Genomic DNA, 72,089 nt, shown 5'->3' with positions numbered 1-72,089 from the left:
GCTCCGTAACGCTGTACTGCCCTTGCAACGAAGCCGTGCTGGGGATTACGCCTATAGCCTCACTGGTGGCGCTGGACGCCTGCGCAGAAGCCGCTGGTGTAGGGGCTTCGAGGCTTCCCCGAAATGTAGCTTTCTTTTGGGTCGCCGGGGATCGGGACTAGAGGCTCTTTTTGGGAAATAGCAATGAAGCTTCACTGCCTTTCACTGGAGCGTGGATGGCTTCGCCGGACGCATAGCGAACTCGGCCTAGACAAAAAATGGAGTGCGGTGTGTGGCACCACCACTGTGCAGTACAGAGTCGATCACACTTGTGTAGAGCGCTCGAGTGGTGGCCCTCGTTGGAAATAAAGCGATATTTTGAAGAAGGTATTGGCTTTCACTGTTAATAATTGCGTTGGAGAGCAGCCTAATAGACATGCGAACCGCGCAGGCACCAGTGCCTTATCCCCAGCAAAACAACTGTGATCAGATTTAATTTGCTCCACAGCACACCACTCAAGCGCTCTAGACAAGTGTGTCCGAATCTGGATATCGGTAGAAGTTGTTTTGGGAGTTAACTGAAACGCGTTGCTTAAAGAGAATGTGTTCTCAGTTAGGGAGGATTGTCTTTGTGCCTCTTAAAATGAGATGCCTTCCTTCTCTTTGCTCTCGTGATCTCTCTTTCATTCTTCGGGGTTGGAGAGTGCCCGGTGTATGCGGAGTGTTCCCCTTCGCAGTTGGCGCATTGAGAAGCAGCATTGCAGTGGACGCGGGCACTAAACGTGCGCTAAATATGCCAATCCAGCAAATAAAAATAAAAATTGTTTTTTGAGAAATCTAAATGGCGCGATAACTCTCCTACTTCTCGGTGTACACCTTAAGCGCGCTTTGAGAAAAGGCAGAAAGGAGGGAGTGAAAGAAGAGGGAAAAAAGGTGCCACAGTGGAGGGCTCCAAGAAAACTCCGTCCACCTGGGTATCCTTAGTGTGAACAGACATCTCACAGCATGCGGGTGCCTTTTGCGTTTTACCTCCATCGGAATGCGGCTGTCGCGGCCGTGATCGGAATGGGGTAATCCTGCTCCCCGACTCATGTCAATGTAGGGAGGTGGCGACCTCGCGGGTGAAGTGGACGGAGTCGGCAAGAGAAGTAGGGGTGCGGTACCTAGTCACGATGATGCCAAGAACTTTAAGTAGGCAAAAGACGTGATTAAAAAACGTCAAAATATGCTAACCTCTAGTCCGATAGATAGGATAGAGCTACCATAACTTGTTTTTTTGTTGTTTTAACGTCCCACACGGACTCAAGCTAATGAGAGACACCGTAGTAGATGCATGCGAATAATTTCGACCACCTGGAATTCTCTATGTATATCGCACAGCACACAGGCCTCCATCGTTTCGCCTCTATCGAAATGCGACCACCACGGCCGGCATCGAACACTCATCTTTCGGGTAGCAGCCCAGCATCATAACTACCGAGCCGCAGCGGCGGCTCAGAACTGCCAGAACTCTGAAAGCTAATAAATAAGCACAAGATAAACGAAGTAAGGAAGTATAATATAGAGTTGATCAAGTAGTCGTCTAAAGAATGGCGGTAGCTTGAAGCAGTCAAGAGGAAATTATTCAATGCCAAATATCTGATGTACACCCAGGAGACCAGGAGGTCATTGTTATCAGACAGTATGCATTAGATTGCTAAAAATAATCGAAGAATTGTACAAAGTATCCCGGGTCGACGAAATAATCAGGACGCTAATAATGAACACAGTTGTGTGGAGGAATCGGACGTCTCGTCGGTAACGAATGACTGCTGCTACTGCTGCTGCTGACAGGAAGAGAGAAAAGCAAAGTGCACGGGCCTGCCTACTGGCTCAAGCCGAGCCACGCTCGCTGCCGCGTGCTGAAAGTAGGAGAGTTATAGGATAGGAGAGCCAGGATAGAAAGAAAAGGCACCACTGATATGCCCCAGGCCGATTCCGGAGGCAGTGTAATACCGGGTCGACCCGTGCCAGAGTGCTTCAAGCGAATGAGGAAGTAAAGAAACTCTTACATGCAATGCAAAGCTGGAAGGCTACAGGTGCGGAAGAGGCTATAGCAGATTTGCTGTAGGATGATAACATTATGCTGGACAAATTTGCCATCCCATATGCACCTTGCCATAGACGCCGAGTTATCAATCTGCCGGGGCGGGGGGGGGGGGTTAGGAGCCGAGAAATCAACACCCCCCCCCCTCCCGCGAATGCCCCTGGGCAAAAAACAGGCGGAGTGACTTAATGGGAATATCAGTTTTTTGTCTTTAGTCGAGCGAATGCGAATATGGCAAAAACAATGACACCATGGTTATTAAAATCCCTATTAAACAAATGAAAAAAAGAGTGAAATATACGTGAAGTCTTAGTAAACATTCATTACGTCCTTAGCCGAAGTGAGAGAAAGCACTGGGAAACACAAACGCTTATGCAGCAAGCCAAAAATTAAAATATTAGAAACTCATTACAATCTCAAAAATCCACTGAGTAATGCAAAACATTTTCGCAATAAGTTAGGAATGCAAAAACTAAAACAAATATTAAACTTTTTGTGTCGTAGAAACACTCGGCAGTACAAACATTTCCACAGTAAGCCTCCACTTAAAAATTTATAGAAAGATTATAAACTCTTCACATTCCAGAAATGTAAACGAAGACGAACAGGAGTCCAAGACCAAGGGTTTAATGATGAAGAGGGAACACTGAGAATTACGTGATGATTTTATGGCGGATATTGAGCTAAGGGGCTGTTACAGCTTGAAGAAAGCTGCTATATTTTACTGTGATGAAGTTCACTGTCCTCATTTTTGTACAAAGGCTTCCGCACAATCAATTATGTGTTTCTTCGCGCAGCTGATCGACTAAAACCGTCTGCGATGTCACTGATATTTATTTTGCGGGCTCCCGTTGCCAGTCGGATCTCTTGAAGGTGAACTCGTGCTAAAACTCTTAATGCTATCATTCTTCTCCTTTTAAGGCGAAAGCCATACTTTCCTCATGAGTCCGCAGGAAGTGTTCGTTCGCAGGAAGTGCCAGCCTTACCTGTCAATCAAATTGTCAAAAAATAGAACAAATAAAAAATGCAAAATAAAAGCAAAAAACTAAAACAACTGAAACTAAAATAAATATGAAAAAGAATTAAAAAAGTAATAAAGCAAGAACAACAGAAAAAAAGTACAACGCGTACTGCCATCGTGGAAAAAACCTGCGTTCTAGAAAGTTCCATGCCTTCGCATTCCTGCTCGTAAGCAGACTGGTGCCCTCAGAAATTTCTTTCTGGTGGGTGACAATGCTCTGTACCCGCGGAAATTTAAGGCACTCCTGTTTTTCCCTGATTCTTCTTCTGTGCATGATGGAAGGATGGATAGTGGGAGGGCACGGGCTTGTCTACTGGAGGGCTAGCCTCCGCGCCCACCGCCAGCGTGTCATAGAAGGAGGTGGGGGAGGGGAAGAAAGTTGAAAGGAGAGGGTAGGCGCGCAGACGCCATGGTCATGCCAGTTGGCATGTGCTGCCCCCTCAGGCCTAGAGTTGGCCAGAGAGGCCGGTGGCTTCGAGGAAGGAGAGGAGGTGCCGGAAGGCCTTGGCAGGATGGTGGACGCCGGGGAAGAGATGGTGTTCCACTGAGCAGCTGGGCAGGCCCAAGGAACGATAACCCGCCCCCATAATGGTCCTGGCGGGCACGAGGGCAGTGCACGCACATAGCAGATGCTGGGCTGTCTCCACTGGGTCATTTAAGAGTGTGCACCTAGGGGAGACGGTGAGACCAAGGCGAAAGAGGTCGGAGCCAGTGTTGGCGCAGCCCACCTTGAGTCTCAGGAGGAGGCTTCGCTCCTTGCAATCCAGACCAACAGATGGAAGTGGGTGTGGTGGTTGGCCATTAGCCACCCTGGGATCTGGGTGGTCCAAGAAAGAGGTGCCGATCCACTATACTCCTGGCCAGGTCCAAGGGGCAGAAGTCTTCGGAGACAGGAGTTCCGGGGGAGTGTGCCGCTTTGGCCAGGGAGTCAGCATCCTCGTTGCCCTGGACCCCGACATGGGCCAGCACCCAGGTCAGTCGGATGCGGGTTCCCCTGGAGCAAATTGCGTCAAGCCGCCAAGACAGCCTGCGGGCGATGGGGAGGCCCTTGAAGGGCCTCTGGAGGAGCTCTAGGGCTGCCCTGGAGTCAGTATAGATGGCTGCCTCCATGACACCAGGGCACTCGCCCAAGATGACAGCAGCCAAATGATTGGCGGCCAGCACGGCGGTTGTGGACGAGGCCACAGTTGGGAGTCTGGCCTGTCTGCTCACGAGGAGCGATTGGGCAGTGCAGGCTGCAGCCGCAGACAGGCAGGGTCCTGGTAGGACGGTTCCGTCCGTGAAGATAGGGACCGTGCCAGGAGGTTCGGCCTGGAGAACAGCAGCGACATCCTGCCGTAGGCCCGTAGCAGCAGTGTTCCGCCTCGTCCGGGAACCAGGAAGGGAGAGATGGGCCTCGTAAAGGTGTCCAGGTCCGGGCAAGGAGAGAGCGGAAAGGTCTCCGACTTGTCCGCCTACTAGGTCTTCGAACTCCTGGGCAACATTGCCCATTTTCGAGTTAGGCCTGTTGAGAAGGCGGTCCAAGAGGGGATGCCCATCAGGCGCGTTGTGAAGGCGCTCTATGTGGCGGAAGGAGGTGCGCCTGGAGAGGAGCTCCAAGGGCCATGAGCCTGCTTCAGCCAGGGTGGCAGCCACCGGAGAGCAGTGGGGGAGCCCCAGGCATAGGCGTATTGAAGCCGGCAGTTTGCGCTCAATTGCCAGATGTTGGGCCACAGTGTGTCACATATATTAAGGAGACTAAATTAAATTTAAAAGGAAAGAGGTGTGAAGAAGACGACGTGGATTAACAGAATAAAGAAGATGAAGAAGCAATCGGTGAGGTGGAAAGAGATGATTGGTGGAGAAGCATTCGGTGCGGTGGAGAGAGATGATTTGTGGAGAAGAGAAGACGAAGACGACGACAAGGCTTACGTGGACTAACGCCAAGGCTAAAAAGGGCGAGTGAGAGCGAGGTAAGGGGGAACAGAAGAGAAGCGGAGGCTCCGGCGAGTCAGGGACCCATCGGCTGGAAGAGAGCGACGCCGGCTACTGCTCCTGTGAGCTCGCGTTCTACGGCTTCGCATCATGGACAACCTGCCGTGCCTGAGCCCGTTCCGGGGAGTCAACGGAGGACGCTACCACCTGCTACGGCCAGAGGTGTCTCCAGTGCTGTTACCACCCATCCGGGTGGTGCCCCCAACGCCAACAACACCGGCGTCACCTCCACGGGTGCTTGGACCGGGAGTTTGTACGCCGCAGCCAGCGACGCCGCCATCGACGCCAGCCCAAGCACGGCGAACGCCCCCTCGACGCCGGCTACGGGATCCATACAATGCCACAGCCGCACCGAACCAACCGTGAGCACGAACGCCGACCACGAATAGTAGAACGCTAGTAGTAGACGCTGGTAGCAGTGTTCCCTGGTCATGTGTATTTATAGTCTTTGTGTTTTGTGTTAGTTTTGTTAGTTTTGTGTTCTAGTCTGGGTGTCATGTAGGGTGTATTAAATGTGCGTTTGTGTGAGTACACCTGTCGCCTAGTCTATTCTTTCGGTCCGAGAGTTCTCCGGGGAGATCCGTGACAAAGATAAGTAGGGCCCTCTCTCTCAAGAGTTTTTCCGTGAAAAACTGCTCACGTCATCCTCATCTTCAAGCCATCCAGCCAACCGACTATTTTCTGTGGCGATTCTGGACCCAGCACACACCAAACGCACACCGCTAACACAGAACACTAAATTGCGTTTTCAGAACACTAACACACCACTGCCGCTGTTCGTACAGAGTCCTTAATAAACATGTTGATTCCCACAACACACTCCCTTGTATAATCACATAACAACAACAACAGCATCAACCACAACAAGATACATGCCAGAGATCCATTTGCACAGAAACAACAACAAGATACATCCCAGATATACCTTGAGATGTTCAGTTAGCTCTATCTGTATACAAGTCTAATTTGTAACATATGCCCTCCGTTTCGCCTAGCCTATCCGAAAACATCTACCCCTTTGCTTTGGAGTAGGGTCTTTATCTGTGATCTACGGTCTTCATTCAAATTGGGGTTTATTAGCACCTTATCACATCCTACACTTTTATTCCCACTACCCGTGGGCACCTCGGCAAAGTCATTTGTCTCTCCGCTACTACCGAGCGTGCAACGTTGGATGCGCACTGTACGGGAACTCTTTCTTTGTAATTTTTCAACATATTTGTGTGGAAATCCTTCTTGGTGTTAGTTATCAATAACGCATAATCCATGACATTTTTCATCTGCGTCACAAGGTAAGGGCCCTTCCACTGTATCAGTAACTTATGATACGAGGGTAGCAGGATGAGAACCTTGTCGCCCGGAATCAAATTCCTGTGAGAGGCTTTCTTTTCATAGTAGCCGTTATAGCGTTCGCGCGCCCTTTCCCGGACTTGATGTGCAAGCCTGCATGTTTCTTCCAACTTGTCCTCTAACTCAAGAACGTAAGTGTACGTTGTCTTGAGATCCGATGCAATCTCTTTATTAGCCCACAGCTCCTTGAGTATTGTAAGTGGACCTCTAACGGTTCTCCCATACAACATCTCGAAGGGCGAGAAACTAAGACTCGTTTGTGGTACATCGCGGTAAGTGAACAAAAGAGCTGGGAGATATCTATCCCAATCAGTAGGTCTCTTCTGGCACATTCTCTTGATCATATTTTTGAGGGCGCCGTTGAACCGTTCGACAAGCCCATTACACATGGGATGGTAACGCGTCATCAGTCACTGCCTTACTGACAAAAGCCTGTCGACCTCCTTCATTAGTTCCGATGAAAAGTTCGAGCCCCGTTCACTAAAAACTTCCCTCGGGAACCCATAAAGCGAAACCATTTCCACAAGACCCTCCGCTACTTTGGTACTGTCAATTCTCAGTGGAATAGCGTCAGGATAACGAGTGGCCACGACAACCAGAGTAAGCACATATCTATTGTGTTTGGCGAATACTGGAGTGATTGGCCCCACAATGTCAATAGCCACTCGCTGAAACGGTAGGTCGATGGCTGGCATCTTGCACAGAGGTCGGGACCAACTCTTCCTTTCGGAACTGTGCGCTGGCACACGTCACATGAGCGAACAGAGCGCTTAACTTCACTCTGAACATCAGGCCAAAAAAACTCCTCGGGGACCCTAGACACCGTTTTTTGAACACTCTGGTGTCCGGCCATAATGGCGTCATGTACTAAGCGTAGCACGGTCTCTCGAATAGGTCTCGGTAACACGAGCTGTTGAACCCGCCTTCCCGAACTAAATATGCATTCCCTGTGTAGAAGCCGATTTACCAATTGATATTCGAATGACGTATGACTCTTCTATCTTTTCACTTTTTCTGCGACTCTTTCGAAGCAGGCCTTCAAGCTCGGGTCTTCGTTTTGAATAATTGCAATTACCCCTGGTGTTACGCTCAGACACACCGTAACAGGAGTAGAGAGCGGATGCTGCGTTGCTCGGGCTGTCGCTTGAGCTCCTGTCTCCACTGCCGACGAGAAACTGACTGCACCCGTCTGAGCTGTCGCGGGCCTTTCCTCCTTTGGATGTTCTTCAACGTCGAGCATCCTCCACTCGGGATCGGGGTCTTCGACACTTCTCCCACCCGCAATGTTTCCCACGATGAGCTCGTAGGTGAGGTGGTCTACGCATTTTGCCACTACCTGCCCAGTATAAAATGGCGTGGACACTAGAATCCTGGCTGCACGAAGGTACCTTACTGCCCTGTCTACAAGAGTGACTGCCGGCGCTTCCCCTGTAATATCCTCGTCCTTTCCCAGGCTTCTCTGAACCAAAACTGCGTTGGTTCCGCTGTCTTTAAGCTCCAATATAGGACGCTCCCCTATTTGCCCAACCACGACCAACCAGCATTGCTGCTTTCGACTTGGGTGTTCCACTCACTGCCTCATTTTCCAGCGGCGTTTTCTCTCCTCTCAGCTGTGGAACTTCGGGTGGCGCGACAAGTTCTACCCTAGAGTCGACCAGGCATGCAGCTCGGTCCTGCGTTCTGTATCGGCACTCATTCAGAGTATGACCCCTCCTCTTACAACCTTGACACACAACCTGTGTTTTTTGGGCAGCGCTTCTAGTCCGACAGTCAACTACACGAAATCCCTCCATGCCGCAGAGAAAACACCTTACTGGCGCCTTAGATGCACCGCCATATGCTCTTGGTTTTGCTGCACCTGTCTCTTGAATTTTTTGGGTTTCCTCTTTTGCCTTACTCAAATTTCTTCGCCATTAAGCCTCAAGGAATTGGTCTGCAGTGTCAGCGAACTCTTCTAATGAACCCGACTTTCTTTCTTTCAGGAATAGCGCTAGCTTTGAGCTGCAGCATGCTAAAAATTGCTCTGTGACCAGCTTGTCACGCACCCTTTCGAAACTCTTCTCTGTGTTTGACATATCAATCCACCTATCAAAATAGTTGGTCAGCCTGCAGGAAAACTGCTTAGTGGTTTCCGAATCCTCAGATTTCGCCGTGCGAAATTTCTCACGAAAATCCTCTGCCGTAAGCCTGAATCTTTGTAGGAGCGCCTTTTTGACTTTCTCGTAGTCCATGGAATCAGCAGCAGGCATCCTTCCAAACACATTCAGTGCCTCTCCGTCTGAATACATGCTTAATGCTGTGGCCCATTAACTGCGCTCCCTGCCTTGTCCTAAAGCTCTCCGCTCAAATCTTTGCAGATATGCGTCCAGATCATCTCTTTTGTCATACAAGGGAGCCATCAGCTTCCTTGGACAAACTCTGCCGGTCTAGGAGATTCTGTACCTGCTAAGGAACGCTGATCATTGTTCGTGATCTCCTCATATCCTCCCGCGACATGATCCTGTTTCCAAAAAATAAAGTACTTCTCCCTTTCTATTCTTCTTTTCTCCTGTTCTTCTGCCTCGCGAGCTCTTTTCTATTCTCGCTCTTCTGCCTCGCGACCTCTTTTCTCTTCTCGCTCTTCTCCCTCGCGAGCGTCTGCGCGTGCTTGCGCCCTTTCCTCTCTCTGCCTCTTTCCCTCCTCCTCGTAGAGATGCATCGCCTCTTCCTTGCTTAACCCTAGCTTGAGCGCCAGTTCTAACGTTCTTGACAAATCCATACTTTCTGCCGTCGAGAGATCGGAAAGTTCCGAGACAAAGCAAAAAGAAAAAGGAAATGGATCCTGGCACAGGCTCGCCACTTATCTTTGTCACGGATCTCCCCGGAGAACACTCGGACCGAAAGAATAGAGTAGGCGACAGGTGTACCCACACAAACGCACATTTAATACACCCTACGTGACACACACACTATAACACAAAACTAACACAAAACACAAAGACTATAAATACACACGACCCGAGAACACTGCTACCAGAGTCGACTACTAGCGTTCTACTGTTAGTGGTCGGCGTTCGTGCTCACGGTTGGTTCGGTGCGGTTGCGGCGTTGTATGGATCCCGTAGCCGGCTTCGAGGCGGCATCCGCCGTGCTTGGGCTGGCGTCGCTGGCTGCGTCGTACAAACTCCCGGTCCAAGCGCCCGTGGAGGTGATGCCGGTGTTGTTGGCGTTGGGGGCACCACCCGGATGGGTGGCAACAGCGCTGGAGACACCTATGGCCGCAGCAGGTTGTAGCGTCCTCCGCTGACTCCCCGGAACGGGCTCAGGCACGGCAGAAAGTCCATGATGCGAAGGCGTAGAACGCGAGCTCACCGGAGCAGTAGCCGGCGTCGGTCTCTTCCAGCCGATGTATCCCTGACCCGCCGGAGCCTCCGCTTCTCTGCTGTTCCCCCCGTGCCTTGCTCTCCCTTGCCCTTTTTTACCCTTGGCATTAGTCGACATAAGCCTTGTCTTCTTCTTCTCTCCTCCATAAATCATCTCTCTCCACTTCACCGAATTCTTCTTCATCTTTATTCTTCGGTTTATCCACGTCGTGTTCTTCACACCTCTCTCGTTTAAAATTTAATTAAGGCTCCTTATTATATGTGACACAGTGAGCCGGACAAGAGGTAGAGGTTGAGTGAACTGCAGTATGACCATGCCTTGGTAGAGCTGGAGTCCCAGCTTGGGGCTGATGCCATTCCCTTTGGCTAAGAGAGACCTTATGGCCCCCTGGTCTCTGGAGGACTGGGCAAAGAAGTGATGCGCTGCCGGGCTCCATGTGACTCGGGCGTCGATGAGACCGAGGTATTGCACCTCACAGCTCCAGGTGAGGTCACGGCCACCAACGTGGAGGAAAGTACGGCAAGGGCGGGCACCGACCCTGGTGTTAAGGAGCATCGCCTTGGTTTTGGTGGGAGAGATAAGGCCAGCACGCTCCAGGAAGGTGTCGACAGTATTGATGGTCCGCTGGATGTTCTTGATAGTGTGGACCCTGCGTCTGTGGTGCCCACGACACCAGATGGCTATGCCATCGCGTAGATTGCCGCGTCGATGGGTAGCCGGAGGTCCTTAGGCACGAAGCCGGGCAGAAGAGCCAAAGCAGCGTCACAATAGGAGGGGGACCAGGACACTCCCCTGAGGAACACCATGCCAGATGCGCCGCAGTGAGCTGGTGACACAGCCCTGGCGGTCAGTCAGGAACCCCTGGACATACTAGAAGAGGTTGCTGGAGATGCCCATGATGTTGAGGGCCTCCAGTATGGCCTCGTGCCGGATGTTGTCAAAGGCGCCTCGTATGTCAAGGAGAGCCAGGCGCACTATGTGGCGGTTGTGTTTTGCGTCCTCCAGGGTCGATACCAGGTCTGCATCCGGTAGGAGGTCTGCAGGTCTGCATCCGGTAGACTATCCGGTAGGAGGTGATGGGCGATGGCGACTTGCCTGATTTCAGGACAGGAATGACCAGGGCTGTTCTCCATCTATCGGAGAGGATCACTGTCCGCCACACCTCGTTGAAACAGGACAGCAGGTTGGCCAGGTGGTCCTCGCCGAGGTTACAGCAGCCTCTGATATGTGATGCCATCTATACCCGGGGCTGTGTGGCGCCTGGAACGGCTGAGTACTGCAGAGAACTCCCGGATGGTGAAGGAAGCAGAACAAGTGGTGGTTATGTCTGCTGCCCGAGATTTTGGCCCTTGGTGTGGGCCAGGTAGAGCAGGAGCCTGGGTTGGCGGCCGGAAGTCCCCGCAGGGGAAAAAGGCATCAGCCAGCCGATCTACCAGTTCCTGGCAAGTGATAGCCAGGGAGACAACAATCACCAGGTGGGGTTTCAGCTGGGCCCGAGGAGCAAGGAGAGAGCATAAGAGCCGCCAAGCCCTGGCTGGACTGCGGGCAGTCACGAGGGAGGCACAGATGCCATTCCAAGACTCGTTGCGACGCCTGTTGTGTTGGCGTCTGCAGGCGGCATCAAGACGGTTATCGCAGTCCAGTCCTCGGTTCTCTCTGTACGGAGGGCCCTTCTCTCTGCCTGCCGTCGTTGGGCCCTTATGTAGAGGAGCTTGAGGTCAGGAATAGGCTGGACAGGGGGGACCTCACAGCTGATGATGGCTGCTACCGCACACTTGCCACATGGGCCATGACGTCTCCCTGGAGTGGGAAGCCGCCGAGCAGGTCTCGGAAACGGTCCCAGTGGACCACTTTGTAGATCAAATAATCAATTTATTCAAAGATTCTGAGATGCTTAGGGGCACGGACAAAAAGCCAAAGGTGGCTTGACGAGGTCCGTGCCCCTTACAAGGCATACAGTGGAATACGCGGAATGTAGACACATCGTTGAGTTACAATACTCAGGTCTATACACGAGTGGACACCACCTCTCATTATTTCATTATTTCACAGCCCATTTTTCACAGCACATTATCAGTCGTTGGCACTAATTTAAGCTTTTGTGCATAATACGAAGCATGTCCAGCTTTCTCAGGAAGAATGTAGAAACATTCTTTTATTTCGTCGTTTCCAGTCCACTATCTTTAATCTATACTGCAGGGCTTAAACAAGAGCACTCTCAGTGGTACCTTGTTCACTCTGTCGGTAGAACGCCCGTTTCTCGAAGGATATTTCTATAGAAGCGCTTTGAAGTCACTGGTGTCACCAGCGCAATTCTCAGCGTTATTTCATTTTTTGTGACGGTAGTGTAATTTATCAGTTGCACCGCCACAGCTACCATTCACATCAACTCCTTAATTCAAGACTGAGGTTACCTGACACCTTTTCTAGGTTATAATATTGATTTATTTTTAAATTCCTCCCTATCTGAGGCCTCATTACCACTAGCTTGCGGCAATGAGGCCTAACCTAGTGGGCAGTCACGTACAATGCCTGCTGATATGTGCTTTACTCCATATTAATGCGTAGGAGATGCAGCGATGGCGTGGCAGGATTTGGCAGCCCTGGTGTAGTAGTTGGTCACAACCATCTGTGAACAGACCAAGTAACCCTTGGCCTTCAGTCCCCAGCGGCTGCAGAGCAACAGACCCATACGGCGGTCAGACCTGTGACGCACCGGAAGATACTAAGAATTCCTGGGTACGGACACACCGCCATTGGAAACTGAACCTGGCAACGTTTAACGCTTGAACCTTATCCAGTGAAGCTAGCATAGCAGTGCTGTTTAAGGGACTATTGGGCAATAAATGGAATGTCAAAGGACTTATTGAGGTTAGGATGACAGATGAGGCGCATACAAAACTAAGGGGCAGGGGCGTAGCCAGGGAGGGGGGAGGGGGCTTAGGGTGCTCCAGCCTCCCCCCCCCCCCGAATTTGTTTCGAACTGTCACGCCCCACTGACCAAAACAGCCACCAGCGTGGGAAGTTATTCTGTATTTTGCCATATACAGTGTCTTTTTCAGACTAGAAAAGGCATTTTGGCGCGAACATTGCTAAGTCGGGTTAGATTTCGTGGCAACTACCATGCACCTGGAGTCATTTAACGCAAGAGGCCCCATCCTAGCGCAAACTTTCAAAGGCCTATTGATGGCTCGCTGCTGCGACGAAAATTCCGGTTCAATTGCTCGCAATACATGACCGGTGAGAGCTGCTGCTGCGCAGTACACTGGAACGAAGGACAGCGTAATTGAGATTTTTCCCTGGCCGTTGCATATATACAAAAATGTAAATATTCTTAAAAGACAAACATTCATTAAAATATTTGTTCCCTACTTGAAAATTTCATGGCCTTTACGTTTTTCATATCAGCGGCATGCACTTATTCGCTGGTTCCGAACCGATAGTGTTCTAGACATCGTGTCATAATTTCTTTACTTAATAAATACGCAAAAAACATAGAGGCATTGGTATCAATTATGTCTGCCACGAGTGAACGATAGGGGGATAGTTGTTGTGACATGATCGCAAGACATAAAACTGAGCAGGGGACAAGACACATAAGAGATGCAAACAGGACGAGCTCGACCTGTTTTATGTTTTGTAATCATGTCTGCCACGATATTTAAGACATGCGAATATATTATTTTATTTCAAAAATTACTCATTTCACCTGACTTGACAGTACGTAGCGGTATCGAATACACAATGGCATTGTCAATGGCAATGCAGTTATTATTGGTGCGTTTGATCCTTCCCCCAATTCAATGAGGAGACCGCGCTGCAACATGTACACCCCCCCCCCCCGAACAAAATTTCTGGCTACGCCACTTCGAAGGGGCGGGCATGTACTGTGCTATCGCAGATTAGCGGACTAGGTGTGGGATTCTTGATGAATCAGGATATAGTTGGCAACATAGAGCAGTTTTATATTATTAACGAGAGGGTGGCAGCTATCGTAATTAGGCCTCATAAACGATAAAGGCAGTAAGGTAAAAGGCAGTGCAGGTCTACGCTCCAACATTCATTCATAATGACCAGATCGTTGGAAGCTTCTATGAAGACGTGGAGTCGAAAATGAACAAAGTAAAATCCCAGTACATTGTACTGATCAGCGACTACAATGCAAAGGTGGGCAAGAAGCAGTCTAGAGACCAGGCGTTAGGCAGCTATGGCATGACCCAAGGAATAGAAAGAGGGAGTTATGAGTAGTAGAGTTCGCAGATAGAAATAATTTACGGATCACGAATATGTTCTTCCTGAAACGAAAGAACACGAAGTGGACGTGGAGGTGCCCCAATGGTAAGACTAAAAATTAAATCGACTTCGTACTATGCGCTCAACCTGATATCGATCAGGATGTGGACGTCCTCGAAGAGGTGCGTTGTAGTCACCTCAGAATAATAAGGTCTCGAATTATCTTAGACTTGAAGAGGGAACGGAAGAAGCTAGCGAAGTAGAAGTCCATTAAGGAGCTGGCAGTAAGAGGGAAAATATAGGAATTCAGGATATCGCTGCAGAACAGATATACTAACTGAACTAAGGAAGATGATCCTAATGTTCAAACAATGAACGTTAATCTCACTGCTATCGTTACGGAGCGCGCCGTAGAAGTAGGCGGTAGGGCGGTTCGACATTATACCGGCAAGCTATGTCAGGAGACGAAATATCTGATTAAGGAACCCCAAAGAATGAGGGAGTCCAACCCTACAGGCGGAATAGAACTAGCTGAGCTATCGAAGTTGATAAGCGCAAGTTAGCCGACATAAAAAAGTTTATTATGGAGAGAATCGAGCATGCTCTAAAAAACGGAGGTAGCCTAAAAGCGGCAAAGAGGAAACTAGGTAGAAACGAGATTTTCGCGTTAAGAAACAAAGATGGCGATGTCATTAGAAATATATATATAAGATAGTTAAAGTAAGAGAAGAGTTCTACATACATGTATACAGTAGCTAACGTAATCACAACGTTAAGGAAAGGGGCAGTAGCGGACAGTAATGGAACCTCTCTCCGTTAATGAAAGAGCTAGTAAAGAAAGCCTTGGCAGCAATGCAAATGGGGAAAGCAGCTGTGAGGATCAAGTAACAACAGGTTTCTTGAAGTACGTGACGGAGATTGCGCTAGAGAAACTAGCCGCCCTGTATACGCAATGCCTTACGACCTCGAGCCTACCAGAAGTTTGAAAGAGCGCTAATATTATCTTTACTCAGAAAGAAAACGTCAAGGACTTCAAAAAATAATTTCAGACCGATAAGCTTGCTGTTTGTTGCCTTCAAGGTATTTAGTAAAGTTGTCACAAATAGAACCGGGACAACCTTAGACTTCAATCAACCAAATGATCAGCGAGGCTTTCGTAAAGGGTACTTGGCCATAGATCATATTCACACTATAAGAAATGGCAGAATACAACCAAACCCCATATAGTGTTCATTATTACGAGAAAGTATTTGACTTGGTGTAAACCTCAGCAGACATGCAGGAATTGCGGAATCAGGATGTAGAAACCCCTTATGTGAAAATACTGGAAGATATCTATGGCAGCTACACAACTACCACAGTCCTCCATGAAGTCCATGAAGTCAAAACAAAATTCCAATAAGGAAGGGCATCAGGCAGAGAGACACAATCTTGCCAATGATATCCACCGCCTCTTTACAGGAGGTAATCCGAGGCCTCAATTGGGGACAGTTTGGAATAAGAGTTAATGAAGAATGCCAAAATAATCTACGATTCGCTGATGACATTGCCTTGCTGAGTCACTCAGACGATGAACTGAAAAGCATGATTAACGAGCTAGACAGGTAGAGCGGAACGGAACGGTGGTGATAAAAATTAAACATGCAGAAAACCAAAGTAATCTCCAACAGTCTTGAAAGGCAACGGCAATTTACAACTGGTAGCGAGTTACAGGAAGTGGTGAAAGAATACGAGCATTACATGCCCTACACTGTCCGTTTCTTACTCTTGAGTACGACTTGGATTTAAGTATCCCGCGTTTGTTCCTTCACCCACTCTGCCCACTTCCGGTCTGTTAAGGGTGAACCTATCATTTTTATTTCCATAGCTCGCTGTGCTGTCCTTAACTTAAGCTGAAACCTTTTCGTTAGCCATCACGTTTCTGCCCTATAGTTGAGTACAGGTAAGATACTGCTGTTGAATACATTTCTCTTGAGGGATACTGGTAAACTGTTACTCATAATCTGAGAAAATCTGCCAAGTGCGCTCCACCCCATTCTTATCCATCTAGTTATTCCACTCTCATGGTCCGGATCTGCCTAAGTAGGCTTTTTTAGGGCAGATCCGGATCATGAGAGTGGAATAACTAGACGGATAAGAATGGAGTAAAGTGAATTTGGCAGATTTTCTCAGATTATGAATAACAGTTCACCAGTATTCCTCAAGAGAAGTGTATACAACAGCTGTATCTTCCCTGTACTAACATATGGGGCAGAAACGTGAAGACTAACGAAAAGGGTTAAGCTTAAGTTAAGGAAAACACAGCGAGCTATGGAAATAAAAATGATACGTGTAAGATTAAAAGACCGGAAGTGGTCAGAGTGGGTGAAGGAACAAACGCGGGTTAATGAAATTCAAGTTGTACTCCAGAGGAAGGAATGGGCAGGGCAGGACATGTAATGCGAAGGCAAGATAACAGCTCGTCCTTAAGGGCGATAAAGTGGATTAAAAAAAGGCAAATGTAGCAATGGACGTCGGAAAGGTAGGTGGGTGGATGAGATAAAGTTTGCGTGAGTACGGTGGCTGCAGATGGCAAAGGACAGAGTGAATTGGAGAGACATGGGAGAGGCCTTTGCATTTCAGTGGGAGTAGTCAGGATGGTGATCATGATGTTTTTATAATCATGATGTTCTTCTGATCATGATGTTCTTCTTACGCAGATGTAGTTCTTCAGTCGATTTCTTCAAAACATTACGAAAGTAGACATGCTGTTCCTTGACCCGATCGCTCAATCTCTGGCTTCGGGCACAGCCACCGAAAAATTCAGGGGGGCACTTTGTTGACCTGAAGTGCGGTGAGGCGAAAGCCTTTAGCACGGTGTTGCTGCATGTGTCACTGATGTGTGGATAAGATGTTAAGTACTTGCGTTTGCCCGTATTCTGAGACTCCATGGAAGACAGCGCTAGGAGGGATGTTGCGCGGCACCCGACTCGGTCGACAGCTGCGAGGCGTCTTGCGCGTGCGCGGTGCGCGCGCCGGTGGCATCACCTCGCGCATGCACAGAGAACTACCAATGGCGGAAGAGCGTAACGGACGAACGGACGGATAGAGTCGTGGCCGCGATTATGAGCCAGTAAAGGCTTTCGCCTTAAAAATTTTCGGAGGTGGAGTGGGCAGGGCACGAGCCCTCCGACCTTCCTGCAGTCGGCGTCGATGTACAGTACCTCACGACCTTGACCTTGCAAGAATCTAAGAATAGTTCGTAAGGTTGGTTGATTATGTTACAAGCTCGAATATGTAGCTTGTTCTTTCATGCCACGTTTTATTGAATGATGTTGTCGTTTTTGTTGTGTACCTTGTCTTTGCTTTATTTGTTCCCTGAATTTATTTTTTTATGGGTTGTATTTCAACCCTGCTAAGATCCATTTTGTGAGCTAGTGTATCTCGGACTAAGAAGGGTATTTCCAGAACTTGAAAGCCGGTCAGGATACTGTCTATTGTTTACAATGTATTTACTAAGGTCGTATTTTATAGGATTGGATTAATCTTAGACTTAGTCAAGTAAAAGTTCAGAAATGTGCAGAACATTGCAAACATCTATACACAGCAGTCCTAGATTGCGAGAAAGCATTTTGCACAGTGGAAATGTCAGCAGGCATGAAGAGATTGCAGAGCCAGAGTGTAGAAGAGTCATACGTAAAAATACGTACTGTACGATTTCTATAATGCCAGGACGGCCACCACAGTCCTAAAGAAAGGGGTAAAATCCTAATCAGGAAGGGTGTCAGGCAGGGAGAAAGTATCTTTCCAACGCTGATGTTCACAAGAGGTATTCAGAGATCTTGATTAAGAAGAGTTGCGGATAAAAGCTTATGGAGAATACCTTAGCAAGATACAATTTGCTTATGGCATTGCATTGCACAGTAAATTAAGGGCCGATTTTCCAAGCAAGATCGAGGGCATAGAAAGAGAAGACACATCGGTGGGCCTAAAAGTTAGAAGAAATCGAAAGTATAAGTCAAGTGTTTGAAGGGTAAGACTGTTTATGACTGCCAGCGAGGTATTGGAACGGCTAAGGGAATGCATAGGCTTACGACAAGTAGCGTACACAGATGCGGACTCATGCACGAAATAGCAAGGAGAATAAATGTTTAGTTTGTCTTGCTTTTTCTTTAAGGTGGTAACACATGTGAAAACTATTAAATCCCTACTGTGAATTTAGTACGGTTTAACGGCATCTTAAAACACAACTGTTATATACATATGTCCCTAGGTTTTCAGGTAAAACTCGGTTTTCAAAAATATCGCCGAAATTTTACCCCCCTAATTCTATTAAAAAAACCGTAAAACGAATATATTCACAGCAAAATATAAAAGTACAGCAATGCTTTTGTCTCATGGCTCTGTTTTATGCATGTAAGATTGTGCTGAGAGATATCTCGTGTAGTTGTAAAGAATATGTTCAGTTGTCTTGCCTCGAAGTTATCTTAATAATTGTAAAGAATAATTATAAAGGCGATCTGAACCATATACAAAATTCACATAATCTCCTCCCGCACGCTGCTAACTTGCAGGGTTGCTATAGCGAAACTGAGTTTCTCCGCCGGTGCTCAAAGTTATTGCCGTCACAAGCGGCAGTAGCTTGCTGTCATGCGCACAGAATCTTCATTTTCCTGGCACAAAGAGGCTTTTGTGGCCCATTCTGGAGACCCCCAACCTCAAAGCACAATTGCATGTTTGCGAACCTTAGACCTAAATTTCAGTAAGGCTGTTTTGCTTGGCCAGAGCAAAGCGAACGTTTCGCCCATGCATTTGGTAATTCTTATCCCAAGAAAAATTACCTTATAATTACAGGAATATTCTCACCAGCATTAGTTAGACCTACAGAAATTGCATGAGGTAGCAAACACATGTATGCGTTTACTTATTAAAGAGTCCGTAAAGCAAATATAAGCTTGCAAAGTATGGTTTGACATTCTTCCGTTGAGTAACTAAAATACAACGACGTGTAGTCAGTGCGGAGTATTCTCGTGGCTGTTAACCCGATCGAAAAACAGAACAAATTATTTCTGTCAACAGACTTTCCTGTTGTGTTTTGGGACCTGACGACTGAAATTGTCGTCGGGATAACAGGATTTTCTGCAGTATTGTGTGGTCCCCTGTCGTAACCATAGAGCCTGTTCTGTTGCGACAACATAGAGCTTCACCATACTGCAGAAAAAGCTGTCGTACAGAACGATAGAAATTTTGTCGTATTTTATTTTTATTTTTTATTTATTTGTCAATACTGCCAATCCCTGTTTCTGGGATTTTTACAGGAGTGGGTTCTGGTCGTAGGCAAACTGTCTACCAGTCATAAGCACTATTTTCCAGTATGCAAAAAGTACAGTGAAGATTATGGGGACAATAAGAATAGGCATTGGAAAAAAGCAAAAACAAAGATAACCCATAAGTAATCATCACCTTTTCCTTACTTACATGATCATGAGAAGTACAAGTAAATTCATGGAATATACAAATGCATGAAAATACAAATGCATGGAAAAGCAAATACACGGAAAACACCGCAAATGTTAGAAAAAGGAAATAAAAATCACAGTTTCTTTCCTGACAATACACTTTTGCCAGCTAGCGCCAAAAATTTCTCAGTACTTGGTTGTATAATCACTGATTCATCAACGCAGTTCCACTCGCGCACTGCTCGCGGAAAAAAGGAGAACATAAAGGTATTATTTGCACAGAAATATTCTTGTATGGTAAGTTCATTTTTGTGACGCGTTTCTCTGGAAGTGTTCAGAGTAACGTATTTAGCAGGATCAACTTTAAGTTTGTTATGTAAAATCATGTACAGAAACTTCAGCCGGTGAAGCGTCGCACAACAAGCTAGCGTGTCAAGCCCAGTCTCAGATACCATCAGCGTCGGAGAATCGGTGCACCTATATCTGTTGCAGATAAAGCGCGCACTTTTTCGCTGGACAGCCTCAATCGTAGTTATGTTAGCTTGCGTGTACGGGAACCAAGCGACATTTGCGTATTCTAGTATTGGGCGAATGATAGCAGTATACGCCAGAAGTTTGGCTTCTTTCGTAGAATACCGCAGGGCTCTTTTTAAAAACATGAGCTTACGCATCGCTTTGCCTGTTACATGATCTATATGAGCTGTCCACCCCAGATTGGCTGATATAATGATGCCTAAGTATTTGTGCTCGGTGACTGTCTTGAGTGCAGTGCTACTATAGCCATAAGGGAAGCTAAGTTTGGATTTCTTTTTCGTTATACTCACTGAAACTGTTTTGTCTAAGTTAAGAGCCATTTGCCACTTCGAACACCATTCTGCTATCTTGCCAAAATCATTGTTTAAGCTTATTTGATCTTCTCTGCTTTTTATTTCTCTATATAGTACGCAATCATCTGCGAACAACCTCAGTTCCGCTTCTACCTGGTCAGCAATGTCGTTTATGAAGAGAAGGAAGAGAAGTGGGGCTAAAACAGAGCCCCGTGGAACATCGCAAAGGACCGGAACAGTATCTGAAGGGTGGTCGCCGAGTTGCACGAACTGGCGACGGTTGGTTAAATAATTGGCGATCCATTGGACTACTGACCCATCCCATAATATATAACTTAGCTTCTGTAGTAGTTTGGGGTGGCAGACTCGGTCGAAGGTTTTTGAGAAGTCTAGGAAGATGACATCTGTTTGCATTTGGTCGTTAATTGTTTTAGCGAAGTCATGTAAAGTCTCGACAAGTTGTGTAACAGTGGAAAGACCACGCCTGAAGCCATGTTGTTGGGGATGAAGAATGTTATTTGATTCAACGAACTCTGTTATTGATTTTAGGATAATGTGTTCTAAAACTTCACAGGAAGCGCACGTAAGAGAAATAGGCCTGTAATTTGACGGGTAAGTCTTATCACCTGATTTATGAACTGGTATTATTTTTGCAACTTTCCATTCCGCTGGGAAGCAGTGCTCGCATATGGACTTATTGAACACAAGGCATAAGTACTTACTCATGGGTTCGGCATAATGTTTCAAGAAGACATTTGGAATTTCGTCCGGACCGCTGCACTTTTTGTCATCTAGGTTTTATAACAGTGATAGTATTCCTTCTTTGTCATATTTTTCAACAGGGATATCTTTTAACTGAAACCATCTAGAAATAACAAAGCAGCGAAATATGGTCTGCACTGTGCAATGAATTTTAAAGTCGAGAACAAAATGAAGCAACACTTTTAATTGCTGCGCTTGTTTCGAGCAACTGAAGTTTTTGCATGAAGTTTTGAAAATTACAATGGCATCTTTTTTTTTGCAATAAACTAGCAGTGCATTTCAATTTTTCAGTTCTGAAAGATGCCAAGACTAAACAAAAATACCCCATTGTTGAAAATAGAAAAAAAGCACCTTGGATTACTAAGGAAAATTTTCAGCATCATATGCTGCCTCCATCTTCTATATTTTCCTGAAAGGGCCTCATAGGAACGCGCAGTTTTTGCTGTAAAATTTCAACTTCGAAGAAGTGTTTGCAGCTGATTGAAAAAGGAAAGTTTGCTTGAAGTTACTGAAAAAAGGTGGAAGTTATATGAAACTTCACGTTTTATGCAATATGGCTCCAAACATGCCATTTTGTCAAATAGCAAAAGGAATTTTCCCCACCTCTTCTGACATACGATTTTTTTTCCTTAAAGAAGAAAGCGCTTCTGGAGAACTGAGGGTCATTCCTCTGTGTGGGCACATTTGCCCAGCTGCTTCTAGTATTTAAAGCCTAAATACTACCTTCCGTTATGGTTCCTAGTTACCAATTTTACAAATCTGTGACAAATCTCAGATTTGAGCACTTTTCGCAGAATTATCTGCCAGCAGATTCGTTTTCGATTCTACCGCGACACCTCCCGAAGCCTTGATTGCTATTACCACGGCTTCCCTCCGTCGTCTGCTCAGAGGACAGAGAAAGGGAAGGCATGCGGCAAGGAGAGCAAAGCGTGAGAGAGGGAATGGCGCTGCCCATTGGTTGGTGGCAGGCGCCAGAGAGCCCTTGCGACATTGGTCTGCGATGGAGCGAGCACAGCACATTGGTAGGCATCACGAACCCGCGAGCTCGAGCTATATTCGTCTTTATCTTTGCAAGTGCAGTGTGGAGAGGAAGCCGATGTTCATTGGTCGGCGCCTTTGGCCTGCAAGCGCGACCGTCAATTTTTATCTCGGCCTGTGCTCTGTAGAGGACCAAGAACCATCCATTCATCAGCGCATCCGAGCGAGAACCTTTTAGTCTTTAGTTTCCGAGCGTGTTGTACCTTTCCAGCGCTTTGTTTGATGTTATCACTTGTGGCACTAGAAAATCTAAACCACTTAAGCAATTTTTAACCTCCATGAGTGAATTTCAGTGCCCAGGAGGTCTTAGAGACACCGCACCCTGCTGACAATCTAGTGTTTTAAGCTGTGTATTTCGATGTAGGCGTGATGTAGAAATGGAAGCTTCGAGTTCTGCGGACAGGCGTTTACTCGAAACGAAAACTCGCCGGTGACTCGATGCAGACCACAGAGCGTGAGCGCTTCAGTGGCCTAACGGCGCGTGACCTAACGGCAGCAGCTGGCCCTATAAAAACTATCTTTACGGCGTGCGTGAGATTGTGAACGGACGCGGCGAGAGATCCAGCAATACGTGCAGCCAGTGCAAGATAGTGTTAGATAATTATGGCGTGAATAATTCAATAAAAAGGCTCATAAATGCATCTAAGCTCTCGTCTGATGATTGCGGACCAAACAGAAAACCACACTTTCATTCCGTAAACATAGGTTTTAAGTGCACAATCAGAGGTCTAAGCGGGTCACCTCAGATGAGAGACGAGTGGCCGTTCTAGCGACATTAATTACGTCAGATTTGAAGAGAGAGATGAGTCGAACACTTCACCGCAATATCATTCATGACTCGTAACAAAGTCCCAGGCAATGACGTCATCCCGCTAATGGATTTTAAAGGAAACTTCGAAATTCGCGCCCTTTATTTTCTCCAACTCTTTTATTATGGTATGCAAGAAGGCATATATAGCTGTGTGTACTAAAAAATGGAGTGTTTACCCGGCGGTACAAAGGGAGATATAATAAATGTAAGGAAATTATCCGCCAATATGTGCTGCGGGCATCAACAATACACTTTTCGAAACAGCAAATAACATGCGCAGAAACCTGGATAATAACAGTATATGGCTCTTAGGATAGAATTCGGGTGTTAAGGCCGACACCTCAGCAGTCATGGAACTATCTCAAGCCATCTACACTTGTTTACAGACAATGAAACGGTAGAAGTTGCGTTTGTAACCTCCAAGATAACTTCTGGTACTGTAATACGTTGTACTTTACGAAAATAAACTAACGAATAAATTAAAGCACCAATGTGTTAGAAGTCGAATCATTGAATTTATTTGTGTGCCTCATGAAGAGAGATAAACCATATGAATGATTTAGACATATGCAACAGTACAAAGCTTTATTATTCGTCAGGGGCGGGGAAATGCATTTCTTTTATCTCGCAGTAGCTTTGATATATGCCCACGCAACTGGTAAACTTGTTCTTGTAGGCAGCTGTACTTTTAATTAGGCTAGCCCAGGTAATCAGATAACCAACTAATGCATCCAGGTCGAGGTGTTTTAAGTCGCAGGAAAAACACCTGGGCAGCAATTTTATTTCCGTGGTTCGTGGCGAGAGTGCTTGCTCAAAAAAGTTAACACTAACGGCAGCCATGAGTGAGTCCGAGCTTGCTTTCTGGCGCCGCTTTTATAGTGCTCTCTACAGCGGCAGTTGATTTACGACTACGGCGCAAGTGCAGCAAATCGACTTTGCCCCGTCCACTGTTTTTCTCATTCTCAACCCTAAGGGAACCACGTGCGCTAATTTCCTGCATCCAAACCCTGCGGCTTCATGGAAGCACAGGTCACCTGTCACCTGTCAAGACTATACATGTCGCCTTTTTTTTTTTGCTCAGAACAAAAATAATTGGCCTTCACCTGTGTAGTGAGAGTGCAAAACCAGCGGAATACAATGATAGAAACCTGTTTCTCATGTCAGAAACCAGACAATATGCAGACTGTAAACACAAATGCCAAACTTTCCTTTTTCCGCACCCAGCTCCCGCCATAAACGTGACGTCTCGGGAGCAACATACTGCATTAATGTGCCCGTGGTTTAAACAGGTGGTAAGCAAACTCATTGGTGTGATGTCGACCTAAAAGGTTGTAATTGCAGTTAGGATTCAGCAAACCCACGGACAGTCTGGCAGTTGCGAAATATATTTACACACACAATTATGTCTGCAGCCGCCGCGGTGGCTGAGTGGTTATGGCGCTCGGCTGCTGGCCCGAAAGACGCGGGTTCGATCCCGGCCGCGGCGGTCGAATTTCGATGGAGGCGAAATTCTAGAGGCCCGTGTACTGTGCGATGTCAGTGCACGTTAAAGAACCCCAGGTGGTCGAAATTTCCGGAGCCCTTCACTACGGCGTCTCTCATAGCCTGGGTTGCTTTGGGACGTTAAACCCCTATAAACCAAAGCAACCAAACAATTATGTCTGCGTATCACGGGTGCCAAGTCGGGATGCAACAGAACAGAGGCAATCAGGCACTACTCGAGGGAAGGATCACAATGCAGCGGGAATTTTCGGAAGATTACTACATTATTATTTCGCTATACGCACATGGCAGCCCACTTGCCGAAACGTGGCTTTACGAAGAAATCGGCAATAACGTAGTGCTAGTTTCTAAGAGTATATGTAAAAGAGACCGACGACCCGTGGCGGGTGCGTAGCTGCGATGTAAAGAACGACGTACAAGCGTGAGCAATAAACATGGGGCCTTTTAAACACACACTTAGAGAAGAAAATGCGATATCATTTGAAACTTTGCCGACCACCAAATATCTCAGAAGAACCGCCAACTTCTTGAAGTACGCACACCCCAGAAAATGGATTAAGGTGAATGAGTGGGTGATTAAGGTGGAATATTGGCGATTAATGGTGAATTAAGGTATGAGAGTGGGTCAGATGCGGCCCCTTATCACTTATCCCTTATCTGTCCAGTCCACTTTCTACCACCCCCTGCTACGCTTGCCTTCTCAAACCACTCCGTTCATCTTAACCACAACCTTTCCATTGCATCACATGTCCTGCGTAAGCCCGTTTATTCTTGATTTCGACAAGGTTTTATTAAATCGCATTTGTTTCCTGACCCATTTTTCTGTCTTCCTTTCTTTTAAAAGTTAACACCTATCATTTTCTTTTCCAAAGCTCGCTCGGTGCGTTGTCCACAACTTAGTTTCAAGTCTTTTCGTTGGCCTCCAAGTTTGTGCCTCAAAGGTAAAGGGTACTGGCGCAAAACATGCGTTGTATGCTCTCTTCTTTAGAGGCACTGATTAGGTCCTATCAATGACCTGAGATTGCCTACCAAATGCACTCCCCCATATTCTTATTTTCCTAATTATTTTACTCTTCTGGTACGGGTCATGAGTCACTACCTGCCATAATGAAATGTGCTCCCTGACAAATTTCAGTGCCCTCCTGGCTTCTGCAAAAAGTCGTGCCCTTCTGATACTATTAAACAGACTTTATATTTCTTCATAATAATTTTAGCACGCCATTCAGCTTTGCCTGTCCAAGTTCTTGATCATGCTTTGCAATTCATCCTCTCTCTTACTTGCAAGGCGATGTCATCAACCATTCGCAAAAAATTATTAGGTGTTCTCCATTTCCTTTCACCCCCAGCTCTCCCCACAATAATTCTCTGAATACTTTTTCCAAATACGCGTGAAGAAAATTGGAGAAATCGGGATTTTATGCCTTGCGCCGTCCGTCCGTCCGTCCGTCCGTCCGTCCCTCCGTCCATCCATCCATCCATCCATCCATCCATCCATCCATCCATCCATCCATCCATCCATCCATCCATCCATCCATCCATCCATCCATCCATCCATCCATCCATCCATCCATCCATCCATCCATCCATCCATCCATCCATCCATCCATCCATCCATCCATCCATCCATCCATCCATCCATCCATCCATCCATCCATCCATCCATCCATCCATCCATCCATCCATCCATCCATCCATCCATCCATCCATCCATCCATCCATCCATCCATCCATCCATCCATCCATCCATCCATCCATCCATCCATTAAATCAACTAGATTACTTCATTACAGACATTTAATGGGAATCCAAGGTAAATCGAGAGCACAAGTACAGACTCTAGAAGCGATTGATCCGCGCCCCTGAAAAGAACAACCACTCGTAAGGAGGACCATATCATAGATTATTTGCTTGTCACTGCAGAAAAATGCGAGGTCAGCCACGTAAGCTACATAAGCTCTACAAAACCTATGCATGTCACAATTATTCGGAATTCTCATTCACAGCTTTTCTATCTAGACAGCGAACAGTAGTGGGGATAACAGTCATTTCTTAAAAGGGAGGATAAAGACAAGTTGAGAAAGAAAGCCATCAGTAATCAGGCATATGGAGCAATTACCAACGCGTTGGCCAGACTATAATGGTGTAAATGTCCACAAGTGTGAAGCTTCCGCTTTCTTCCACCGGGATGGTCTGCCGCCGCAAGCAGGCCTGCTAGTACTTGCTAAACTGGCACCTGGTAACTTCAAGCCCCCAGTGTGCGTCAGCAACAAATATGACGATTTCGAAAAGCCGAGTGTCCGAATTTTCAACACACTAGACACCAGGGACTTAAATAACGTAACCACAGTGTGAATTTTCTTGTGAGAGGGCCCGCAGATTTTACATTCGTCATTAAGAATCTCCTGCGTTAGTAGTATAATTCCATTTCCTCCGTAATCCTTGGTCTCTGTGTGTGCATGTGCTTGCGTGCACAGCCTTCACCCTCTGTAAGCGCCCTCCAGAGAAAGTATATACCTGCTAGACTAAACCCAAAATTCAAAAAGTTCTCCCTCAAAAAGGTCTTCACCTGCCATCCAGAAGCCATCAGCTACCAGCGGCCTTTGCTGCACCAGATTGAAAAATGAAACCGAAATCCAATTTGTAGACGCAATGATAAAGCGATCAACAACAAAGAGAATATACAGCGTACACTGCAGCTAGCACAAATTTGTCGCATCACAATGCATAATCTTCTGTACATTTTTTTAAACCTGTGGAGCTTTTATTGTGATTTGACCTTAACGATACACCCAGCCATGATTTGCATGTGAAAAAAAAACATTGTGATAAGAGTGCCTCCACGAACAAAAAACAGGGTGGGCATCTGCATTGAGGTTTAAGTTATACACCATCAGCGTTTGCTACATCGTAGCATCAGTATTCATATCTATTCTAATCTTGGAGCTAATATCGTCAGTTAATCTATCAGGTCTGGAAAAAATAAACTGCAGTAGGCAGGCAATAACCAGCATCAATATTAGAACAATCTAACTGACGAGGAGAATAAACTGGCCCCTGTGCAAAAATGCTTTTGTCCAGATTGGTGGGACCCGCCGCGGTGGCTCAGTGGTTAGGGCGCTCGACTACTGATCCGGAGTTCCCGGGTTCGAACCCGACCGCGGCGGCTGCGTTTTTATGGAGGAAAAACGCTAAGGCGCCCGTGTGCTGTGCGATGTCAGTGCACGTTAAAGATCCCCGGGTGGTCGAAATTATTCCAGAGCCCTCCACTACGGCACCCCTTTCTTCCTTTCTTCTTTCACTCCCTCCCTTATCCCTTCCCTTACGGCGCGGTTCAGGTGTCCAACGATATATGAGACAGATACTGCACCATTTCCTTTCCCCCAAAACCAATTATTATTATTATTATTATTATCTTATTGGTGGGCATATAGAAACTGGTGGTTTACAGGATACAGATAATAGAATGACTAGAAAAATGCTCTCATTACACGGCGCTAGTCTTTTTAATGTGTGACAGCGGAATCTCCGCCTAAAGCGTTATTGTTTTTCGTGTGTCATCTGGGATGAAGTGGCCCTGTTCGTTGCTGTGCTATGTGCTATTCACGTAGAGGTTAGTGCTCTCTGCCACCTTGTATTAAAAAAACAGGCATGATGGAGCTGATAGCCGTCTCAAAATCCCGTCTCGCGACGGTCGAGAAGCTGACAGCCTGACAGCCGGCAGTGCGCGCAGGATTGAAACTGGTGGTTTACAGGATACAGATAATAGAATGTCTAGAAAAATGCATTCATTACACGGCGCTAGTCTTTTTAATGTGTCACAGCGGAATCTCCGCCTAAAGCGTTATTGTTTGGCTTGTGTCATCTGGCATGAAGTGGCCCTGTTCTTTGCTGTGCAATGTGCTCTTAGATGATTCAGGTAAAGGTTAGTGCTCTCTGCCAGCTTGCATAAAAAAAACAGACATGGTGGAGCTGATAGCCGTCTCCCGCCTGGCTGACAGCCGGCAGTGCGCGCAGGATTGAAACTGGTGGTTTGCACGATCCAGATAACAGAATGTCTATAAAAATGCATTCATTACACGGCGCTAGTTTTTTTAATGTGTCACAGCGGAATCTCCGCCTAAAGCGTTGTTGTTTGGCGTGTGTCATCTGGGATGAAGTGACCCTGTTTGTTGCTGTGAAATGTGCTCTTAGATGATTCACGTAAAGGTTAGTGCTCTGTGTCAGCTTGCATTAAAAACAACAGACACGGTGGAGCTGATAGCCGTCTCAAAATAACGCCTGCCGACCGGCAGTGCGTGCAGGATTGAGGGTCGATGCAGCCACAGAGCCTTTGGGGCAGTACTTGGCGAAACTAGGGGAAGCTATGGGGAGCCGTGGGCGTCTTTGTTTAATAAGATTAGTGTTCCAGCGGCCCCTGAAGAAGGAGCAGTAGCTACAAATTGTGAGGAATTCTGCTAGTTATTCTGTTTCCCGCTCTGCGTGATGCTATCCGCATAATGTTTGCATACATTGTAGATGTACTATGATAGAACAACGTTTTTAAATTACAGTGCGTCCTTACGTAGCATACAGGACAAGTTCTTATTCTACACATCTCCGTATGTAAAGTCCTGTACCTCGGTCTCTCCATCAAACATACGCCTGCACAAACGAAATACGAGCTAACGAAACAACAGGGTTATTGCCTTGTAACCGGTCTGTTAGTGAAAAATGTCTTTTTATAGCACTGTTTTAGCAAGGCTTTAACCAACAATCTTAGGGAGTTAGAAATCATTGTATAAACCTCTCACAGTTGCTTGCGCACTGTTGCAGTTCTCTTTGTGCTCCCTGCAAGTGCTGAAAGAACCCTCAGCAAATGGAACATGCACGCGTAACGTGGACAATGACTTAAACCAGGTATCTTTTTTTGACTGTAAAAATATACCTTCTTTTACTTACGTAGATTTTTGGGGCATAGCGGATTTTTTTTTTGAAGTTACGCCCGTTCCCGCAGAACGCGGAACATAACCAAATTTATGAGTTGCCACGGTGGGGATGAAAAAGAAACAAGAAGGTTTACGTCTGGCTGCATTTTGACACGGGAATTATGACGCTGTCAGAGCAGGGGTTCTCAGATTAGGTCGCACGGTTGCGGCCTTCCATCGCAGCTGCCGCAGCACTGCTTGGAATGAAAAAAAGAAAACAACGAGGCAATAAGTAGCTCAGGTCTCGCGGAGCCCACACACACTACCGCGACGGGCTCCTACTGGAAAGTGTAACTGCTGGCAGTCGACGTATTGCCTCTTCCAAAGAGACATGGGAAGCCTGGACACCTCTGCTCCGACCAGCCCCATCGACAACGGCGACGTGAAGAGTCCAGGTTGCCGCAAGGAGCGCATGGATCCAGTCGGCTACGACCGCCATGAGCCCTATTTGTGGCAGCTGGACAGGGCGGCTCTCGACAGGACCACGTTCCTCAGGGAGCCGCACGTCAGCCACCAGCACCTGGACGTGGGCTGTGGAGTGGGCGGGTTTACGAGAAATGTTCTTCTGCCGCTGGGCGGGTCGGTAACGAGGATTGTGGCCGCAGACATATCGCCGTCCATGCTGCAGTTCGCACGTGGCAACAACGCTCCGGTGACTTCGACGTTTGCATATAAGCGTAGAGAGACAATTATTTGATGGCCTCAGTGACAACTTTCGCTCTTCAGTGGGGCTCATTTCTTGATATCAGCGCACCAGAAGTCAATGGAAAATACCTAAGCAATCTTTGACTCGCTGATGACATTGCCTTGCTTTGCCACTTAGGAGATGAACTGCGAAGCATGATCAATGAGCTAGGCAGAGAGAGGAAAACGGTGGGTCTAAATATGAACATATAGAAAACCGATGTAATCTTCAACAGTCTCGCGAGGGAACTGCAGTTCACAACTGGTAGCGACGTGTTGCAAGTGGTATACTTAAGGCACATAGGGACAGCTGATCCGGGTCATGAGAGGGAAATAACTAGAAGAATATGAATGGGGTGGAGCGCATATGGCAGGTTTTCTCAGATCATGAATGCAGTTTACCAATATCCTTCAAGAGAAGAATATACAATAGCTGCATCTTACAGTTAAGGTAACTGGGTACAAGCTACCCCTGCCTGGTGCTCGGCTTCTTTGTGGTGAAATGCTTGGGAAATGGGTCTTTGACCCCACCTTGTGAAATGAAAACTACTTTAAGCCATGGCGCTCTTTGGCCAAAGCAGCCCTTGCGGCATAAAAATTGATCATCATTCAACTGTACTTAACTGGAACTCACCTGTGGGCAGAAACGTGGAGGCTAACGAAAAGAACACAGCTCAAGGACCACTCAGTGAGCTGTGGAAAGGAAAAATGATAGGTGTAACGTTAAGGGACCGGAATGGGGCTGAGTGGGTGATATAACAAACGTGGGTTAATGACATCCTAGTCGAAACCAAGAGGAAGAAATGGGCTTGGGCAGGGCATGTAATGAGAAGGCAAGGTAACCGCTGGTCCTAAGGGTAACGGAGTGGATTCCAAGAGAAGGCAATCGTAGCAGGGGCTGGCAGAAAGTTACGTAGGCGGGCTTGATTAAGATGTCTGTGGCGATACGCTGGCTGCAACTTTCAAAGGACAGGGTTGTTTGGAGACGCATGGGAGAAGCCTTTGCCCTGCAGTGGTCGTAGTCAGGCTTTTGATGATGAACAACAAAATGTCGCCTATACAACGGAAGTAAATGAGCGGTTTTCCTGAGAATGAATTCAGAAGTTTAGATCGCCCTAACCCGCTAAATATGTTTGCATATGTTTCTGCGGCAAAAAAGTGCCCACATTGGTGTCCAATCAGTTATTTGGAAATTTAGAAGTTAGAATAGTTGAAAGTGAGGAAAAATTGAAGTGCTGGAGTTATCTTATTGTGAGTGTGGATTTTTTCTTGCAGCGTTACAAAAGGCATCAGTGCCATCATTTATAATAATATTTCTGAACAAATCCGCGACATTTCGATGTAGCCAATATGTTATCCTCTCGGAGGAGGGCTGTATCATGAAGTGATCCTAATATTTGAAGAAAGTGCGGTGCCTTCTGGAAGACGGAAGGAAGCAGCTTTGAAATGTACAGAGGTTAGCGGTAGAGGATGAATGAAATTTTTGTGGGCGCATTTATGTTAGAAACGTTAGGCTTTCCCGGGAAATCTGCTATTAACAAGTTTTCTGTGGAAATATTAAAGATTTCATTATGTAAATAAAAGCAGCCTGCTTGTATTTTGCATGGTCTTAAGAAGTTGCAGTCTGATTGCGTGATTAGTTTTCAGGATAACAGGTCTGGCAGTTCACTTCAAATGACTGAAGTCTGGGGCCGGAACGGCATCTAATTTCTTATAGTGACAAGGGCTGCTGAGCTGACTGTAGGTCTTTTTTTGCATTGTTTACTGGCAGTATGGATATGAGCGCTCGTGTCTTCGTGCTGTTTTCTGCGCCCGTGTCCTTTTCGGCGCTGTTCCCTAAAAGGATCAATATGCTACCGCCTTTGCCTGCTGACTTAATGACTATACCGGTTGTAGAAGATCGCTGGTTTATATTAGCGTTTTTTGTATATGAATGATTCCTGTGCTTTTGAGACCGCCTTTGTTTTTGATACAATGGGTTCCGAGACATTTATATAGATGTCTAGCTTAGGGCATCCTTCAGCGTACGGTGGCCATGTATCCGGAGCTGTGAGATTGATAGAATTAGGGCCAGGCGCTTCAGTTTGATGGATGCGTGCTGACCGCGTGTTAGCCTCTTTGGATAAATGAGATTCAAGTTGTAGGTTTTTTTGCTGAAGTATTTTTATACTTATTATTCACGCGAATTCTTTTCAGTCTCTATGAAGTTTATGAGCATTGCAGTTATATCAGAAAATTGCCAGTTTAAAACCCCGCTTTGCAGGAAACCAGCAGATTGACAGCAATATTTCGATAACACTAGCCATCATCCGAGACACTCTAAGCAAAACATAATTTTAGGACAGGTAACGTGGCTTCGAATAATATGTAGTGATATCTACAACTTTTCAAAGACATGAAATCCTTAAAAGCCATTCTAACTTTATCATTTTCGCAGGCCAACGCGACTTGTTTCATACCATGCGACCTGTCCAATTCCCCTTGCCTGGACAGCAGCCTTTTCAGTTTCGCGTTCACCGACATAGAACACTCTCAACTTCACATACGCCTCCCCCCCTCAATTGTATTCCTCCTTATAGTGAAAGCCCTATTGAGCCTATGCAACTGATGAGCCCACTTACTGAGACCAAGAAAAGTCGAGTTGTCGAGATGTGGCTAGCGGAGTTAGGCTCCCCCTCTAACCTTGCTCGTTTTGTTTTGTGCTGTCACGAATCCCCTCATCATGCCTTCCCTTTAACTTGAATTCCCAGCAGTTCAATGCTTGCAGATTCCTGGCCTGTGTATATCGCCCATTAAAAAGAACAATCTTTATTTCACCGCCTTGTGCAAACACATTAGCCATGACACTCTGCGCTCAAATTCTCTTCGCGTCATTATGACCAAATCGTCGTCATTTCGTGCTCGAGAGCTGTAATTTGTCGCTAGCGTCCAGCTTACCTCCAGAAAGAATGAATCACGAAATATTCTCAGTTATAAACATGGCAGTAAAAATTTCTTCAAATGGCTATTCATTTATTTGTTTCGCATTGTTCCTAGGCGATTCAGGAAAATTATCTTTATGCGAGGTAAGCCTTTTGGATCAAGAACACTATTTTAATGAGGATCTAAATTTGGCTAATTGTATAGGACTGCCTGCTGATGAATGAAGAAAACAGTTCCTAGGTCCTTCAACGCGAAAATTTTCGTAATGAGCACCTTGGTCCGCCTTTTCAGAACCATCTGTTTTTTCCACCCATAGCACTTGTGGAACAGTCACAGGGCAGTACTGAGTCTCTTGAGCCGTTATTAACACCGGGTGACAATTCTTCCCAATATGGATGTCTTGCGCGGGCGTCGCAGCGCTGGCCATGTTGGCTCTTGATAAGGCTTTTACTGCATTTTATTCCTATTAAACTTGCATGATAGACATATTCTCGCAATGGTGGCGAAAATAGGCTGCTAATTTATCACTCGCAGTACATCCTGTATGAAAGATTGCGTATTATTCTATATAAATCAACCCTGTCGACTTGAGAGAACTTCTGCTTTTCAGTGTAGAGAAAATCCCGCGCTTAAACTTTAATTGAATTAATAGAATTTGCTAATTGCTGAAAAAAGGTCTCTGCCTAGAGGCTAACATTTCCTGGCATGCGGCATCACATACCGTTTTCTCAAACCTACATGGGTCTACGATACCAATAACCAGCTGCCACTATAATATACCAACTAAGGTGCAACTAAAAAATATACCAGTTGATGTACAACTAAAGAAGCCACCTCTTCATAAGCCGTCAGCCTGAGGTTTGTTACAAGACCCTCCTCCTTTGAACACAGAAAGTCCTGCACAAGCCGAGTTGTCACCGCAACCCCAACACTAGATTTTTCTTTCTTTAGGCCCCTAGCTGTTTATATGGTGCAGTCTAGAGGAACAGGCATCCGTTTCTGGTCGAATTATTAGCCGAGTGATTGTTGCGCCAAGCAGTAATGAAGTAAAAAAAACTATTTCGTTCGTTTGTTCACCGAAATCCTGGAGGTAGTCGTTGCTTGGCGCGTTGATACATTTTGTGAATTTCACGTTGTTTCTTTTTTCACTTGTCATGCATGCTATGCCCAATCATTAGAGCAGCCCTTGCACTGGGCGATGTCAGTTCACGTTGAAGAACCCCAGGTGGTTGAAATTTCCGGAGCCCTTCACTACGGCGTCCCTCATAGCCTGATTCGGTTGGGGACGTCAAACTCCCGTAAACCATAAGCCTATTCATTAGAGCAATTAGTTTCGCGAAGCACTGTCGGGCGCATTTAGCAAATGTTGTATATTGATCCCAGTTCACGTGAAAGCAGTGTATTATCAACTCATTCTGACGGGGCCGGGAGAAACTAGTACACATGAGTAATATATGCAAGACGTATGTACTGTACAAATATACACTGGTTCCGCGCAGCCACGTTAGTAACTAGTGATGGTTGCCTAGGCCACGCTCAGCCGTGTTCACGCTAACTGTGGTCAAGGTAGTACAAGACTCCCGTAACACTGTAGTATGAGGAGCAGTCGTAGCCACCGTCACTAAATTTCTTGTGTGTGAAATACGAAAAAATTATGAACCGCTAGAGCTCATGCGGGACAGCTGATGAGAACGCTCCGGTGTCCTCATTTCCGGCTACCCTCGGCTAGCACTTTTAAGGCGAAAGCCTTTAATGGTTCATACTCGCTGCCATGACACCTCTTCGTCCGATGTCATGTTCTTGAGCAACTCGACAGGAAAAAAAACCTTTGAGCACAATGGGATTCGAACCACAATCCTTCCGTTCCGTAGCCAAGCGTGCTAACGACTACACTTCTCACCGCCAACGCATAGCTTGTTGTTCTCCTTGTATAGGACGCTGGAGAGCGTTTGCGGAAAGGCGTCGAATCAGACGGATGACTCCCAAACACCCTCCAGTGTCTCCAGCATTTAAGATTCCCAAACAATTGTACACTTAATCAACGTCTTACCCACACATAAGTTGCGCAAGCAGCAACACCGCACTTTTGGTAAACAAAGTGCCACCCTGAATTTTTTACTATCACAACACCGCAGGACCGCATCGTGTACGACCACTTGGACATCGACTCAGCCGTGGAAACGTCCGCCTTCGTCACCAAGTACGGCCAGTTCGCTCGCGTCTATTCTTTTCTGTGCTTCCATCTGGTGTCGGACCAGACGGCATCCTTTCGCAACATTGGCCGCCTGTTGTCAACGGACGGCGAGTGCCTCGTCACGGCATGCGTGACGAACCCGGCTCTGGACGCCTGGCTAGACGTGCTCAGAATGCCCGAGTGGAAAAATCTGGTTCCAGTAAGTTTAGCCAAAGACCTGTTCTTCGGAAGCAACCTAACATATAGGGCTGATTTCTTTGTACAACACGCTTCCCGGTATTTTTTTACCTGTCCGCTACTATTGATCACCACCTCGCTTTGACGCCAGGACTAACAGCTAGGATGAAATTAAAGGGTTGCGACCCTGTCATGCAAGGCGGTGCTCACTACTAATATCAATTAAGAATCAATCTGGGAGACAAGTGCTACAAAATACGACTCCTGCGTTCGCAAGGAAAAAAAGAACGACACCCATCACTGCATAACAAGGAAGTTTGCTCTACGAATGACCTACTCGTATTTCTCAGCGGCAGATGACAAAATATTTTTTTGTTCAAGCCCTCAGAGCTAGGAGGTTGAACTCGAAACTGTCTTAATTTCTTTATTTAGCCGTACGTCCTCGGGACTTGTGTCTATTCAAATGTTCTTCTAGTTTGAGAAATTTTTTGAAGATTAAAAGCATCGCTAACTATCCTGCGAAGAAGTATTGCCGAGCATTCACTGGCCCGAAAGGTTCTGCGAGACGCTGTAATTAATGACTGCTGGTGCGGGATTGGCTGAAAAGAGCCCTGACAAATGTAATTCGGTTTAGTCAAGCTTTTTGGCGCTTTCCTAAATATGCCGCAGAAATAGCAGCGTAGCCACTTTCTTACGAGAACCAATGCTATTTCGGATATTTTATATAGTGCCGTGTCTTTAAACGTTGCTCTCAATTGCGCATAAGGATTGTGCACCGCATATATCGTCAAATAAGAACTTAGCGCAGCCGACGACTTGTTCAATCTGGAAGCGAACCGTGTAAAGTGGCATAAACACTTCGGCTCTCCTTGTCCTGTCGCGCTTCATGCAGCATAATGCTATGTAACCTCCTGTGGGTCTTTAGTGCCCCATGGAAGAACTACGCCTGCCGGAAACGTCCGTAACTTACGTTCTAATCGATTTTTCTGATGAAGGCAAAATCAGAAATCGAGCGTTAACATCGGCGACGTTTTTGTTTTCTCCACAGAATCTTGCGGCTCTGGTCATACGTTAGGTGACTCTTGGTATTTTTATCTTAACATTTTCTTCGGGTTAATGTGGTCGTTGTGACCACGAGTGTGCAGTCAAGATTGTGTAGCTTTTCAGCGAGTGCTCACGCATTCAGGCGTCATGTTAATGAACGTCAATAGGGCACTGGTGTTGCCATTCACTCAGCATTGATTGGTCGATGGGCTGAACCAAATGAACCGACTTCTCGGCCCATAGAGATGACAGTGGTGTGGAACAGTTTATGAGCTGTGTTCAGGAAGATACACGACTTGGTTCCTTTGCGTGGTCCCTCCTGCAGGATCCGAGGGCTGTGCTGCCTTCGTCATCGGTCCGCTTCCACTACACGGGCGCCGAGGCGGAAATCGAAGAGGAGACTCGACAGTGCGTCACTAACGCTGGGCTCGAGTGCATCGCCTGCGAAGTCCTACAGTGCCCCTGGCTCGCACCCGACATCGGACACTTTTGTGGTGAGAGAGCTTCGTGGTAGAAACAGATGTTGAGGGGACGTTAGAGTGCTGGCTGTTATTTGGTGTCATATGGGTCTGAGCCATGTGCGTCAGATGAAACGCGAATAGCATTGTGCGTTAAACAGCAGCAAACCAGCAATGAACACTTAATTTTATTTCAGCAAAGCATTTCGAGGCTACCATGAGAAAATGACCATCTCCAACTGTGCCAATATCATCACTACCGCGTGCAGACAGAAGCGAGCTGATAGAAATGGTTCATCTTCGGTTAAAGACGCGAAACGCACACAGGCACAAGGAAGGTAGACGATATTGAGAGTCTACTCTCCTTGTGTCTCTGTGCGTTTCGCGTCTTTAACCAAAGCTGACCGATTACCTACTAGCCCAACAAGACGTTCTTTTATGAAAGGAATGGGTGCCGAAAAAAAGGTGTAAACCTAGGCCGCTATCACAGCATCGTGCAGACAGAAGGGTATCGATAGTAATAGATAACCAACAATGATTGCAAAAATAGGCGTGTCGCAGGAGCGATTACGGAAGCAACAGATACCCCCAATACTCCCATGTCATCTGGCATGCTAGTAGTACAAGCCTGTACAGAAAACACTTGCCTGCAATAATTGCGTCAACCACAACAGCGTTGGTAAAACCCGCCTCTAATTTGGCATGCAGCGAAGCATGAGGAGGAGTGAAAACATTTATATTGCCACACTGTTGGCCATTTATTGTCAACTTCATGCGGTCAGACTATGTGCGTTGGTGCCCGCCTGTCTTCCTCGTCTTAGCCTGTTCAAGCGTCGGTTGGCTAAGTTGCGCTTGGTGTGCTAGCCCTTGTGAGCCCTTTGTTTATTTACATGAACAGTATAGGCTAGGTCGGTGCTGGATAGTGGCTCCGGCTACTCCTTTTCACCAATTCATAATAACCACTTGGTCGAACGATGTACAGTTGAACATAACATAAAACAAACAAAAACAGTACACAACATATAAAACAAAGTACGAGCGTCAGGAAAAGTAACATTAATGAGCGAACAAAAACGCCTTGAAGTTAAGAAAACAATACACAATGCAATATAGATAAGAGATAGGAATAAACAAGGACATAAGAACAATAAATAAGCTCATTTGCAGTACACACAGCAAAAGTAAATAACAATGCTATTAGAGCACTCGCTCAACCAAAAACACAAAAAACGCTCAACTGGTTCTTCTCGATGACACTATGAAATACATCGCACGAGAAATAACTTTTTGATTTTTTCAGTTTAAGATTGAAGAAAATCCTCACGAGATGACCAGAGAGAGACTCCTTGAAAATGTTGCTGCTCTTTTGGAACGCGTAAAGTGTCTGCCGCATACGTTCTCTGCTACGTAAAATTGTTTTTTTTTTGAGGAAAGGAAATTTCTCGACTGCGATAATTTTCAGTGGCTTACTAACGCGTGCTGACAGTTTCACAAAACCACCAGGACGTCAAATGTTATGTAGGAAGAAGACATACAGCAAGTACGCGCAACTTTCAGCTGGTGAAGGGGAGGATAAATGTAAAGGGCCTTTTATAGGAAATCATGTACGGAAAAAAGCGTAAACAAGTAAAATTAAAAGTTTATTTTAAACATTGAAACGCCTGCACGCTGCAGAGTGTAAAACTATCATCTATTCAGTCCATTACCCGCCGCGGTGGCTCAATGGTTAGGGCGCTCGACTACTGATCCGGAGATCCCGGGTTCGAACCCGACCACGGCAGCTGCGTTTTTATGGAGGAAAACCGCTAAGGCGCCCGTGTGCTGTGCGATGTCAGTGCACGTTAAAGATCCCCAGGTGGTCGAAATTATTCCGGAGCCCTCCACTACGGCACCTCCTTCTTCCTTTCTTATTTCACTCCCTCCCTTATCCCTTCCCTTACGGCGCGGTTCAGGTGTCCAACGATATATGAGACAGATACTGCGCCATTTCCTTCCCCAAAAACCAATTATATATATATATATATATATATATATATATATATATATATATATATATATATATATATATATATATATATAAATAGTCCACTCTTTTGTTGGAGAGTGTGGTAGCCGTACAACTAGTGCAGGCGCTGTGCATTCCAGGCATCATGCTGCCTGCATATCTCTAATATCGTCCTTTCCACCTCTCGTGTGCGCCAGCGAGAATTTACGTTCTTTCAAACAGGGTTGTGAGTCCCACATTCAGCAGTGCAACGCAAAGGACCGAAACGCTTTAGTTTTTTTTTTACTTAAGTTCATGTAATCTTGTCGCGTTTCATTGATGAGGTAACAGATCTGCATCAATAATATTTGCCGCAGCGAGCACAGCCCGTGCTTCAGTGCCCGTTGTGTGCGGCCTAACCCAGCACGGAACTCTACATCTACGAAAGTCCACATTCTCCTATTCGCGCCTAGCGCTGCGTGCGACTAGTCTGATCACTGGAAACGAGAAAAAAGACATGTTCGCCACCCATGAGGAACAGAATGCTAGTGCGATGGTATTGACAGTTGCAGCGCGCTGTTAAAAGGCGAGATAGGTCACTTAAGCTGGCGCTGCCATGGCCCGCCTTATTTTGTCGTCAGGTGCGCATCACACCGAGCACGCTGCAGCCCACAAATTCGCCCGTCATGGTGCTTTCATATGCATGAAATTTATATATAAAAAAACATGGGGAATTTACAGATAATACAATTAAATTTGAAAGATTGCTTAGAGAAATGTAAAAAAGAAATACCTATAGCATGGTGGCACCTGCCACCATGTTTCAAAGGGTACGCTCCTAACATTCATCAATCCATCGCTCGGCGGCCGATTTGAAGGCCGCAGGTTCGGTTCCTATCCCGGTGGCTGTATATCTACAGACGCGAAATACGAAAACGCTCGTGTGCTGTGCAACGTCAGCGCATTCGTAAGATCACCAGGTAACATAAATTATCCGTCGCCCTCTACTACGATGTCCCTCTCGGGATATGTGTCCTGTCGGTGCGTTAAATTGCATATAGTGTACCATACCATGCCATTTCACAAAAAGTGAGTGCGCCCCGTCATCCAGAATAGATGTGAATATCGAATGGTTTACACGACCCATCCTTGGGTGGTCGACAGGTGAGGCTGCATGGCCACTTTCTTGGTTTCATGAGCTGCCAACATCAACCGCTTTTCATCTTCGAGCTGGACAGCGAGCTGGGCGTGCCTCGCCGCTTTTACTGCTTTAGGTGCTGTCGCATTAAGTCGCACTTCTTTTTCGCGTAAGACGGCAAGCCATCCATCTGATACAGTCTGTTGAGTTGAACTGCACTCTTGGTGATCCTCGCTGCTCGCTCTGCTTGGCACGCCACCGAACCGGCGTGTTTTTCTTCTGCCTTGGTGTTCGGGTGCCTTGGCTGCCTTTTCACTTTTGTACTCGGACGACGTACGCTCAGCTCGGAGCAGCGCAGAAAGAACATTTTTTGCCTTTCTACTGTAGTGGTGTGAAACCTGCAGTCGTGCCTTGTCTACAGGTCGCTTCCTATTCCTTCTTCCACCTTTGTTCTGCAGACGGACCACTACAGCCGCCGAGTATTTGGAGTCCTTAGTGAATGGGTGTAGGGGGGTGACGACTATGTTAATATGCGCCATTCCACTATATGCCGGTGTGGTAAGGCACCACGTATGTCTCATGCAGAACCTGGCAGTTTGCTCAAAACAGATGAAACATGGTTACTAGAACTAAAAAGATACCGACGGGAGAAACGCTACCGTTTGTTCTGTCAACTAGCCCGTCTTGTTTTATGATGTTAAAAATGGCGCCATCTATTACTCGCACGAAAGTTTATTTCCTATCTAGTGCCGTCTGTGCTGTATTCACCAGTCACAGCAGACAGTGCGACTTCATAAAAAGGCCGAGTAGAGTGATGCGTCAGCAAGCAAAGGCGCTCGATATGTGCCGGTATTGGTGCGAATAACGCTCAGATTCAGTTTTTGTGCTCAGCAACATGTGAGCGGAAACCTTCCCTTTGGAAGCTGTTAGCCGAGGTGTAGGCGCGGCCCGGGACAGATAGCATTAGCTACCGGCGCGATTTCTCGGCTGATGTGGCTGCGCAAGCTGCACCCAGGTTAGAATGCTTGGTGCCGGCGACATTAAAGCACGCCACTAGCGCTGGTGCTGCTACGTTGTCGAACTCACGGAACCTGAACGAGAAGGCAGTGGTGGCCGGTTTATCACTGGCGAACGATCCTGACTACCCGCGCCGCTACAGCCAGTATGCAGGGCAGAGAGACACGCGCCCCACCTTCGTACCTGGACCGCACCTAACTTCGTGAAGGAGTGGAGGTGTGGCGCTGACCTCATGGGCACTGTTCATTATTCTGTCTAGGTGAAGTCCATAGTAGAGAGGTGGGTCAGATGGTTCTTGATAATCAACAAGTGAAAAAGGAAGGAAAAACTTCAGGGTGCCTGCCAGCGTTTCGACATGAGGACTTGTGTGAGGTGCACAAAAGATACTCGGAGGATTTGTGAACGCGGTGCGTCCACAGTGGCGCGTCGGACAGGGGAGCGCTGAGCGTGCGAATGGTGTGTGCGAGGCGACGGCGACAGGAAGCGTGGCGAGCGCGAAGAGTGGAGAGCTGACGTGTCAGAAAACCGAGGTGTAAAGGGAGACAGGGCAGCGAAGGTCGTGTCATACAAGCTCGGAGGTGGCAGCCGTCAGACGATGGCTCCGTGCTGCCGTGACCTCCCTTGCATCACCGACGCAAGCCTCCTGCGTTCCTTGCAAGCGTGGAGGTGGCAGCCGACGGACTGAGGGTCGGTGCTGCCGAAACGCACTCTTGGATAGCCTGCTTGAAGCCTCCGGCGTTTAGTGACGCTGTCGATGGGACCAGGCTACGTTTTTCCTGCTGCTGCCAAGTTCTTCGGGCTTGTGACGGGAGACCACCGGCGTCTCCCTGTGTTCCCTTCCGCTCCTAATACCACCTGGCTCCTTTCCGTCGCTTTCTTCGACGCAGCGGCAGCGACGCGTCGCACTACATCGACCCGCGTTCGCCCTGTCTGCAAGGCATCCCCGCTTCACCTGGGATACTCACTACCTGGCGCACACTTTCCTTTGTTCTGTAGTGTCGTACGCGTGTAGAGTGTTTGTTTTTCTTGATGTTTTCCTGTTTGTCTTTCTTGATGTTTTCCTTTCTTTTTGGCTCTTTTCTCTTAAAATATAAATACGGCTTCGTTTTGTTCTGTTTTATCTCTTTGTTCTCTTCTCTTGTTCGAACCTGCACTCGATAGCGTTCCCCTTTGGAACGTCGGGGACGCGTTACCAATTTGTAAAAATTGGCGTCAGCGCGACAGGACGAAGCCATTTAACTTGTATTGAGGAGGTTTTTTAAGAATAAGGAAACGATGAGATCGCTAAAGGAGTTGAGTTAGGGAAAGAGTTGGGGTTGAAAGACGCCGAGCTGCGCACGTGGCTGGCTGCCGAGCAAGAGAAGGAACGCGCAACACATGCAGCCGAATGCGAGCAGGCCAAAGCGCAAGCAGAGGTTGAAGAGCCTAGATTGCAGCTCCAATTAAGGCTTGCAGAAGGTAGTGGAGGTACTGGCACCTTGCTCGAGACTCCGACGAGAATGTATGTAGAAATCTGTAGATACTTACTTGGTGCTGGGCCTTTTGGCTAAGATCATGTGTAGAATCTGTTCTCACTGGCTCGGCCTCACTGGCTTAGATCGTTCGTAGTTTCTCGCTTCTCGGCCTCTTACGGGCTAAGATCAAAGTGTAGTATCTGCCTCGGCCTGCTCGGACTGCTCGGCCTGCTGTGTTCCTGCGTGCGTTCCGGCCGCCGGCTTGCGTCGGTGGCCGGTGTTCGACCACCAAGAGTGATCTTTTGTTCCGGTGCCCTTCGGCTGGCGGGCGCCTCAACATGGTGAGCCAGCCACCTACAAAGGCCCTTGCCTTTGATGTTGTCGTCCCTGAGGGGGCTAGTCCGGAGGATGTCGTCGATGCGACAGCCTCCGTAGTTCGTTTGGAAGAAGTTTACTGTGTCCAGCACTTCGGTGGACACAACTACCAAGTTACCGTAAAGAGTGAAGCCGCCATGGCTGCAATCGTTGATGCGTCTTGCCTCATCATCGGCAACGAACGCGTCCCCATCGTTCCCCTGAGCCCCCAGGTGACTCAGGTGACTGTTCTTTTTCTGCCCGCCAGAGTACCAAGTGATGCCCTTGCCAAGGCTCTTTCTCCTTATGGCAAGGTGCTGCACATAAGTCGCGGCATCATGGGGTCGCGTCCCACTGTCACCACCGGGACGCGGTATGTCCGAATTGAAATGAAGCCCGAGTCGCCCGTGCCTAACTACATCAAGGTCGCTGGCCACCGCGTGACATGCGATTACAAAGGCATGCAGCGTGTTTGTCGACGTTGTGGCTCGACATTACACTTCAGAGCACAGTGCACGGCTCCGTTCTGCGCCCGCTGCGGCGTCTTTGGGCACCAAGGCCAAGGTTGTGTGCTGCCGTGTCGACGTTGTGGTGATCCACACGCTACCGTGGCATGCGCGATCAAGCCCTCGTACTCTGAGGCTGCGGCCCGACCTGCACCTCCACCGGCTGCACAGGCAGCCGATGAAGCCATCAAGGAACGCGGCGTTTCCGACACCAACGGCTTTGTGAGTGGTTCCTCGGCGCCTCTGAATGTATCGGTGGAGGAAGCGGTGCCTACGGCTGATGCGTCCAGTGATGCACCTCGCAAGCCGGCATTAAATGTGCCTGCTATGTCAGCCTCAGTCTCTCCAAGTGTACCTGCCGCTACGGAGGCCGAGCCCATTGCGCCCCTACAGGTCTCTGATGCTGGGGACAGGCCGCTCTCGCAGCCTGCGCGGCAGCCCGCAGCCAGCGTTGCGGTTTTGAGCGACAACGCCAGTGTATCTGAGGCCGATGGTGACGAGAGCAGCTTGTCGTCCTCAGCTTCTTCAGTCAACCTCGTCATCGACGAGACTATCATCGTGCCTGGGCAGGAGCCGAGGCCGCCGTCGTCATCTCCTTCGTCATCGCAGTTTAGTGTCGGCACAAATATTTCGCCTGGGCAGGAGCCAAGGCCATCTCCTGACGTGGAATCTGTGCAGTCGCCGTCCTCTTCTGCATCGAGGATTAGCGCCAGCACTTCTAGTACTCTCTCTTCGGATGTTGAGATGGTCGCTTTGAGCTCAAGCTTAAAGCGTCCACATACGTCGACTACGGACTCGGACAACTCTTCTGGTCGGGCAAGGAGGCCTCGTGCCTCCTCTGGTCCGACTCTACGAAAACAGTGAGATGGTTTGGTACCGTTCGTAGCGCGCATTGTATTGCTTAGACATCACAACTCGTTGTTTTTTGTTTTTTTTTTCATTACCAAAATGGCTACACTTAACATCATCACGCTTAACGTGCAAGGGTTTCGCAATGTTATGAAGCAGACCGAGGTGGTCGCTTTCGCTCGTTCATCGGGCTGCGATATCCTCTGCCTGCAAGAAACTAATTTTTTTCGCCTCAGTGACGTGTTGGAATTTAAGCGTAGGTTTGGTATCGATGCTTTCTTTTCGTACGCTAGCACGCGTTCTAGCGGAGTTGGCGTTCTTGTTCTGAACCGAATACTTCTGCGAGACCATCAAGTTACCTACGATGCGCTTGGACGCGTGCTGGCGTTCGACTGCACGTTTAACTCACTTCGTCTGAGACTTCTTTGCATCTACGCACCTGCGCATTCTAATTTGGTAAACTCATTTTATAAAAATCTTGATGTGTATTTTCTTGGAGGACGAAACGTTGTGATGTTGGGCGATTTCAACTGCGTGCTCGATACGGTCGCTGATGTGCAGGGCCCTGGCAGAGGCAGACCAAGCTGGAATGCGCGCGAGTTGCGCCGCCTAGTCAACCAGTTTCTGTTAACAGATGCTTATGAGCTCCTGCATGGCGGCGTCTTTGTGTGGACTTGGCGTCGCGGATTGTCGTCAAGCAGGCTAGACAGGGCGTACGTACCGACGGGCCTTTCGAGGACAGTGGGTGCTGCTAATGTAATTACGCTGCCATCCTCACCAGTACACATATCAGACCATCGCCCCTTTCTTCTGTCGCTCAGGGTTCCGGCGGCTGCAGTGTCTCCTTTCAGACCATGGCGTTTGGATGTACGCATCCTTCACGATGCCAGCACGAGAGAAGGACTAACGCGGGCCTTGCGGTTTTCGGTTGTTGGGGCCGTGCCTGGTGACTGGGATCGTCTCAAGGAGCAGTGGCGTCACCATTGCGCCGCTTCTGGTCGAGCCCTTAGAGCTCGCGTCTCAGCTGAGGTTCGTGTTATGACGGCGAAGCTCCGTATAGCTCAGCGCACCCCGTCGCCATCGGCGCTTATGTGTGCATGGAAAGAGGAACTTTCAGAGCGTCTCCAGCGTCTTTTACGATCATCCTCTCTGACAGCGGCCGCATGGCGTTGTCGGCGCAATCCAACTTCTCATCCAGAGGTGCTTCGGTTTGCACGCCAGGAGCTGTTGTGCGCTCAAGGTGCCCCTGCTTTTACCTCTTCCGTCGGTGCTGTGGCCCAGCCAGTTGGCAGGAATTTCAGTGCGTTTTTCGTCCATTTCAGGGATATTGCTCAGTCGCACTTTTTGGTTCATCGCGATGACGTTTCCGCACACCCTTTTTTTGCAGGCTTGCCGCAGGTTGCGGATGAACTTCATGATGGCCTTATGGCTCCGCCAACAACAGATGAAATCAAGGAGGCGTTAGATTCCATGAAACGAGGCTCAACGCCTGGGCCAGATGGTCTTCCTGTGGAGTTCTATTTACAATTCTGGCATATAGTAGGCCCCATTTTCACGGAAGTGTCAAAAATCTGTTTCACTCGGAATGTCCTTCCTAATTCATTTAAAAGAGGCCGCATCGTTCTGATCCCTAAAAAGTCTTCTTTCTCGACATGTCCGGCAGATTGGCGCCCCATTACCTTACTAAATACAGATTATAAAGTATTAGCAAAATTACTCGTCCGCCGTTTACGGGCTCTTCTCCCGTCCCTCATTTCCTGCCACCAGGTTTGCTCCATTCCGGGCCGTGAAATACATAGTTTATCTTCTGTAACGAGAGATATCCTAGAGTATACTATACGGCGGCGCGCACAGGGTCTTCTTGTTTCTCTAGATCAAGAGAAGGCATTCGACTTTCTAGAGCATGAGTATATTTACGGTACACTGGATGCTTTCGGTTTCCCACCTTCTTTAGTGCTACTTATTAAAGAGATGTACAGAGATATTTCAAGCACTCTGTTCCTCGATGGCTGGGAAAGTACCGCATTTGATGTTGGCCGCGGCGTCCGTCAAGGTTGTCCGCTCTTACCTCTTTTGTTTGTCTTAGCATTAGAGCCTTTCCTTTTGGCAGTCAATCACCATTCTCTCATTAGCGGTCTGGCATTGCCAGGCAGTGAGAGTGTACGCGTCACTGCTTATGCAGATGACATCACGCTATACTTAGCTGATGAACGCAGCCTGCTCGAAGTTTTAAACGTTTTTCGAGAGTACGCCTCCTTGTCGGGGGCTGCTCTTAATTATTCCAAGAGTCATTACTTTTTTGTAGGGTCACCTCAGAGACGTATAACGAGTACAATACCTTTGCAGTGGTGTGAGCAGATGCGCATTTTAGGAGTGACCTACGACTGTGCTGGAGTATGGGATGGTATGTGGTCTTCGGTCGTAGAGGGTATTACAGCTCGTGTGCAGAGGGCACAGACCTTTGACCTTCCTCTGCTTGAGAGGCGCTACCTGGTTCAGTCGGTCGTGCTGGGTGCCTTTTGGTACCTTTGCCACATTGTTAAACCACCCCTGCGCGTCATAAGGCGGGTGCAGACTACAGTTTTTTCTTTTTTTTGGTCAGGCGGAACCGAGCTTGTGCCTCGTGCTGTTCTTGGACAACCACGTGAGAGAGGTGGTTTTGCCTTCCCAACGTTGACCATCACGTCCTCACTGTTAGCATTGAAGTGCATGTTGCGTATCCTGCTGGGGGACGCGTCTCCGGCGCGAACCCTGGCGCGGTACTTTTTGGGCCCTTCCTTGCGCTTTTTGGATCCCTCAGCCCCAGTTAATCATGGTCCTCAATCAGAGAAGCCTACCGCTATATATACTACGGCAGTGGCCTTTTTCAGGCATGCAAGCGCAGTAGCACCTGACGTCAACATCCTTACAGACCGTGTCGTGAATATTATGGGCTCGCTGTTGTTGCCTGTTGTGCCGGCGGCTCGCCGCTCACCGATGCGCCGCGTTCAATGGGCGCGCATAACATCGACGCCTCTCCCAGACCATCTACGTGACTTTGTGTGGAAACTTGGTTGGGCAGTGCTGCCTACTTGTGATCGGCTGGAGCGGTGGGGCGTTTTACGCTCCAGTACCTGTCCGAATTGCCCGCTTCCGGAATCTAATCGCCATGCTACAGTCACCTGCATGGTAGCACGTGTCTTTTGGCGCGCCGTTCATGCGGGATTCCGTGGGCAGGGCATTTCGAGCTTTGTCTCCCGCGGCCGCTTCCCCAGCGGCCGTTTTGCTCGCCTGTTAATTGTTGCAGGTCTTTTTAGTTTATGGCGCAATCGATGCACCGCGGTCGCTGGTGGCTTTCGACGCCGAGCTGTGTGGCCAATACTTGGCCGTCTTAGAAGGGAGCTGATCAGTTTCTTGTCAGAGGAGCTCTTTTTCTTGGGAGAGGAAGAGTTTCTCCGGCAGTGGTCATGCCCATTCATTTCTGTTAACAATGAACGTCTTGTTCTGGTCTTTAGACCAAACTGGCGCTAGGGTCTTCTTCTTTATTCCCCCCCCCCCCTTTTTTCCGTGTCAGATTTTTCCGGTATCACTCACTGTTAATAATCATGCCACGCCGCTTTAAATCGCACACAAGAAATTCCTGTTAGTTATTCAAAGATGTTTTGGGCACTCTAATTGGCTCGCCTTACATGCTGAGCGTCATGTCAACTTGTGAATGTCAAATGTATCCGGTAACCTTGGCATGTGTACATATGTAAATAAAATTTTTTCTAATCAAGGCAGTGGAGGTAATCGAGAACCTGCTCCGGGGCCATCAGCAGCGGTTAGCACACACAAGTTGATCGCGCCTTTCGACGATCGCAGGGCTCCCTTGGATGCATACCTCAAACGTTGTGAGCGTATCGCAGAAAGGCACAGCTGGCCAAAGAAAAATGGGTTACAGCAGAGTATGTCTTTGACTGGGGAGACCCTCCGTGCGTTCTGTCGATTGTCTCTAGCATATTCAATGGATTATGATAAGGAAAATTAGCCCTACTCATACATTTTCGGTTTACAGCAGAAGGTTATCGCGAAAGGTTTCGTGAAAGTAAGCCGCTTGATAAAGAAACACGCAAGCAATACAGAGCACGTTTGCTCAGTCTTTTTGATCGATGGGTCGGGATGTTGGGAATGGCCACAACGTACAATGATCTACGTGACTTTGTGGTGGCCGAACAGTTCATGAGCAATTGTCATAGTCAATCGTCTGGCTATTTTCCTTCGAGAGAGTTCAAGACGATGGACAAAATGGCTGAGGCAGCTGAAAACTTTTTAGGGCCCCAGCGGAAAAGAAACTTGTCTTCGTTCAAAGAATCGTTAGAGGTAGGCATCCCGAGAGAGAAGGATGTTCCATCAAGTAGTCCATTGTAAGAAGGTGCCTCATTTGTAATCGACCTGAACATAAGGCTCCCGACTGTCGCTCTAAGCCAAAATAGCTTTATTGCGTTTATTGCAGAAAAAGGGGCATGATTTAAGCTCCTGCTCAAGAAAGCATGAAAACGAGAAGCAGTCGTTCTGTTGTGTTCAGCCAGAGAGCGTTGCGCCTGAAACTGCGTCCACAACAGCAGATAGGCCTGAACCAGCTGAGGATAAGGTGCTGGTCGGACTTGTCCAGAAAGAAACTGCAGACGCGAAACACATTCCTTTACTAGAGGGCGAGCTCCGAGGCCTACCCGTACGTGTTTTACGGGACACGGGGAGCAATTCAGTGGTGGTGCGGAGAGCCCTAGTTCCTGACTCAGCTCTCACCGGTTCGAGATCTACGGTGTTCCTTGTTGATGGCAGTAGTCTGGAAGTTCCCAAGGCAGAAGTCTATATCGCTTCCACTTATTTAAGTGGCACGGCTCTTGTGAAGTGCATGGAGACACCATTGTACGATTTCATAATTGGAAATATACCAGAGGCCCGTGAGCAATCAAATATTGATACTAATTGGAAGAATTCAGACGGCGCTGCTAAATTATGTCCTGGCACAGTCAGTGATTAGAACACCAGTGAAAATGGTGAGGGCTAGGGCCCAAAAGTGGTGTTGGCTGGAAAGAAAGGTTCCGGACGAAGGAGGGAGAGTTCTTATTTAAGCGTTGGTCCCATGAGGTTCACCAAGGAAATGCTAGAAACAGAGCAAAGAGACGGTGAGTCATTGAAGGCGTGTTGGCTGAAAGTAGGAAAGGTGTTTCAAGGCAACCACGGCAATTCGCACTCGTATTCTGTCAAAAAAGGGTTGCTGTACAACCTCTATCATGTCGCCTCTGGGAGAGAGGTTCGAAAGATAGTACTTCCCAAGTTTTGTCGATCACAGGTCTTAAAGCTTGCCCACGATAGCCAGTTGGCGAGCCATCAGGGCATTAAGAAGACTACAGATCGAGTTCTGGAAGAATTCTACTGTTCGGGAGTGCAGAAGGAGATTAAGAGGTATTTTAGGTCGTGCGACTCCTGTCAAAGGACGTGCCCGGAAGGCAAAGTAGGGCAAGCTCCGTTGGGACGCATGCCTCATATCGACACTCCATTTGATCGGCTCGCTATCGATAATGTCGGTCCGCTGTCGGCCACATCGGTGAAAGGGAATAGATATATTCACACCCTCGTTGATTTTGCCGCGCTGTATCCCGACGCCGTGGCTCTCACAAAGACAGATTCAGCGACTGTGGCAGAGGGTTTGGTGGAGATGTTTTCGTAAATAGGTTTTCCTAGAGAGATGCTTTGTGACCAGGGCTCCTGTTTCACTTCCGAAATGATGAGAGAGCTCAATGATCTCTTGGCAGTAAAACACCTCAGCATGACACCTTAGCATCTAATGTGCAGTGAGATGGTGGAGAAATTTGACGGCACGCTGAAGCAGATGCTGCAGAAGCTCAGTCTGGAGCAGCCCAAAACATGTGAACATTATATCGCTCCGCTTCTGTTCGCATACAGAGAGGTGCCGCAGGCTAGTATGGGGTTTTTTCCGTTAGAGTTGATATTTGGACGACATGTGCGTGGACCGCTCGCAGTCCTCAGAGAGCTCTGGACAAGGAAAGAGCTGGCAGAAGATACGAAGACGACATATGGGTACATTCTCGATCGATGAGAACGTCTCGAGGAAACTGTGGGAGCGGCACGTCAAAATCTCTTGCGGGCCCAACAGTTTCAGAAGAGATACTATGACAGGAACAGCAAGAAGCGGCAGTTAAGGGTTAGAGATCGTGCCCTTCATATTTTGCCGAGTAGCCGCAATAAACTCCTGATGCAGTGGAAAGGTCCATTCGTGGATGTTGGCAAAAAGAACGACGTGCATTATTAGATCGACTTGGGCCACACTAAGAAGCTATTCCACATTAATATGCTCAAACGGTATGAAGAGCGTGCGTCCCAAGAGACCGTGCAGGCGTCATCGTTCGTCATAATCCAATAAGCTGACTCAGATGAACAGCTGCCTACCCTTAGCACGTACAACTGTCATGAGATTGAAGCCGTGCAAATCTCCACCAAGCTCGATGAAGACAAACAGCAGGAGATTCGGAGCTTACTTGTCACTTATGCAGACATCTCCGAGATTCCCGGGAATACCAATCTGGTGGAGTGTCAACTCAGGCTGTCAACTTCTGAAGTTGTGAATACCCCGCAATACTTGTTGCCTTTTGCCATGAAGGACGTGATCGAAAAGGAGATGGACGAGATGATGAAATTGGGGGTCATTGAACGTTCAAAATCTCCATACAATTCCCCCCTCGTTCTAATAAACAGAACGACAACACCTACCGGACGTGCATTCACTTTGTACGCATCAATGATGTTCTTGTGTTTGATGCAGAGCCCTTTCCAAGGACAGATGTAATATTTACCAAGGTTGGAACCAAGGTGTACTTTTCAAAATTTGACATTGCTAAAGGCTACTGGCAAGTGCCCTTGGAGGTAGCTTCGAGACCGAAAACAGCGTTCTCTATTCTCTACCCAATCCGATCACTATCAGTTCGTCTATATGCCTTTCGGCATTTCCACAGCATCGGCTGTCTTTACGCGCCTGATGTGTATTCTGCTACAGGCCATAGGAAATGTCATTCATTACATCGTCGATCTTCTCGTAGCGACGTCTTCCTGGGAAGAACTTGTTTGGACTTTAATAGAGCTGGCTATTTAGTAGGGTTCCCGAGGCCGGCCTCACGAGAAAGCCACAGAAGAGTGAAATCGGAGCCACTAACATCTTTTTTCTTGAATACCAGCTTGGAGAAGGGACCACCCGACCATTGGAAACGGTGGTGGAAAAGCTTGTCAACGTACCGCCTCCAAAGACGAAGAAGCAAGTGCGTTCCTTCTTAGGGCTTGCCGGATAACTACCGCGATTTCATCCCTGGCTATGCCGACAAAGTCCAACCGCTCGTAGAGATGACAACCACCCGCCTTCGCCATGTCTGCAAGATATCCCCGCTTCACCTGGGACGCTCAGTACCTGGTGAACAGTTTCATTTATTCTGTAGTGTTGTACGCGTGTTGAGCATGTGTTTGTCTTTGTGTTTTCCTTTCTTATTGGCTCTTTTCCTTTAAATTATAAATACGGCTTCGTTTTGTTCTCTTTCATCTCTTTTCCTCTTGTCTTGTTCGAAGTTGCACGCGATAGCGTCCCCTTCGGAAAGTCGGGGACGCATTACCGATTCGCGACAGCTTGTCTTCGTCTGGACCAAGCATTTATCATTGGGGGTTTTAAATAGATTCATCCCTCCGAAAATGTAAATGAGCTATACGCTATATAAGAAGCATTTAGGCTAGGGAAGACACCCAGTTTTCCGGAGTTATAGCGTTGCGGTGTCTACGAAGCTTGGGATGCATAACTTAGGTAACATGGTGACATCCTGCCAACCCGGTGCGGTCCAACTGCATGGTCGCCTTCGTAGTTTTTGGCCTGATGCCTCATTTTAAATGGTGGACTTTGATTTGAGATCGCGCATTCTCACCCACCTGTTAATAAGAAACAATTGCCCATTGCTTTTTCGACAGCTTGGCGAGTTTCAGGCACATTAATCTACTATATACTATGTAAGTTGCTGCTTAAGCTGTGTCTTGCGTTCTGTCGAGTTTTAAGATTTTTTTAAATTGTTTCCGTCGTGGTAATTACAGTTGCTTCTAGTGCAGTCACAAGTGCCATCAACCTGAATTATAAGTGTTGCCCTGGTATAGTCGGAAGTCCTTTCAATTTCAATTTTCAATTTTCAATTTATTTTTCCATTTACGCATGGTGAGGGTCGAGAGAAAAAGACAAATTGTGGCTTGATATGCCCCTCGGCACTCACATTGCAGGAGAGCAGGCATCATCCAAATTACATACACAAGTAACGTTGCAAAAATGCAAACAATGGTTGCCAAGAACGGTTGGCGCACCATTAGAAAAAACAATAAGTAATGAAGTGCACACAAAAATGATAAACCAAAAAAGCAACAGAAAGAAAATATACTTCATGGAAAAACAGGTCTTTGGGTATTCGAATCAGGTCAACACTTTGTGGAATGAAACTAAAAGAAGCAGTGGCAGCATGGTGAAATCTAAAAAGAAGCACATACATCCTGTATATCTTTGCGGCATGCTCTTGATACATCAACCTTTGCAGCATGAAACTCATTTAAAAGACGGGGCAACGTGTTTGCTAGGCTATATGTACCATATGTTGTGCGACATGTTGGAATGTGCCACACTTCGCTGCGTCTGCTAGGGTAAACTTGCACATTTTGCGAAAGGTGTTCTGTTTCACGCAAGTAATTCAAATTTTGTTTTATGTAATTCTTATATCTTTCAGCCAGCCTAATATTATACATTTCGGATACAATTACGGCATTGAACTGGCGGAATAAATCGCATGTGTTTATATCAGCACCGATGTTTAGTATTGCACGTAAAGCCTTCTTCTGTAAAACGTAAATCTTATTTTTATTGGCACCAGTAGTTCCCCAAACTAAGTGCACATAGTTTACTTGGGACATAAAGAGCGAATTATAAAGGAGAAGTTTAACTTTGCATTGAAGTAAGTGACGATGCCGGTTAATGATACCCGTGACACGAGAAATCTTACTGATGACAGCGTTAACATGATTGTCCCAGCTTAGCTGGCTGTTGAAATGTACCCCTAAGATCTTAATATTGTCTACAACCTCTATCGTTTCCAAACCTAGCTTAAGATCGCATGGTAAAATAAAATATCTTTTTTTTTGGTTTAAATATAACAGCCTTAGTTTCTGTTACATTAATTTTAAACTGATTATTAACCGACCATTCATGGAGTGTACTTTTTGTTCTATTTACCTCGTTTACCACATCTTGATGAGAACAACAGTGAGACGTTATTGCATACATAACATACTTCGCATGCAGGCATTGATTAGCGATATCATTTATGTGAAAGTTAAAAAGAAACGGTCCATGAATACTTCCCCTAGGTTCGTCAGCAGTTACTTTTTTACTGATGATCGACAGCTATTATTTCTTACAAACTGAAAGTGGTGTGCGAGATATGATGCAAGAAGCGCATGAACACGACACCTGAAGCCACAGTAGAACAGTTTTGCCAAAAGTATATTACGACTGATGTGTCGAAAGCCTGCGAAAAATCTATAAAAACGCCAAGAGCAAGTTTTTTTTCCTCGAAACACCGTAAGATATACTCTTTTTGGCTTAGTAATGCTGTCTCGGTTGATTTATGTTTGATAAAACGAAACTGCAAATCTGTCAGTATATGATGTTTGTCACAAGAACATGATATGCGTGGGTGGATAATTTTTTCTAGTCCTTTAGGAAAGATTGGCAGCACGGAAACTCTCTATTATTAAATGCCGGTACACTTATCCGCTCTCGGTCACGCTGCATTTGACGCACTCAAAGCTTTCTTGATATGTGCTGTACAGCTGTGCCCGCAAGGGCTCAGCTAGCGGAAATTCATGTGGGCGCTACGCCATGCTTAGAGCAGCTTAATGATAACCGCTGTTTTCACGTACTATTTTTCATCCAGCGTTAGCTCGTTAACTCAGTTGGATAAGGAGGAGTTTTCTCAGTAGCAGATAGAGTTGAGCTCCGTTGGTGTAGGTTCCCAATAAAGTAGCCCGGTAACGCAGACCTATGAGCATAAAGCCCAGTACTCGTTCTCTGAGTGAGTGACGCATGACGCATGTGCCAGGAGTTCACCGGGGCTGATACTCTCCGACGTTCCTCCCCATGGCAGACATATACACGGACTGCTTTTTGGTGGACGCCAATGTGCCACCGATGGACCGGGACGCCTTCAAAGAAGTCTACATCGAGCGTCTACGACCGTGGGTGAAGCAGACACCCTCTGGCTGGGAGATGAGCGTGGGAATCTACAGGGTCCATGCCAGGTCACGTTCACCGGCTCCTGCTGTGCCCGACGCCGCGGCTTAGCCCACCAGACGACTGATTTCACTCTCACGATGTCAGTCACATGGTGTTCTCGTTTAGTGCTAGATGGTGGTGGTGTCTATGTACAAAGCTTACTGTTGTGTGTCGTCAATTACTCCGTCAGAGTCACTTGAATGAATCAACGTGTCTCTCCCACTATATCCCATAAAGGCACGAAGTGTCCTCTCAAAACGTCAATGATATTCTAGTGGCCGCTCGCTGCTCATTTCGCGAGCCCTATCGGGACACGACGCGACAGACTTCGTCCGACGGAACGTTCATTCTGCTCTGGTTCTTAGAAAAAGATCGCAGGTCACTTAGTTTTCCTCTGAGCTCCGGAGACCATGTCTGATAGCCTCCCTGGCACTTAAAAACCATGAGGGCTTGAAGGAGAGGGGAAAGATGGGGAAGGGAGCGTCTTTACATCATCTGTCAAAGACACAAATGCTCGAGGTGTTTTGTAATTCGCTGTGCAAGGCCCAGTGTCAAAGCTGGTGTGCTGAGAAGTCTCTTGAAGATCGGGACACATTCTTCAAGGCATGAAAATGATACCGTTCTTAGATTCAGTGGTATGTTTTACAGCGTGCCTTGTACATGAATCGGAATATGCGGCTTAACTTTATTTGAGTTCTGTTCCGGAGTTCAGTATGCATGGAATAAGATGCAAGTGTGCGGAATGCAAACGATTCGAGAGAATTATGAACTGCTTCAGTAAGTAACACTTGAAGAAAACATTTAATATATTGCTGTGAAGCAGTTAATACATCTCGCAGTGCACTGAAGGAACTAATGCGAGGAGAGGTATAAGAGAACCAAATGTGCTTTTACAGAGATTTGGTGGCCTAAAAAACAACGAAAGTTCGCAAAATAGTAGAATTATCGAATTCTTTCGCGATTAACGTACACAAAAAACAAACACTGAAGATCGAAAAGTCCCGTCTGTGTAAACTCTAGTGTATTTGTGCATCTCTTTATTTCATTTATTTTCCATTATGAGGTTGTATTTTTGAGCGTGCTTCTTAAGGAATCGTCACAGCTTTTATCGGCAGCGTCAGAGCGATGCTGTTAGCGGAAGGCGGTTGCCTCGGGAACCTGTTGTTCCAGTTCATCTACCGCGGCTAGTGATAATGAAGGGCTATTAAACGCGTCGCCCGAGAAAATGCTCAGCGACGCCGACGTGAGGATGCAGCTGTGCGCGCGGCCGAAGCAGAGGCGGCTACATTATATAAGCGCGGCGCAAAAAGTAGACGCGGTGATGACGTACGCGCCCCCGCTGACGAATGCGGAGACGTACTTAAACGAGTCGCGCCTGATGACGCACGGAAAGCGAACAAATTACTCAACCGTCAGGCGGCTATATAAGCGCGACGTAAAAGCGCGGCACAATACATCCGGCCGGTTCCTGCATCGCGATGAGGGAGGAAGACGCAGCTGCTAAATGACCAGGGAGAAGAGCTGCGCTGAAAATTGCATCAACCGAGGAGGAGGAGGAGGGACTATAATGGAACAGGAGAGGTCTGCCTGGTTGTCGGCCTGGCATGGTACTCCAGGACATCACCCGAGGCGTAAGCGTACGAGGAGCCGCAGCCATGGTCTAGTTGTTAGGGCACCCGTCTGGGCTGCGGGAAGTGGTTTGTTCGAATACCACAGCAGTACACGCACCGGTAAAAATGAGCACAAGCGTCCCCCGGCCAGGCGTTTGGACAACTTCAGGGTGTGCGCTTGGTCGAATCTCCGTAAACCCCGCTGCGTCCTCCGTGGGCCTAGCCCAGTTTCGGACAACCACGCAGCTTGCTAAAGTTGGTTCCTCGTGCGAGGCGCACACGTGACGTCATTCCTAGCATACGACCGAAGATCTGTGCAGCCGTTGTCTAAATGTGTGCCCCTGAGCAGTTTGATTCTCAGTCGTGTAGCAGGGCTATCTAGCTCCCCAGGTAATCTGGGTACTTAGGAAGGTCAGGAGAAGAGTTCCTCGCCTCGTCGAGATATCTGGAATGCTGAAGATTGGAAAAGTAACCATAATGCATGGCGACAAAACGAACCCTGTGCTGTGTAGCTTTCCAAAGGACGAGATATTCCGGGTGAGTTCCTTCAGAGCATTGATATGGTTTACAAAACAACGTGGTTGGCATTTCGAAGCCTGCGTTGACATGTAACAGTTTCCGCTGTGTTTGTTTCCTGCGTACTTGATGTCCGTGCTTTATGTGCTTTTATTATTTGCAAAATATGGCAGTGCCATTTTGCCATGTCTGTAGTTTAAGCATGCCAACTTTGTCCATGCCTTTGTTTCTAGATCGGCGGATGTTTGTTTGCTTTTATTTCTTGGTGTTTCGAGTAATACTGCTATGGAACTATAAATTTTCCAGTATTGTTGGCAAGCGCTCTTGGTTGATGTTTTGTGTCTCTGCTCATCTCATGCTTAAGACTGTGCATGAAAGTGCCTGGAAAATTAAAAAAAAGTCTTTGATCAATAGGAATATTGCTGGCTATTTACCAGCCAGATAGAGACTAACCAGCCACGTTTGAGCTGAAGTAGCAACGACATCGTTTTGCTATTATTCGTTATACTTACCCTGCATTTGTCAGAGCTGCCCAAATTCGCACTGCTTGACAGGAATTTTTTATGAGTTTAGCCCCTGTAAACATTTTCACCTAAACTTACACAAACTCCTACTTGCCAGCTTCGAATGCCTCGAGTTCTAATCTTTCTTGTTAATTATATACCGATGTATTAACAGCTTTCATAGTTTTATATTCGTCTGGATTTGCTGCGTGCGGTAATGTATCGTGGAATCACTTCGTGTTTTTTAATCTATGTTAGGTCATCCTTTGTCTTCGCTCTCCTTTCAGGAGCAAGCAGGTGCTGTGCGTCTAGTGGTGCCAGTCGCCTTCCTGTTGATGTGATGATGGTGATGTCCTCGGGCTGAATGGCTTCTAGCCAGCCTGTTCCTTATCTCTATTCGAACCTCTTTGTCTTCCTCCATGTTAGCGAATGATATAATAATAATAATAATAATAATAATAATAATAACATTCGCCTTCTTTTTATAAGCATTCCAAGCGAGGTAACTGTTTCCGTACTTTTAAGGTGTCTGTGCGTGCAGGCCAATAATGATGTTACGGTATTGTTGTTTCACTTTTAAGTGTCTTCACATAATTCTTGCCATTATGCAAGCTTACCTGCTTCATTGCACTACCTGCCGCTATATTGTGTGATCACGTTATTTTTCGCGTGTATTTAGAACTGTAGCCCTTCCACTGTAATGACGAGAAATGAGCGAAAAAATCAGTGCATAAAATTTGTCAAGTCGCCTTTGTATGGATCAGTTCTACGGAATCCTGCACCTGAAAGTTGGGCACACTCTTGAGCCTCAGGGTTCGCCGCCGAATACATCGTCCAGCGGTGCGCTTGCCGTGTGTCGAGTGCACGTACTGTAACGCTGTGGCCGTGCAGTTTTCGTGGCATCGCTTGAACTTCGAAGAATCAGCCACGAGTTCCAGCGACCCTTGGAAATAAAAATCAGGCGTTTAGCGCGCAAAAGCACAGCCAACCTCGCGAGACGAACCGGTAATGAGCAAGCGATGTTGTTCGAATGACGCTGAATAAAAAGCAAGGACGCATGCATTGCTTCAAATGACGGGGTGCTACGAACGCCTTTCGGTAGAGTAGACACTTGTCCCATATCCTGATTCTTTTTCCAGGATTAGAATAGACCTTTATGCCTTCTGTATGAAGCTTTAGAAAAACAACTACTTACGGGTTGATCTCGGAACCCAACCGGCAACTTTGGATTAGGAGGCGGACGCGCTACTTCATAATGATGATGATGATGGCCTCTGGCTGAATGGCACGTGCCGACGGTGGGAGATTGGCCAGGGTACATTGTTGATACAAACGCACACATGGGTAGCGAGTGGAGTAATTGAATAATTTTGTGAGGAAGACGCAAATTTGGACGAAAAAAGGTGAAAAAAAGGAAATTAAAAAGCTGTGAATTCACATTTTAGCATAAGAATCTACCTGATGGAATTATATACGCGTGAATAAAATCGCATACAGGCTTCAAGGCATATCCTTTGGCGCTTGCCCCAAAGGAGAGTAGGATCGGAATAGTAATAGGGAGCCCCAGTCGAGCAAGGGGGATCTGCGGACAGAAGCGAGCCGCCGGCAAAAGAAGAAAAAGTGATCTATTGACTCTATTTCGCCACAATACTCACGAAGGTTGGTCAGCGATAACCCTGATCGACATAAATAGAGATTTAGTAGCCGTATTCTGCAACGCAAGAGGTTCATGGACACCTCACATTTTCTCGAACTGCACTTCCGCACACTCCAAGGAAATACCAGGTGTTAAAAATCTGCTACAGCAAGAAGAGGCTCATGGGTCAAGTAGTGGAGGCGCTGGAACTGTTGAAAGCATGCTGCAGTCAAGAAGACAGTATTAGGGACGAATGGGACAATAGGTCCCCCAAGGGCGGACTTAGCTAAAAACTCAGCCCTCTCATTAGAAACAATGACACAGTGAAAACGAATTTCTGTAATATGTGGTGGAAGAAAAAATCGAAGGGAATGGCTCATAGGAGTATCTCTCGAATTATCGAATGCTGTCAAGACTGAAAGGCTGTCTGAAAGTATAATAACCTGAGATATATTGCAGGGAATTCTGATTAAGGCCAACTCAATGGCCAGAAACTCGGTGACAAAAATATGGTATAGTCAGGGGCCCGAAATGAATAACTTCAATCAAGAGCCATTGAGTAAATGCGAATGGCTGTCTTTTCATTTTGCCGGGAGGCGTCTGTAAAAATGGCTATATGGTCAAGAAAATTATCCAGATACTCCTCAATAAGCCCTTTTAATACACTGGGAGGCAGATCTTTCGCATTCCCTGGGAGGGTGTCATCAAAGGAGGCCACAGTGTCAGCGCGGCGGGGGATAACTGGTACTACAGAATTTATTGATATAGAAATTTTTTACAATAGTGAATTAGTGAACACAACCTGAGGAAGCTTGTACCTAGGCCAAGAAGTACAAAAGAATAGAGGGGTTCGTTGTGAAAATGAGGTTAGCCAATCCAGGAACATGCTCCAAAGACCTTAAAAACGTCCGCACAGTAAGAATCTGAAACCTCGAATTAAGATCAGATATCCGCGCCTCCAAGTACAGCACAGCATTCGCCAATGATTTAGACAGACCTAAACAAAGGCGCTGAGCGCGTGGCGTTCCATAACAAACAGGGGTTCAAGCTCGTACTCTGGGCGCCAAGAAAATAGAACAGAGCCGAATTCAAGTATTGGCCGCACATAGGCCTTATAAAGAAAGAGCAAAGTGTCGCGACGCATACCAAATTTTTTGTTGCTGATCCTAACCAACAGCCAAGGGCACGCTACCTTTAAGCACAATGCTTTTAATATGGGGCCGCCAGTCTAACTTCGGGTCATATAGTATACCCAAATAATTAACCGAATCAACTTGCGGGATTAGGATAGAATGATACGACAAAGAAATGTAAAGAAGGGATGACGGTGGAAAAACAAGGACGGCGCACTTGTTGACATTTAAAGTGAACATCATGCTGTCGAGCCAAACTTCAAGAGCATTTCAATACTCCTGCAACAATTGATACAGGATATGAATGTATTTGGCAGAAGCGAAAAAAGCATTATCATCCGCATACACATAAATTTTGACTTTCGGGTGAATAGTGATATCACGCATTAGTATGTTAAACAACAACGGCGAAAGAACGGAGCCTTGCGGGACACCTCTAGACTGGGCGTATGTGTTAGAATTTAATGTATCCTTAGTGCAAAAGAAATATCTGGTTCTTAAGAACTCTCTTATCCACGCGAAGAGGTACGAAGGAGGTTGTACACCAACTAGCTTTTGATGCAAAATGTTGTGTTCAACGCTGCCATGCGCCTAAGCAATATGTAAAGTAACCAATGCAGATACCTCTTTTTGCATCATAGCAACCCTAAGACGTCTCTCCAAGTCTATGTGCGCGGTCCAAATTGAACACCCACTGCGAAAACCAATCTGAGCCTCACTGAAGCCTCAAAGAGACATAACATGATTCGTGAGGCGGCTGAAGACTACCCCTTCTACAAGCTTAACTAAATTTGATGTGAGAGCAATGGGCCGAATATTGTCGAGCTCAAAACCATTTGTCTGGTCTCTGAGCAAAAAAATTATTTTCGCTGCTTTCCAATTTTGTTGAATCCAGGCTTTTTCCAAAGACGAGTTGACAATCTTCAAGAGGCCCAGGGCAAAGTCTTGCATTAGTATCTTCAACATGACAACAGTCACTCGGTGAACCCCAGGGGTAGCAGACTGCAGACAATTTACTATAGACGTTAAATCAGATACAGAGACCTCAGTAAAATCTGCACTCAGATAGAATAGGGTCGAAGGAAAGACAGTGCGAGTATAAAAAAGCGCAGCAACGCCTTGAGCTATGGACTCCAATTGTTCTTTTTCATCCCGAGGGGTCAGCACAGTGGATTGAGCTGTATGAGAAATGGCAGCACGTTAGTACGTTCCATGTATCTATAGAGAGATTTCCGATTGACTTGGTTGGAAAACTAGGGGTTCAGATTTGCATTGTAGACATCCTTAGCCTTAGATATGGTTCTTTTAAAAGATGCTACAAAGAATTTGTAATTGATCCAATTCTTAGGGCACTGGTTATGCTCTAGGCTCTTCCATGCGGCTTTCCTCTGACGATGAGTTTTTTCGCAAGCTTATTCCACCGCTCGAATATTTTTAACGGTTGACTGAACCGTAAAGACTGATCGCCGAGTGGCATCTAACACGGAAGTTAAAACTTGAGGACAGCGGTCAGAATTATCCGAGGGAACAACCGACGAGAAGGCCTCACCTAGAAGTCTCTTGAACAGTGTATTATTGACTAACTTATGTGCGTAACCAGTCGCCCTAAGCGGGCTGCATGCAATAGTGAAAGTGATTGGATAGTGGTCACTTGACGTACCGTGGTCAATCGTAGACCACGAAGATACCCCAATACCATTGGCAGCTAAAGTTAAATCAATAGCTGACCGAGAATTTGTCCTCATGTAAGCTATGGCGTGACTGTTATAACAGCACACACCATTTGTGGGCAACCAAAACCAAAGTAACTACCCGCTGCAGTCTGTCCTGACACCCAATATAAGATGGTGCGAATTGAAGTCCCCAGCCAGAAATACATTTTTGCTGTTGCACAGTAAAGCGTCTAGCCCGTCCACGCTACGGACACCGGCGGGGAAGTAAATATTCGCAACTATAACAGGGGCACACTGCGGCACAAGGATGTCAACTGCAAGAATCTCACAATCAGGCTGCATTAATTTATGAGACACGTTAGCACGATGGTACAGTTTTGATGAAATCAATTTTACCAAGCCTCCACCCCTGCCGTTTGGGCGATCAGCTCTAAGAACACAGTAGCTTTGAACTGCAAAAGGACGACTTGGAGAGAGCCACGATTCCTGTAGTAAAATAATGTTTGGAGAAAATTGAAGAATAAGCTGCTGTAAATCGTGGAAAGAAGATGCGATAGATCGAAAATTCCACTGGAGAACAGAAATACCCGCTATGATTACTGCTTTAAAAATGAGGCAGCAAGAGCCTCTTTCAACAAGTCTGATTTCTTTGCAGTCCCTGGCGAACCTTTCTTGGTATTGATATGCGGATGGTCTGATTTAGAAGGAGAAGAGGAAGCACGACGCTTTTGAGATTGAGTTGTCATTTCAACATGTGACTCACAAGCGTTAGAGAGGGAGACTGGGTCACAGACATTTGCACTCACAGGCGTGGAGGCAGAAGGGGTGATTGGTTGAATATTGTCAGCAGATACATTGGATGGAGAACCGGTAGACGAGGTTAGGTTACCTAGCGCCGATGAAACCGCCTGCGCGGAAATTACCTGAGATAATGCATCACTGAACGTATTGATCATGCGGTCAAGTACTCAAGCAACAGTCTTCTCTACCGCATCGACAACCGACTTTGTAAAGATTGTCTCCACATCGGCAGCGGTCGTGCGGACAACATTTGCGTACGAGGGCTGTCGTCTGTCAAGAAGGGCATAAGCATCTGAAGCAACGTGAACACCGTTCGCGTTGAATAATGTCCAAGACAGACTGTTCATCGGCACGCTTCGGGCAGGTGGGATCGTCAGCTGTGTGATCAGAGTGGCAAAGGCAACAGCTAAATGACTCACCAGTGCAGACGTCGGAAGCATGATCACCGCCGCAAACGCGGCAGCGCGTTGCCGACTTGCAAGATTTCCCACTGTGACCAAAACGCCAGCAGTTCTTACATTGTAATGGTCGGGGCTGCAGTGGGTCAACACGGTATGCAATGGGCCAGACTTTGATTTCGCATGGGCAAAGAGAGAATGTCACCACCGGCATCATGGAAATCTGCAAGAATTTCTTCTGGTGTAGCAGAGGGATCCACACCACGTATTATTCCTTTTACGCAGGCAAGTTGCTCAGGAATAAACGCTTCCACCGGGAGTGAGGCGAAAGAAGTGCACTGCAGCAAGTCTGCAACACTAGCCAAATCAGATGATCTGCACAGAATTCCTCTTTTGCCAAAAGGCCGAACCTCAGCAATTTCAAGATAGCGGCTGGTCGCAGCCGTCAACTGCTCCTGGATCAGACGTGAGCTTTTTATATTAGCGAATTTATCTCCTGCAGGCACCAGCGCCACAGGGATGTAGGCATGTAGGCACACCGCTTTGTGAAAAAGACTTAAGCGGTATATTTTCAGCCGGCAAACTGGCGAACCAGGTTGCCGAACCTGTGCCCGGGGATGACATAGCCATTGTGCGAAGCGTAATAAGACATGACGCACTCAAGAAAGGAAAAACCGGGAAAAATCCCCCACTCACGGAACGGCCTCACCAGTACTTGACAGGTCAGAAGACGCCGAGGCAGTCAGCAGCACCAAGAAACACTTCAGCATAGAGGCTTCCTTGAAGAACGCAGCGGCGGTCACACGATGCAACCACTCGCACTGCAGTCCCCCCCCCCCCCCCCCGCCACACACACACACACACGCAACAAACGACAAAAAACAAAGATACTACTTCAGTCACAGATGTCTTCTTTTTCTGATCACAGTATTTATTGCGCGCGCATGTGCGCAGGAATTAGCTTTATAGAACGATTATTCATAAAGCAGCCACCTAGTGGCTCTCTGCAAAACACACACACACACACACACACACACACACACACACACACACACACACACACACACACACACACACACACACACACACACACACACACACACACACACACACACACACACACACACACACACACACACACACACACACACACACACACACACACACACACACACACACACACACACACACACACACACACACACACACACACACACACACACACACACACACACACACACACACACACACACACACACACACACACACACACACACACACACACACACACACACACACACACACACACACACACACACACACACACACACACACACACACACACACACACACACACACACACACACACACACACACACACACACACACACACACACACACGCACACGCACGCACGCACGCACGCACACACACACACACACACACACGCACGCACGCACGCACGCACGCACGCACGCACACACACACACACACACACACACACACACACACACACACGCACGCACGCACGCACGCACGCACGCACACACACACACACACACACACGCACACGCACACACACACAACTAAGGACAGCAAACAAAGATAAAAGGGCGACAAGAAAAGGGCATAGCCACAATGGAAACCAACACGGTGGAACGTCACTTTCATCGTAAGTTTTCTTCAGCTGCAGGATCATATGGCCATAATGTGTTCTGGGGGAAGCGAAAGATTTAGCATTCCGGCCCAAAATTCGCGTTTTCGACAGGCTTTGAACTCCAAGCAAAAAGATTGGAGATGGCATTGAAGCTCCGCCTGAAGGGTATACCGCGATTGCGCTAATAGGGAATCGGTCATTCTCTCGGCGTCGAACAGAGCTTGCGGGCACGGTGTCAGCAGGTTGGCGAGAATTTGAGTTACATCAAGGATGTCGTCCACCTGAGCATGAGAGGGAACGGACAGATGTCTAAAGCCGATAATATCAGGCATATACTCAAGGCCATCGACGACAACGCATTTCTGATGTTAGAGCGAGATCTGCGCACCGTCGCAGAAGTCGTCACCCAATCAGAGCTTCGAGGAACTACGCAAGCAGAGGGCTCTGACCTCACCACGTCCGTTAAGTCGCTTGCTGGCCTGACTGATGCAGTCGACCAGCCATCGCTCCTGCCACACATCAAGAGCATCATCGGTGGAGAAGGTGCTCAGCAGCTCTCACTTATTTCACGCCATCATCACAACTCGCTCCGAATCTGTCCCATATTATTCAAGGACAGGTCACTGAGGCTCTACTGCAAGCACCTCAGCCCACACCTATCAGCCAACACATATGAGGACGTTGTTGAGAGACCTTGTCCTTATACCAATGCTCCGCCTCGTGGTCCCGTTCGACAGCCCGCAGCTTTTATTCCACCACCAGCTCAACTGGTAAACTACTGGCGCACGCCTAAAAATATTCGACCGCCTGCTCGACTGGGAAACTCTTGGCGCACGCCTGACAACCGCCTGATCTGCTACTTCTGCAGCTTGCCAGGTCATTTGGCGCTACTTTGCTGTTAACGCATGAACGTACAGCCTTTGTCCGTAAAGTTTCGAGATTAATTTATTTTATTCTCTAGGAATGATTCCCCAAAACAAATAAATGCTGGCACGTATGAGTAGCGCCATCTTTACGGGCTAACCAGAGCAATTTAAGTTAATTTCTGTGGCAGTCGCTAGACGGCACTAGATGTAGAAAAATACGTTGCCACTAGTCGTCTGCGCATTCTACTCTGAGTGAATGTGGAGAGATGGACGTCCACCTCGAACAGCGTGTAAGAATAAAATTTTTTGTGAAGCTTGGCAAGACAGCCACACAGACTATGAGCTCCTTCGTGACGCTTACGGCAACGAGACATTATCATGGGCGCGAGTTTTCGAGAAGCACAGAAAGTTCGTTTCGGGGAGAACGTCGGTGGAAGACGACACAAGGCAGGGGGACCCTTCAACCTCACGGAATGAAAACAACGTGGCTCAGATAAGGGAAGTGGTACAGCAAGACCGCACCATTACAGTCCGCATGCTGTCAGATGCTCTCGACATTAGTAAGACAACGTGCCACCTAATGTGGCGTGAGAACTTGGGGAAACGAAAGCTGAATGCTAGACTTGTGCTGCGCTCTCTGAAACAGCAGCAGAAGAACACACGGGCATCAGTGAGCGCTGATTTGCTCTCCAAGGCATGGAAGGATGCTGCATTTGTCGACAGCATTATTGCTGAAGACGAAACATGGTGTTTTAAATACGATCCTCAAACAAAGAGGCAGAGCGCCGAATGGCGTTCCACAAGCTCTCCGGCGTTGAGAAAGGTGCGGCGACAGAAGACCGAAACAAAGACGGTGCTGATAGTTTTTTTCGCTACCAGAGGTGGCATAAACTACGAGTTCGTCCCACAAGGGCAGACGGTGAATCAGGATTTTTATATCCGCGTGCTCCAACACATGCATATATGATTCACTACGACGCCGTCGTCCTGACTTATGGGCATCTGGACAATGGAGCCTTCTACACTATAACGCAAGGCCGCGCACTGCTTTCAGGGCGACAAAATTTCTCGCCAAACTCAGCATTACTGCACTCCCCCATCCGCCATACTCGCCTGACCTCTCCCTATGCGATTTTTTCTTGTTTCTTTGTGTGAAGAGAGCCCTAAAATGTCGCTGGATGGGGAGCGTGGAGCCCATTCAATACGCCACGACAAAGGAGCTGACCGCCCTGCCAAAAGAAGCGTTTTCAGACTGTTTCCAAGGCCTCAAGAAGCGTTGGAAGCCGTGTTTAGACTGCAAGGAAGACTATTTTGAAGGGGTGCTACACAAATAATTTCAATGCTAAACGAAATTTTTTTAATTGGCTCAGTCTCGAACCTTTACGGGCAAATGTTGTATTACGACTGCTTTCTGAAGTTTCCGGTTACTGGCCCCAGCGTTAGTACTCAACTCCTGCTGAGCCGTCCAGAAGGTGTTCTGTCTTCTGAATGCATCGCTCTCTCCGGACGCGGTTCGCCTTCTCCACGTTGGGTTTGGTGGACACCCTTTGACAATCATGTATGTTTGTGACTGTTGAGTATGCTTGATTTCATCTTTCACCCTTTCTTTTTTCTATTTTCCTCTCTTTTCAACCTCTTCTCTTATCTTCTTTTCTTTTACCCTTACCTGGAGCAGCATGCTAGGCCAACAACCAAGCAGATCTCTCCTGTATTCATTTAAGTCTCTCCTGTCTCTCCGATGTGACGGCGTCACACGAAAACTCAAGAGGAGGGCTAGGTGCCGCCGTACCTGAGGCGAGAACTGCGCAGTCGGTGAAATTTGAAAGGCCTCGTTTGTCTGCCGCTAACTTAATTGAAGCTTTTGTAGAGGGCGTGTCTGTGATGACGCTTGTCGACACCAGAGCTGTGGTTTCTGTCATGAATGCAGCCCTTTGCGCTCTGTGAGGAAAGTGAAGACGCCCCTTTCTGGCCTGTCGTTACGAACTGCAAGCGCGTACCTCATCCAGTCCTTAGGAGGGTGTACTGACCGAGTAGTCATACAAGACATTTTATATATTATCGAGTTCATCGTTCTGCCGTCATGTTCGTATTCGATCATCTTGGGCTGGGACTTCCTATCGTTCCACGACTTGTTCATCGACTGTGCTCGGCCTCAAGTAGCGCTCTCTACGCTGCCGAATCAAGTGCCAGAGGCTAAACTTTGCGACGCCTGTGTTTCTGCCACAGGTCTTGCTGCCGACAGTACCGATATGCCTGAGTTCTCTTCCCTAAAGTTCTTGTTGCCGACAGTAGCAATATTCTCGCGTGCTCTTCCGTGATTGTGCCTCCCTCCTGTGACTCTGTTCGCAATGCAATTGTTGTCTTCAAGCCGTCTCATACTTTTCTGCGCCGCCACTGCCTGGCGCTGCCTTATGCCTTGCTCACTATATCCGCCGGCCTCACCGCAGTGTAGATCTCCAAACCCTTTTCAAACCCCTCCGCTTGCGCTGCGCAAATCCGTCGGCAATGTGCCGCTCTTCGATTCTGTTCCGAACCACGACGCCACCGCAGAATCGCTGCCGGTCGGCATGGACGGCCTTAGCTCATCTGCTCCTGCGCCTACCTTTGCATCGACCGACCTATTCCGTCGCTCTATCGACGCCACTCTTCCTCCAACAAAGGATACCCAGCTTCTTGTACTTCTTCAGAAGTTTCGCTCCCCCTTCGATTGCCAGCGACCCATTTCGCTGCGCGCGTCGACTGCCGAGCACCACACTGACACTGGTGCCCATGCCCCTCTGTGACAACGCCCTTACAATGTTTCCACCACTGAACGACAAGTTATTGAAGAACAGTTGGACACCATGCTTAAAAGCGGAGTTATTCAGCCCTCCAACGTCCCATGGGCCTCTCCAGTTGTCCTCGTGAAGAAGAAGGATGGCTCCGTTCGATTTTTCAGTCGAATACCGCCACATTAATAAAATCACGCGCAAAGACGCCTACCCTCTTCCCCGTATTGACGACGCTCTGGACTGTCTACAAGGCGCGGAGCTTTTTTGTTCGCTTGATTTGTGCTTTGGTTATTTGCAGGTCCCAATGGCAGCTCCACATCTTGCCAAAACCGCGTTTGTGAACCCTGACGGTCTGTACGAGTTTACCGTCATGCATTTCGGCCTATGTCAATCTCTTGCCACTTTCGAGCGAATGATAGACACTGTTTTCCACGGCCTCAAGCGGAAGACATGCCTGTGCTAGTTAAACGATATAGTCATCTTTTTTTCCGACCTTAAGATGCGTGTATGCCGCCCTAAGCCCGTCTTGACACGCCTCAGAAACGCTTGCCAGCAACTGTACTTAAAAAGAAATCCATTTTACTGGCCATGAACTCACAATTTTAGGTCACGTTGTGTCGGAATACGGTGTACGCCTTGACCACGGCAAATTTCCTGCCGTCACTAGACGAAGTTTATTGCGCTGCTCGTCACTGCACGAATGGTTCTTGTTGCCATTGACACCTCACGAGGCATGGGGCAACCGCGGCGTTCCCTGCTGCGACAGCCCAGGATGTGGCGTCTTTCTTCTGCGGCGGTTCATCCTTAGACACGGTGCCCCTCGTGAACCGCTCAGCGACACAGGCCGCGTCTTGCTCTCTGACGTCATCAAAACCCTGCTCCGAGAGTGCAATGTCATCCAAACAAACTTCCACTGCTTACCACCCTGAGGCAAACGGCCATACTGATCACTTTAACCGCACTCTGGGTGACATGCTGGCTATGTACATCAGTTCTAACCACACGAACTGAAACATGATTCTCTCTTATATTAAGTCCGCGTACAATACTGCTCACCTACCAGTACTCATTTATGGGGCAGAAACCTGAGGGCTGACGAAAAGGGTTCAGCTTAAGTTAAGGACAACGCAGCGAGCAATGTAAAGAACAGTGATATGTGTGGCATTAAAAGAACGAAAGCGGGCAGAGTGGATGGGGGAACAAACTCGTGTTAATGACTTCCGAGTCGAAATAAAAGAACGAAATGGGTTTGTGCAGGGCATGTAATGGGAAGACAAGATAACCGCTGGTCCTTAAAGGTAATGGAATGAATTCCAAGAGAGGGCAAACGTAGCAAGGGGCGGTTGAGATTAAGGAGTTTGCGGGCATACGGTGGGCGCAGCTGGCAAAGGACGGGGTTAATTGGAGACACATGGGAGAGGCCTTTACCCTGAAGTAGGCGTAGCCAGGATGAGGACGATGATGACAATACTGCTACGCAGTGTACCCAACTGGGGTTTCTCCTTTCTTCCTTCTTTACGGCCGACATCCCTGAGTTCCGATCGCTGCTGTTCTCTCCTACCACCGTGATACATCTGAGTGCACCATCGGTCGCTCACGACAGCTACCCCATCTCTCTAATATATCCGCCACGGTGATCAACCTGAGCATTTCCCTCGCGGCTGTCTTGCCTGACTGAGGATCCCTCCGGCATTGCGGGCCTCTCGCGGAAACTTCTCGCCAAATAACAAGGCCCCTATCACATCTTGCAGCAAACATCTCCTGTCAACTATATGGTCCAGCCACTCACGTCGTCCACCGATCTCACGACGCCACGGTCGCGAGACTGTCCATGTCCAGCGACTCAAGGCATACTATGACCCCGTTGTCTTGTCAGCCCATTAAGTCGCCAGGATGGCTCCTCTTCTGCCCGGGGACCATTGTGAAGAAGAAGACGGGCATCTGCATCGCCTACTGCACGCTCCTGCTGGACTGGCTGATCTCGGAGTGCTGTTGGCCCTGCTGCCGTTCCGAAGCTTCTCCAAATAAGATTCATCTTACACTACGTACACTTTGTACAAATTATATGCCTTACCTTACGTTACATGTAAAGTGCTGAGCCAAGCTACGTTGCAGATTGATTATGAGGCATGTCTATAAATGCGCGTGATTTGTGAAAACCCCACTTACATCAATTGTAAAGTGCCGAGTCCTGATGCTTTGCAGAATGACTACGGGCCATGACTTATCATGGGTCATAGTTAGGTTTCATCATTCATGACTATACATGTTTGCTTACAGGTGTTGTGACATCGTACAACGGCGTTCTGGCATCCTACGAATTTTGCGCCATAGACAGCGGACGCTCGCTTTTCTGCTAATGGGACATATAATGCTTTCGCATTATTAAAATGGAAGCAGCCTTACCTCTTTCCTTCATAATACCGGTCTCCTACCAGCGCAGCACACTATGCGCATTTTAATATAAAATAACAATACATATGTATTAAAAACGTTGTTGTATTTATTTTTTGCTCCAAAAGCATGTCATTATACAGTGTGAAGAGGCGGGAAGGAAGGGCAGAAAGTTCGTAGAAAGAGTGATGACCAGTTTAGCTCAGATGGTCGCAAAAATGGCCAGTGTAGCGATTGCCCGAGGTGCCTTTTTCGTTGTCACATTCACTCGTTGCCCTCAGATTAGAGCATGCAGCAAGCTGGATAAAAGCACCCCGCTTTGTACTGTAACTAGCGCCGCGGGGCGGTCGCCCATGGCAGCGTACAAAGCTGCCTTGTTGCGTTGCGCCACATTTACATCTTTTAGCCAGCGTTGTCGGCTTCTTCGGCTGATCCGTGAGTGCGTGTCCTCGCGAGCGAGAAAGAAGACGAAGGTGCAGCTGCCGCGAATCGCACGGGCGTTGCCTTTTTCCCGAGTGGAACAGCAGCGGTCGTCGTCCTCTGCTACGAGATGTACCGTTTCAGCCTGGCTGCTGCTGTCTTCCTGACCCTCACGCCTTTCATATTCAAAGGTGAGCACTGGCACGCACCCGCATGCCTTCATCAGAGGCGTTCCACTACTGATAATGTTGACACCGATTGGCCGCTGCGCCCGAGTGTGGGCGTTGAAAAGTAGACTGCGGGTGCGATCTAGTGAAGCGGTATGATATTGCTTTGATTGTTTTTTTCTGGTGGGCAGCGTAGTTTCCGGGACGCTGTGCATATCCGTAGTGTTCCGCGGAGGAGAAAGGGCAGGAAGATGGGATTTTTGACCGCAGCAAACAATACAAAGGGAGCAAGTGTTGAGGGGGAGCCTCTGTGCGCTATCCAAAGCTTCACTATATGAAACCTTGTCTTCGTGTCGGCCGTAGTGCGTGGTCTGACGTTTCTGCATTCACTTCACATGGAAAACTCTTGGGAAGTCGAAAAACATTTGTGGCGTGGCATGTGGCGTGGGTTTTCTTGCGTTATCACTGACGTAACTGGTGAACGCACCGGGAATCGTCTTCCAGCACTTGGATCACCTAACGTCCGAGATTCCACTTCACGTGACTTTGCCTTATATCGGACGAGGGAGTTGTTGAAACGGCCCCACTCAGGGTTGGCGAAAGCCAGTTCCACTGCCCCTTCCACGTGCTAGCGTCAGGGGGGCACCACAGCCCGCGAAGCAGCATGGCTTACGCACAGGAAGCTCTTATGTGAAATGTCTATGAAAGCCTTTCCAATAAGGGGGGGGGGGTGTAACCGGCAGCACCTGTGCGACGGCTTTCCGCTACCTAGGCGTGGTACGAGATGGGTACTGGGCAGCTACGTGGCACAGCGATGGAATATGATTGGCTCTCGCGCATCCAGGACTTTTGTTCCCTACAGTATTTTTCTCTGTTTACTTCACTTTACTTGTCCTCTGTTAAAGGGGCCCCGAAACACATTTTCAGTGCATTGTTTTGCCTGTTGGTTGCATAGAATGAGTTATAGTGATGCTATTAGCATCGGTCGTACCGCGTATACTCCTGTTTTTATATTTTTAATTAGCTCGCAAAAACAAATTCGTGGCGCTGACAGTGTCACTATACAGTGGCGGTTTTTAGCAGCGGAT

General features: G+C 47.5%; 2 protein-coding genes across 2 annotated transcripts in view; both read left to right on the top strand.

The window, feature by feature from the left end:
• Positions 1 to 29,622: 29,622 nt before the first annotated feature.
• LOC144128221 (uncharacterized) lies at positions 29,623 to 57,177 on the top strand. The gene is made up of 4 exons (XM_077661447.1): positions 29,623 to 30,001; positions 35,091 to 35,348; positions 36,696 to 36,864; positions 54,330 to 57,177. The coding sequence occupies exons 1-4, from the start codon at positions 29,681 to 29,683 to the stop codon at positions 54,524 to 54,526; spliced, it is 945 nt and encodes a 314-aa protein (XP_077517573.1). The 5' UTR covers positions 29,623 to 29,680; the 3' UTR covers positions 54,527 to 57,177.
• A 13,787-nt stretch (positions 57,178 to 70,964) lies between these two features.
• LOC144129763 (uncharacterized) overlaps positions 70,965 to 72,089 on the top strand; it is an 18,501-nt gene continuing 17,376 nt past the window's right edge. The window contains exon 1 of the mRNA XM_077663840.1: positions 70,965 to 71,025. Within this exon, the coding sequence (XP_077519966.1) occupies positions 70,965 to 71,025 (61 nt within the window). The remainder of the gene's footprint in view (positions 71,026 to 72,089) is intronic.

The sequence above is a fragment of the Amblyomma americanum genome, chromosome 4 (assembly GCF_052857255.1).
Source record: "Amblyomma americanum isolate KBUSLIRL-KWMA chromosome 4, ASM5285725v1, whole genome shotgun sequence".
Taxonomy (NCBI): Eukaryota; Metazoa; Arthropoda; class Arachnida; order Ixodida; family Ixodidae; genus Amblyomma; species Amblyomma americanum.
Note: the sequence above shows the minus strand (reverse complement) of the source record. Positions and strands in the feature narration are given on the sequence as shown.

Excerpts from the sequence above, each read along its gene's own strand:
- LOC144128221 (XM_077661447.1), top strand. The coding sequence starts at position 29,681 with ATGGGAAGCCTGGACACCTCTGCTCCGACCAGCCCCATCGACAACGGC. Across the intron at positions 30,002-35,090 it reads CACGTGGCAACAACGCTCCG|GACCGCATCGTGTACGACCA; the intron begins GTGACTTCGACG and ends ACAACACCGCAG. Across the intron at positions 35,349-36,695 it reads AGTGGAAAAATCTGGTTCCA|GATCCGAGGGCTGTGCTGCC; the intron begins GTAAGTTTAGCC and ends TCCCTCCTGCAG.